General features: G+C 36.0%; 1 protein-coding gene across 1 annotated transcript; it reads left to right on the plus strand.

Moving 5' to 3' along the window:
- The first annotated feature begins 14,382 nt into the window (after nucleotides 1–14,382).
- On the plus strand, nucleotides 14,383–42,514 carry LOC149529146 (WAT1-related protein At5g07050-like). Its single transcript, XM_089808115.1, has 6 exons — nucleotides 14,383–14,462; nucleotides 40,515–40,577; nucleotides 40,679–40,795; nucleotides 41,539–41,773; nucleotides 41,987–42,156; nucleotides 42,343–42,514. Exons 1-6 carry the CDS (start codon nucleotides 14,383–14,385, stop codon nucleotides 42,512–42,514), a joined length of 837 nt encoding a protein of 278 aa, XP_089664241.1.
- Nucleotides 42,515–72,089: the final 29,575 nt, after the last annotated feature.

A 72,089-nucleotide genomic window follows, 5' to 3' on the forward strand; every position in this document is an offset into this window, starting at 1 on the left:
ATTTAGTGACTCTTAGGGATGTTTTGGTTTGGCATGCCCAAGAATGTTTAAGTGCTCAATGGGATGTGAAAATCTTGGGGCTAGGGTTTACCCAACCACTTGGAGCTAACAAAATAGATAGTTCAATCCCACAATGAACGGTGAGCGAGATTCGATAGTTGGCGACTTTGTACTGGCTAACACTACAAGTTTCAGAATCACCCAAGATGGGGTCACAAAATTAAAATAGAATAAGATCTCTCTAGAGAGAGAGAGAGAGAGAGAGATATATTTTAGTCTCCACAACATGGTCCTATAGCACCTAGAATCACATCCATACCTCATACAAGCTCTGAGATATGCCCTATTAAAGATCATTGTCCTATGGCATTTAGTGACTCTTAGGGACATTTTGGTTTGGTTTGCCCAAGAATATTTGAGCACTCAATAGGATGGGACAAGCTTGGGGCTAGGGTTTACCCAACTAACACAATAGATAGTTTGATCCCACGATAAATGGTGAGGGAGATTCGACATTTGGTAACTTTGTACTGGCCAACACTACAAGTTTGAACATCACCAGAGATGGGGTCACAAAACCAAATAGAATAAGAAATTCAAAAATTGAGAGAGGTTATTGTAGGTCTCCACAACACGGTCCTACAGAACCTAGAATTGCATCCATACCTCACACGAGCTCCAAGATATGCCCTATCAAATATCATTGCCCTATGACATTTAGTGACTCTTAGGGACGTTTTAGTTCAGTGTGCCTGAAAAAATTCAAGCACTCAATAGGATAGGATGAGCTTGGGACTAGGGTTTACCTAGCCACCTAGAGCTAACATAATAGACAGTTTGATCCTATGATGAATGGTGAGAGAGATATGAGCAAGATATGTAATCCTAGGCCACTTTGTGCAAGATATGAGCAAAAGTTGCTAATTAGGAAAATTTGGGTCTTTTTGAGTTTTTGCTCAAGATATCCTAGGATTAGGTTTTTTAGTTGTTTTTTAATAGTTTGGAACCTTTTCCAAGTCCTAGAAGTGAAATCTAGTGAACTTTGCAAAAGTTGCACTTTTTGTACAAAATTGCAAAAGTTGTAAAAGTTTCTTAAAAATGCAAATCTGACTGGAAACCTTCTAACCTTTGAAAATATGTTTTCCATGCTCATATACCTAAGCATGGATAGTTACAACTTCCCAAACTTCCATTTGCAACTTTTCTGCAAAAATTGCAAAAGTTGCTCAAGCAACTTTTTGAGCAACATTGCAACTTTTAAGCAATTTTTTCTCTTTACATATTTAGGTCAAATGGGTCCATCTAGGACTATTCTAGGACCCCAGTTAAGATTCCTAGGACCTATTAGGTAACCAAATGCCTTAGTTTCACATGAATATTGAAAGGAAATGAATAAGCAATTGGCTACTAGCTACGGGTATTTCAAAGACATTGAAAATAATATATATTATTCTTTCAAGAAAAATGAGGTATCAAATCTGAAAATAAGATTGAAATGATTCCCATCAATGGCATGGCAACTACATCTATTAAATATACAAAGGAAGATATAGAAAACCTACTTAATAGAGAGATTAATCTAAATGAAAAGGGCATTTTAGAAGAAAATGGTTATCTTAGTGCCATCCAAGGTATGGCAATTACTTAGGATGAAGAGACAAAACCTATAGCTATTGGGAAAGATTTCACATGTACATAGACACAAAATATTCAAATAGATAAGTAACAAGTTCTATAGAATTGTCCACGGAGCAATGTGAAGTGAAGCCTCAAATTGGCTCATTAGTAGGCAAAGAATCTGGTCACACACTTTATTCTAGCACCATAGATGTTTCAATTAAAAATTCATATTCATTAATGGACTTGCATTTACAGGACTTGGGAAGCCAATATGTTCAAGTTGGGCATGATCCTTCAAATTTCTCATTGAAATATATTAATGATCTTAACAAAACAACAAAAATCTCATTGTCACCTTTAAATGGAGACTTGAGTTTAAATGAAGATTATAAGTTCCCAAACATGTCCTAGTCAAGTAGATGACTGGTGCAGGAGCACCCATTCTAGACTCTTCAAATAAGGCACCTAAGGATCCTAGATAGTTCACTTAAGATAGGTTGTGATGCAGCAATGGACGGTAGAAGCTTCTAAAAGGAAAAACATTAGGCAATTAGACAAGGTTATAATCCTTCAAATTTCCCAAAAAGAAGGTTTATTTCTGGGAAACTTATCACAAGCATCAATAATGAACTTATCATAGGTTATCACAACCCAAACAAGGTAGGCAACCTAATCACTAGGTTTTCCTACATTCAAAAGCACCAAAACATAAGGATTCTCCAAAAGCCTAATAAGGGAACATACCCCCAAACATGAATGAAAAGAGAACAATGACCATCGAATGGAATACAAACACACCTTAGACCTATTAAGGTCTATATATAACAGATAAAGTGATTCTCTTATGTCCAAACAACACTGATATACAGTTACAACAGTTTTCCATTGGAAAGGCTAGTAGCCCTTCAAACTGTAAATTGAACATAATATGGAAAAAATCCACATGAAGACACAATTTAAAGTGAGATTCAAACACCCTTTTAGGACATAAAAAACATATGTAAATCTTACAAACTAGAAGAGACTAGAAGCCACTACTATAACAACATTTGGAAAGTGTTGATAGGCCTAATTACATAGTAGTTACACTATAGGTACCCTTTCACATGTGCTAATCTATAAAAAAATTATTGGAACATCTAGGGGCATATGAAACAAGTCCAAATCCAAAGTTACAGACCTTGGATCACTCTAGAGAAAAATTTATAGTGACTATGGTGAAATGTTAAATGGTGCATGTATGAGCCATACTCCTAGGATATGGCGGAAAAATTCATTCATTGCTTGGCCATCTATAAAACCTACAAAATCATGAAGTACATTGATAGGACTTGCATTCCACCAAGGGACATCAAATTCCCATGGTGGAAAGTGTCAAAATGACTAGGCCCTAGGTGAAACCCTTGGTTAAATGCTGATTTCTAGGTACTTTCAGAAAAACTTGAATAACTTGCAAACTATAAGAATTTTCCTAAGGGAAAAATTCACCCAAGAACTAAGAATTCAAACACAAGCACAACTGTAGACTAGAAAGAAAGAGTATGATTAGAATGACAATATATTCATTCAATATGCAATGTTTAAGTACACTAGGAGTGCCTATATATAAAGGTCTCTGAGATACATCTAGAATGCCTTGTAATCAGCATCATGATAGGTCATACAACTAGGCACATGTCCACTAGATATGAGTTATCCTCCATTAAGCACAAAAGTAAGTGCGGTGATGAGAGGATAAGCCTACAAGGGTGTAACATGCAAATCAATGTTGTAGACACCATGTGCTAAAATAGAGTTGTGTACTTCTGTGTTGTCAACATGACGACGCAAAAAGGTGTGCAAACTCCTAAGTGTCTCACAAAATTAAATAATATAAATAATATAAAATAGTAAAATAATGCATTAACCTAAGTAAACCTAAGTGTAAATAGTAAATACGTATTTACACCAACACCCCCCCTTAAGCTTACAAAAACTAGGATAAAATGCAAGATGAGTCTCGAATACTAGGCCATGTTAGGTACCCATGTACATAATGAAATGCAATCTCTCATAAACCAGAGAAAGAGGGAAAATCTCATGGGAAAAACCCTCCCCTAAAAAGAGAGATGAAAATGGATGCATGGATGGATGAAGTAATCAAGATCCCCCCATTACAACATACATCTAAGTATATACAATAGTGAAAGAAGGAGAGAGAAAAAACCTCATAAGAGGAAAAAGTCCCCCCCATAAGAAAGAAGAGGAAGAGAGACAAGGTAGTCCCCCCCCACCAAATGAAGAATTTCAGAAAACAAAAGCTTCTCCAAGGAAGAAGTTGGTACAAGAGTGTTGAATGACATTCCTTCCCTTTGGAAGAAACAAAGGCAAAGGTATAATCCTAAATATGTATGGTGGTCCTAAAACCTACTCAAGTATCCCTATGCTGATGTTGATGTTCACCTGTTCCAACTGTGCTAAAAAGAATGAATGCAGATTTGGCAAGGATGTCTATGGAACCTATTCTACTGAACCATTTGTCTTCTCAATTGACAAAGAGACCTCTGCCAATTTCTGTGCATAAGGATCCACAATCACACCAACCTATAAAGATTGATCATGTAGAGAATGGACCTAAGGGTTAGAGTGAGCCCTTGCAACAACTGTAGAAGGATCACCTTCATTAATGAGAATATGTAAATCCTCAAGTTTGTCTCCCAAATCAACTAAAGCTGGAGCTAGAAGATGAGATGTACCATGCTATGCTAGACAATTCAATATGGAAATATAAGCATGTGGAGTGTACTGATGATGTGACCTCTCACTGTAACTATCAATAGAACCCCATGTGTCTAAATCTATTGAATCACTATCACTGGTGTCACTATTAGTTTCCACTGTGTATTAAGTGCAGAGAGGAGTAGAGGATAAGCTGGGTGAACTTTCCTCAAAGTGTACATCCTTCTCCACGAAAATCTTATGAGTCTTTGGATCCATTAGTCTATATTCCTTAGCACTATTTTCATATCCTATGAAGGTACAAGGCCTAGGTGTCAGTTCCTTGCATCCCCTAGAAGATAGGTTATCCCATGCTAGATAACTGAAGACTTTGAAATGACTCACAACCAATTTTCTACCGCACCATGCCTCAAAAGGAGTATCCCCATCTAAGGCATTATGAGGAGACCTATTAAGTATGTGAGTAGCACTGCTAATGGCTTCAACTTCAAGTGTAGGATCAAGAGACTTTTCTTTTATCATGAAACTTACCATGGTTTTGTGATGCAAGAGCATCCAGGGGTATAAGGGCAATCCTATGTCACCCAAAAAAAAATGTACCTAGACATAGTTTTTGTTTCATGTGTTCTCATTTTTGGATACCCATTTGGATCAAATAAGGAGCATCTAGGGGTATAAGGGCAGTCCTTTGTCACCCAAAAAAAAAAGGTACCTATACATAGTTTTTGTTTCATGTGTTTTCATTTCTAAATACCCATTTGGGTCAAATAAAATTTCCAACTCTCACAGTTCCACTATCAATGTTCTAGATTAGAGTATTTAAGCACCTTGGGATATATATAAATGTTGGAAAAATAGGACTATGTAATTGAGACATAATTATGATGAATTAAAAGGTTTGAATTGGAGGGAGGATTAAAATTTTAATTTATAACATTTTAAAAAAATAATTAGGTCAAAAGGCTGCACGGTTTGAAAGTTATCGCAGTTTTTCAGTTTTTAGAGACCTCCTAAGAATGCTTCAAAGTTAGGCTCAAGGCATTAAATGATCTCATATAGGGCCAAAAAATAGGGGAAAAGAAAAGCTAGTCCATAGGGCTATAGAGCACTTTGAGATCTTTCTAAAAATGTAAACAGTTCATCAATCAGAGCTACGGTTTAAAAGTTATCCCTCCCAGAAGTTCAGCTACCATTTCTAGATTATTCTAATTTTGTACTGACTTCTGAAGTGACTTCTGGAGCCTTCCATTTTGGTGGTGGATGCAAACTAGTATTTTCTAGAATTTATTACTAATCCTTAACCCTTTGGGGTCTATTTAAGGATATTTATAGCATTGTAAAAGGCAGTTCAGAGTGGAGTTTGAGAGAAGGTACTTGGAGAAGAAATTATCTCCAGATTTATGCTATTTAAGCCCATAGGGCATGTTTTGGAGTTTTTTTTCTCTGCATTAAGTGTACTAGCATATTTTCATAATTAATAAATTTTTACCTTTCCTTTTGTGTCCATTATGTGCATGGGTTGTGTCTCCATCAAGTGGTATCAGAGCAGGTTTTCTTGAGTGTGTAGACAGAGCACTAACTGTGAGGCAATTTGCACCAGGACTATGTGGTTGTGGGTTTGAGTTAAGAAGATGCCTCCATGAAGAGAGCATGGTGTAAGTTCCAAAGCTATTAATCCTAAGGAGGTTAGAGCCCTCCAAAGGCAGGTTAAAGCATTATAGGAGGAGCTCCATAGATGAAAAAATGTTGCTATAGGTGACGAAAGTGAGGACAACAATGAAGAAGAAGAAATTAGACTAGAAGGGGAAGTTGAAGGGGAAGTTCTAAATCAGGCATAGGAGAGGCTTTTTAGGGAAATTAATAAGTTTGGGGAAAGACCTACAATTGATGTGGGTGTATTTTTAGGAAATCTAAAACCAGATGAGTTGATTGACTGGATCAATGAACTAGAAGAGTACTTTAAGTATGAGGATATCAGGGATCCAGATAAGGTTAAGTTTGCAAAGGCTAAACTAAAAGGACATGCCAAAATCTAGTGGTAAGAGGTTCAATTAGAAAGAAATAGAAGAGGAAAGGAGAAGATCACAAGGTGGGATCACATGCTAGACAAACTAAAGAAGCAATTCATTCTTGTTGACTATGAGCTTGATTTGTTTAAGAAGATGCATGGCTTAAAGCAAGTAGGAAAATTAGTCCAAGAATATACGAAGGAGTTTTACCAAATTCTAACTAGAGTAGGGCATGCAAAAGAAACTAAGGAAAAGGTTTCTAGTTATATCAGTGGGTTACGACCTAGCATCCAAGAGGAATTAAGTCTAGTAAGAATGACCAGTGTTGAAGAGGCATACTAGTTTTCCCTACAAGGTTAAGAGAAGCTAAATAAAAGGTTTAAAGGGAGACAAAGAGGGCACAGTCAAGGAGGAAGGGGTAGTGGTAGGTCATTTGGAGGTCAAAATGAGACCCAAGAGAAAATTGAAGATGTGGTTACTAGTAGGAACTAGAGGAATGAGGATTTCAACTGCTCTTGTGATCAAAATTTTGGAAATTAGAGAGGAAGAGCTAGAGGATGTGGACAAGGTTTAGGAAGAAGAGGTTTCTGTGGTACCTATTTTCATTACAATGAACAAGGTCATTGTGCCTTTGAATGCCCTCAACGATAAGGAAGGACAGATAGGAGAGATGAGGGCCAAGCTAGGGTTGCTCATGTGGATGAGGATGCACAGTCATCACATTCAAAAGATCTTGAAAGAGGAGAGACTTTAGTAAATGAAAGGGTCTGACTAAGTCGTGACATAGAACTGGGACAAACGAGGAGTCTATTTTGTATTGGGTACAAGTGTGAGAATAAATTTTGTGATGTGATCACTGATGGTGGTAACATTGACAACTTGGTGTCAGAAGAGATTATCTCTAAGCTGAAGCTCAAGAGGGAGAAACACCCCCAGCCCTATCAGATTGCTTGGGTGAAGGATTATCATAAGGTCCTGGTAAGTGAACAATGTTTAATGAAGTTCAAAATTGGGAGATACCATGATGAAGTTCTCTCTGATATTATTCCAATGGATGTCTGCCATCTATTGTTGGGAAGACCATGGCAATTTGATAGCCATGCGGAATATGATGGTCATGCAAACACATACTCTCTAACAAAGGATGGAGTTCACCACAAATTCAAGCCCATGGTAAAGGAAGGTGAAAAGGTATGCATCAGTGCTAGGATCTATCTTGTTGATGGAAGAAAGTTTTTAGATGGCATGAAACATCAGTGTATGTGCTATGCTTTGATTCCTAGAAAAGATAAGGAAGGTAGTAGTGAAATACCACTTGAAGTTTCAGATTTATTAAGTGAGTTTGGAGATATCATTTCTAATAATGTTCCAGAAGGATTGCCACCAGTAAGGAAAATCATTCATCAGATAGATTTAATCCCTAGAGCTAGTTTTCCTAACAAGGTTGCTCATAGGATGACTCCTACTGAAACTAAGGAGCTAAATAGATAGGTTCAGGAGCTATTGAGGAAATGTTTGATTCGAGAGAGCTTGAGTCCATGTGTAGTACCTACAGTACTAGCACCAAAGAAGGATGGAGAGTGGAGAATGTGTACGAACTCTTGAGCTATAAATAGGATAACCATCAAGTATCGGTTTCCTTTGCCAAGAATGGATGATCTTATGGACTCCTTGAGTGGAGCTCAGTACTTCACAAAGATAGATCTCGAGAGTGGCTATCACTAGATATGGATACAAAAAGGAGATGAGTGGAAAACTACATTCAAGACCAAGGAAGGTCTTTATGAGTGGCTACTCATGCCCTTTGGATTGATGAATGCCCCAAGCACCTTCATGCAGCTTATGAATGAGGTACTTAAGAAGTTCCTAGGAAAATTTGTTATTGTCTATTTGGATGACATTTTAATTTTAAGCAAGACTTTGGAAGAACATTTATTGTATATTCATAGTGTCCTTGAAAGGTTGAGTGAAGAGAAACTATTAATTAATCTAAAGAAGTGTAGCTTTGCTAAAAAAGAGTTAGTCTACTTGGGGTTCGTTGTATCACCTGAAGGTCTCAAAATGGATCCCAAGAAGGTAAAATCCATCTTGGAATGGCCTACTCCAAGGTCTAGTACTGAGGTGAGATCATTTCATGGTCTGGTTAGTTTCTACAAGAATTTCATTAAGAATTTAAGTGGCATATGTGCACCCCTAACTAACACAATAAGAGGGGATAGAAAAGAGTTCAAATGGACTGCGGCAGCTACAAGAAGTTTTGAATTGCTAAAGAAGAGGGTGATAGAACAACCTTTTTTGGCACTTCCTAATTTTAGCAAGGTGTTCCAGGTGGATTGTGATGCTAGTGGAAGCACTATTGGGGTTGTATTAAGCCAAGTCAGTAAGCCTATTGCATATTTTAGTAAAAAATTGAATGATGCAAAAAAAGAAGTATTATGTTTATGATCAAGAGTTCTATTCAATAATTCAAGCCTTAAAGAAATGGAGGCATTATTTATTGCCAAAGTAATTTGCTTTATATACTGATCACTAGGCATTACAATATCTAAATAGCCAAGGTAAATTGAACCAGAGGCATATGAAGTGGGTAGAGTTCTTGCAGAGCTATACATTTGTGTTGAAGCATAGAAGTGGAAAATCTAACAGGGTTGTAGATGCCTTAAGTAGGACGTAGTTGTTGCTTATAGTAATGCAGGTTGAAGTAGTTGGGTTTGATGAACTCAAGAATCTATACCCTAAGGATCCTGATTTTACTAAGGCATGGAAAGCTTGTAAAGAACCTATTGTTGTAGACAGAACTAAGTGGTTAGAATATCTAATTTAGAATGGTATGTTGTCTAAGGGCAGTCAATTGTGCATTCCAAGGAGTTCCATGAGGGAAAATTTGATTAAGGAGAAACATAGTAGAGGAATGGTATGACATTTTGGTCGAGATAAAACCATTTCCATTCTTAGAGAACATTATTTTTTGCCTTAGAATTTCACAGGATGTCAAGAAGTTTGTACAGAGTTGTCAGGTTTGTCAAGCGGCCAAGGGATTTAGTCACAATATTGGACTTTATCAACCATTGCCTGTTCCATCAAAGCCATGGGAGGACATAAGTATGGATTTTTTTCTTGGATTGTTGAGGACACAAAGGGGTAATGACTCAATATTTTTGGTGGTTGATAGGTTCTCCAAAATGGCACATTTCATTCCATGCCATAAAACTCATGATGTTGTCCATATTGCAGACTTGTTTTTCAGAGAGGTGGTAACACTACATGGCCTCCCAAAGAGTATAGTTTCTAACTGAGACACTAAATTTGTAGGGTATTTCTAGAGAACATTATGGAAGAAGTTGAGAACGGACTTGAAATTCAATTCCACAGATCATCTGCAGACTGACGGCCAGACAAAAGTGGTAAATAGAACTCTGGGAAAATGGCTAAGATGTTTAGTTGGGGATAAGACCAAGGGATGGGATTTGATTCTACCACAAGCGGAATTTGCTTACAATAACTCTATAAATAGGAGTACTGGTAAATCACCATTCCAAATTGTATATGGAAATAGCCTAAGGACTTCACCCGAATTGAGGAAGATGGAGCAAGGGGAGAGGACAAGTGTTGAAGTAGAAGAGTTTGTTGAACATATCAAGCACCTACATGAGGAGGTTCAGGCACACATTATCAAGATGAATCAATAGTATAAAGCTAGGGCTGATCAAAGGACAATACATAAGGAGTTCCAAGTAGGCGATCTAGTCATGGTACACTTAAGAAAGGAAAAATTTCTAATACATACTTACAACAAGATGAAGATGAAGAAATTTGGCCCTTGCAAAATTCTGAAGAAACATGACTCAGGAAATGCATATGAGGTGGAGTTGCCAAATGGAATCCACATTTCTCCTATCTTCAACATTATAGACTTAACAGAGTATCATAATGATGGTGCAGATGAGGAGCTGATGTAAGAGCCATGTCCAATTCTTACTTCTAAGAAGGAGGAGATAGAAGAGATTTTGGATATTCATGTGGGCAGGAGTACCAAAAATAGGTAGTATGAAGAGTATTTGGCTAAGTGGAAAGGATGACCCATAGAGGACTCAGCTTGGATATCAGTAGTTGAGGTTTCCCATTTGGGATTTTCTCTACCATCCATAAAGTGACAGGGTCACTTTTCAATCTACCCTAGGTGTCTAATGTAGGAGCATCTAGGGGTATAAGGGCAATCCTGTGTCACCCAAAAAAAAATGTACCTAGACATAGTTTCTATTTCATGCATTTTCATTTCTAGATACACATTTGGGTCAAATAAAGGTTCCAACTCTCACAGTTCCACTATCAATGTTCTAGATTAGAGTATTTAAGCACCTTGGGATACATGTAAATGTTGGAAAAATAGGATTATGTAATTGAGCCATAATTATGGTGAATTAGAAGGTGTAAATTGGAGGGAGGATTAAAATTGTAATTTAGAACATTGCAAAAATAGAATTAGGTCAAAAGGTTGCACAGTTTGAAAGTTATCGCAATTTTTCAATTTCTAGAGACCTCCTAAGAATGCTTCAAAGTCAGGTTTGAGGCATTAAATGATCTTTTATAGGGCCAAAAAATAGGGGATGAGAAAATCTGGTCCATAAGGCTATAGAGCACTCTAAAAGCTTTCTACAAATGTAAACAATTCTTCAATCGGAGCTATGGTTCAAAAGTTATGCCTCCCAAAAGTTTGGCTATTGTTTCTGTGTTATTCTAATTTTGTACTAACTTCTAAAGTGACTTCTGGAGCCTTGTATTTTGGTGGTGGATGCCAACTAGCACTTTCTAGAATGTATTCCTAATCCTTAATCCTTTGGGGTCTATTTAAGTTTGGCATTGTAAAAGGCAGTTCGGAGTGGAGTTTGAGAGAAGGTACTAGGAGAAGAAATTATCTCTAGATTTATGCTATTGTAAGCCCATAGGACATCTTTTGGAGTTTGTTTACTTTGCATTAAGTGTACTATCATATTTTCATAGTTAATAAAGTTTTCCCTTTCCTGTTGTGTCCATTATATGCTTGGGTTATGTCTCCATAATATTTAGAGTCCTAATCCTCATAGCTGAAATATGTGTCTTATGTGGACTGAATGTTGGTGGGTTTTAAAGATCAATTCCCTCAAGTTTACAAAAGTTCCTAAATCTTCTATTATCATTGTCCACCCTTAGTACCTTGATGGCTTTCCCAGATTTGTGTTCAACATGAGTCTTGAAGTCTTGAAGCTTATGAACCATTTCACTCTTGTGATGAAGGAAGTAGACCCAAGTGAATCTTGAAAAGTCATCAACAAATGTGAGTATGTAACAGCCTTGGCTGACTGAAGTCACTGCAAAAGTTCTTGCTAAAACCATCTAAACTAACTAGAGAACAACTAGAGCTTAAGAAGACTTCCATTTATCATACTTTTCTTCGAGATACATACCCACTAAACATGATGAACACTCTCATGCAGAAAATTTGATGTTAGGTAGACCTTTGACCATGTGTTTTGAGCAAAGTTGTTGAAGATAGCAGAAGGAAAGATGAGCAAAATGCTCATGCCATAATGTTGTTTGTGAAGTAGAGTGAGTAACAAGGCTTGAGAAGGAGACTTAGGCACAAAGTGGGAGAAGGAATAAAGCCTCTTGTCATCATTGACTTTCCCCACTGCAACCAATGAATCATCTCTTAGACTGCACACCATCACTGAATCTGGAAGCAACTCAACTTTATGACCATCTCCAAGGTGAGAGTAAACTAATAGGAGATTGGAGCTTATGTTTGGAATTTAGAGAACATCTTTGAATTCCCCATTTTCCATTTTCACATGTCCTTTTCCTTCAACTTCCATTTTAGTATCATCTCCCACAAAGATGTGCGGTATGTTTGACTGCTTCAATGAAGAAAAGTCTCTCTTTGAAGAACCCATATGATAAGAGGCACCTAAGTCAAGTATCCATTCCAAAGAAGAACTTGTGATTTCCATAAGTGTTTTCCCTTTACCCTTTGAAGAGGTTGGAGTTGAATCCTTGGAATTACCTAGCACTTGAATTTTGTTCTTCTTGAGTAGATTTTCTAACTCATCAATTCTTTTAGTCTTGCAATGATGCTTTTCATGATTTGGATTTTTGCAGTATGCACAAAATAGTTTTTCCTTCTTTTCATTACTTCCCTTCTTGTTGGAAGAAGAACTACCTTGTTGAGAGGAGGATTGTGTCTCAGATTGTGATTTCTACTTCCACGGCTTCTTCTTCTTGTTGCTTTTCCCTCCTTGACTTGATTGGTGCTCATCACTAGCCACCAAGGCTTTGGTCTTTGATGACTTGAGAAGTCCTAAATCCATCAAATAAGATTGTTCAAGAATTAGAATCTCTATAAATGCATCAAATGAAAGATTTTGATAAGAAGATCCCATGGTCAACTTGTGAGTATTGAAACTTGAAACAAAGGAAGCATACTCTGAAGGTAGCCTCTTTAGGATGTGATGAATCAACTTGTCAACATTCATAGGATTTCTACAATCTTTAAGAAGTGCCCTATACTCATTGGCTTTGTTTATGTAATCTTGAATTGTCTCAAAATTCTTTGAATCCAAGAGAAGTAGATCGTCCTCAATCTAAAATTCTTTTTCTTCATCCACCTTACCATACAATGATTTAAGTTTGTCCCAAGGTGCTTTGGATTCTGCACAACTGGCAATGTGAAAGAAGAGATCTGTATGAACACAACTCTTGATAGCTCCTAAAGCTTGTTGGTATTGTCTTTGAGATTCAATAAGTTCTTTAGCATTAGTAGGTTTGATAATTGTACCATCAACATAAAGACTATATCCATTTTCCCTTAATCTACTCCAAGCAATATCTTTCCATGTAGAATAATTGCATGAAGTTAGAGGTGGACATTTAAAACCCATGATGTAGAAAATGAAAAGAGTACAATAGAGAGACACAAGAATAGAGTACACACCCCCACTTTTCACTTAATCAAAAGACCCCCCCAAAAAAAGATGCTTTGGGCACTTTATAAGTAGTGCGTGTACAATGGGCCACTTGTCAAAATGAGCAAAGTGGACTTTCTAATTTTTCTTTTACAACTACCATATGAGGCCCAAATCTATTAGTAAGCACTGTAGCTCATATTTACAAAAATTCTGAAAAGTAATCAAAGCTTTGCAATGCAAAAAAAGCCCTAATTCTGAAAGTGAGATTTTGGTCCACACAACCCTTGAATCTAACTTCAAATCTAGAAAGTAGACAAAAAATATGCACTTTCAAAAAACAAAACTTGAAAAAGTGACTAGATGTGCTTGTATAGAGTGTTTGAAGTTGCAAATGCAAGATTATGCAAGTACAATCACCAAAAAATGCAATTTTTGCAAAATCCATGCACCAAAACTAGGAAACAATACATCACTGGAAACTTCAAGAAATTCTACCCAATTTCAAAAAAAATTGCACAAGAATTGGAGTTCGGATGTCCAAGTTATGGGCTCGCAAAGTCAAGTTGACAAATTGAAAAGCAATCTAGAGAGGGGTATGGAAGGAAAACTATGTGATTAAATTTGATGGTCAAATAACTATCATAGTAGTTTTAAAATGACTAGGTTTGACATTCACATAGCTATCAAATTTAACCTAGTGACTAGCTGATATCAGCAAAAAATGCCCCCTGCTGATGTGCTAGATGACGTGGTCGTACAATCATATAGATAGGTATGCGTAGCAAAAAATCTATACAATGACATGTCTCTAAGGTGGTAGGTCTTGCATGGCAAGAGCTAGACATGTAGCAAGAACCTATTGGTTCATATATTGCTGAGTTTGCCAATAATGTTTCATTGTCATGGCTCCGCGTGTCACTGCAAGTACAATCTATGTGGGTGAATGAATTTTTGCCACGTGTCTATTGGAGTATGCCAAAGAATGTTTACCGTAGGTGCCAAATTATATTCATAGTGGGTGGGAAGTTTTAAAAACATGCCAGAAATAAGATTTAGCAGCTGTTAGAATCTTCCTCCACTTGCCAGAATATACCATGGGGAATGGAGTCTTTCACAACAATGGAAATGAGGAAACAGAGGATGCTAGAAAAGGCAGTTGTGATGCTAAGAAACGGTAAATGATGACTAGAAAATAGTCACCATAAACTTCAGATGCAAGGCTAGAAAGAGAGGCAGACAGTGCCGGGAACATGATGCAGGCCATCGGAGTTTGTAAGTGCTATTCGTCGGGGGTAATTTAACCATCACTGGAATATACAAAGTGCTAGTGGAATATTAGTTTGGCAATCACCGGTTTGTATTTTGCATGGCCAAAAAGGGTTTATTGAATCAACGGTGTATGGGGTTTAATCCCACATCACCTGTGGGTTGAACCTCACCATAATTTATATTGCAAAGACCATGCAAGCTATAATAAAGAAAAGTGCTACCACCAATTTTCTTGCTCACAAGTGTGAGGGTTGGCCAGACTTATTGAGTGGTAGCCAAATTTGTTTCGCGATGCCACTGGTTTGTGTGCTACTGCCAGTATATTTTGGAGTATGGTGATTTTGACTATGATGCCTATAGAAGTAATGCAAAATTCTCTACAACAAAATAAAATATCCCTCCAAATGGTAGAGCTAGGGTGTCATTGCTCAGTTCTACTAAAAAAATTCTCTCGGTGCCCGAAGGGAAAAAAAAATTTCCATGAATTTTGATCAAAATATGATGGAAATACAGAGAATGCAGATCTAAATAAATCAATTAAATTTGCAAAAAAAGACCATTCCTGAACTACAAATTGGGGCCTCCAGGTGCCAATTTGAAAAAAAAAAAAAATTCCTCACAGTCGACTTTGGGTCAAGGTAGCTGAGTTTATAGTTGATCTTCACTGATTCAACATTCTAGACACAATGAGGAGGTTAGATCTGGCTCTAGACACTCCCAATTTCTGTAGTACTTTAGATTCGGGCTGAGGTGCTTGAAGCAACAATGGTCTCGAAATGGCTATGTGATGAGAAAATCCCCAAGCTCTAATACCATGTAAGAATTTTCTTAAGGGAAAAATTCACCCAGGAACTAAGAACTCAAACACAAGCACACTTGTAGACCAGAAAGAAAGAGTATGATCAGAATGATGATATATTCATTCAATATGCAATGTTTAAGTACACTAGGAGTGCCTATATATAAAGGCCTCTAAGATACATATAGAATGCCTCGTAATCAGCATCATGATAAGTCATACAACCAAGCACATGTCCACCAGATATGGGTTATCCTCCATTAAGCACGAAAGTAAGAGTGGTGATGAGAGGATAAGCCTACAAGGGTGTAACACAAATAAGTGTTGTAGACACCATGTGCTCAAATAGAGTTGAATACTTCTATGTTTTCAAAATGACAACTCAAAAAAGTGCGCAAACTCCTAAGTGTCTCACAAAATAAAATAATAAAAATAATGCAAAATAATAAAATAATGCATTAACCTAAGTAAACTTAGGTAAGTGGAAATAGTAAATACGTATTTACACCAACACAAACTACAAAGGATCAAAACATGAAAATAAGTGAAAATGAAAGGAAACTCACCCCTCTAACTCCTGAGGTCACTGGCACATGTCCCAAAATCTATACCAGACCGTATAACACTCTAAAACATAGAATTTTATAGGAAAAATAGGTTATTTTATTGATTTCTTTCCAAAATAAGTACATCATACCTATCACCCACCTCTAGGGGATAATATAGGTTGTCCCCAAAGGTTACAAGGTTGGTATGAACCAACTAGCCATTTGGGGAAGAGTTTTTGAAAGTTTAACAATTTTTTAAGAAGTTGCTCAAAAGTTGTCAAGCAACTTTTTGAGCAACTATGAAAAAAAAGACAATCAAATGAAACTTTCTAAAACAATTTTTTTCTAAACAACCCAATCTACCATGGAAACTAGTAAATTCTACAAAAACAATGTCAAAAATGCCTTAAAACTTAGAAACTTGGTAATTTTTCCTTTAAATATCATGTTATAGCATGTTGATCGTACACAATGATATTAACTTCTCTCATTTTAGGGTTTGGAAAGTCTTTATATCTTCTCCTAGGTCTTTCCCCTTCATCCTTATGGTTTGCATCAGCCTCCTTCAAATTTTCAAAGGCAAATCCAAAATTTCTTGCAAAATCAACATTTTGCAAACATTGCAAAATTGCAATATAGCAACTTTTGGATTTTTTCTTGCTTTCTCTTCTTAACACTTCTAACTTTTTATTTAGGCTATCCCTAGCAATTCCATGCTAGGAACCCTTCCCTATGCTAATGAATCATCCCTTAGGTTACTCATTTCCCTATGGCAATGTATGCCTTGATTTTTAGGCCAAAATAGTGACTCTTCTAAAAATATTAAATGACATCCAATATCCTAACTACCACACCTACGTCCAATGACCCTTATTCTACTTACAAGGCTCACTTGGAACATAAGACAACAAAAATGAAAAGGTGAGGGCCGTGTGATTCAAGGTTCCCCTACACCTCTCTCTCTCTCTCTCTCTCTCTCTCTCTCTCTCTCTCTCTCTCTCTCTCCTATTCAATCTAATGAACCAACTAGATCTGCTCTACATTTTAATGTCTCAAGTATTGCCTTGTGGTCTGACTCACAAAATTTCCAAAGAGTCTTATTATGTGGTTTTCCACCATATTTTATCAAGTGGACATTTGATGTGACAAAAAAGTTCGAATAATGAAGAATATTCCTCTCTGTTTGCCAATCCTTGGATAACCACAAGTTAGAGTTCTTCATAGAATATCGTCTAAGCCATGTGTCGGTTACAACCACTGCACCAATATGGTACTCTAAACCTTTACCATCTATAATTAAGTGATCCAATTTTTGTTTGGCTTGGACAAAATGACACAAATAATAATTTTTCCCTTCTTCATTCTCTTCTGGTTCAATAATAACAAAAACATGGCCTATAGTGATAAATGTACAAAATGAAATCATTAATTTAGAAACTACTTAGGTAAAAGTTATAAAGTTACATATTGAAATTACAAAGATATATATTACCAAGTTGCACTAGACCAGACAAGCAGTCAAAGTCAATGGATGAATCCAGCTCTACCATTTTTAGTGCTTGTGGGGGATGATAGGTGTCAATTGGGTCCAAAACCCATATATCCCATTTGTCCACCCATTCAGTCAACTCACACTCATGCCAATTTTCCTTTGCACATGATGGACAATAGCATGCCATTTTTCGTGAGTGGATACTCCATGAACCTGGATCAGAGCTTCTAAAGAGTGTAACTCACTTGATCCTATTAGTGTGCAACAATCCTCATATGGTGCAATGTTATTATTATCTATCAATCAAAAAAATCTATGAACTGTAGACTCACCTTCCTTATCTAGACCCATTGTAGTGTTACACCACTGGACAATGGATTTTGCATCTATTAATATTGCTCCATCTTTATACTTTATTTCTTCATGAGCTAAGGCTCTTTTGATGCATGCACCTACACCATCATGCTCTCCCTTTCCATGACCAGCCTCTATGAAATTCCACATATATTAAATTCTAGACAACCTATGCATCCTACTCAACCAATAGAACATCCATGCATTCTTGAATTGAGATGCACAATTTTCTCAGCAAATAAAGTGTTGATGATATGGTATGCTCCTATTAGCTAAACCTCCATAAAATAGTTGAAAACAACCATGGGAAAACTCTGTAGAATGTGATCAATCATTGCTGATGTAAAAATGGTACTCCCTCAAAATCTTCCTATAATCCTCTGTACTTGTAGGTGAATACATGAATGTTATGTGAAAAAATATTGAAACCTATTGAGAAGTATAATACTTTTCTTGCACCTCATTTTGTGGTTGTATTGTGTAGTTCTCTATGAATTCTACAACCAAAACAATGGTATCTAGTGGAAACATATCCTTGCACAATTTGAATTGCAAATCGAGCCATCAAGCTCTATGTGTATGCCTTACATACTCGTAAATAATATTTTCATGAAAAATCTTCATGAACTCATACACTGGAATCTTTTCAATGACTAAATCATATTTTTTACCTTGTTTCTCATCTTTTAGAGTATATGTCACTGTCTTATATTTTTCATAATCTACTATTTCATTTCCAATTGCATGTGTACTATCCATATGTTCACAAGTTAATAAAAGTTGCAAAGAACCACAAAATAAGCACGTACCATCCAAGCATGATGTCTTGTAAAATTGTTGGTCATCCCCTATTTCACATAAAATTTTGGATATGAATTCTTTTGAATATCTAGGTGGCTCATTCATGTCACAATCCTGCAAAACAAACTTAGAATGCAAAAGCACACATATATGTCTTAAAACATCAAAATAGTTAGAAAATTCAATATGTATCCTATAATAAGTTGTGCATGTTTGATTTATCTTCACATAAAAATGTTTACCCATCTCAAACAATCTTTGACTTATTCAAATTTGAGGATACATACCAATAAATTTTTCTAAAAATTGTGTCTCAGTTGAGTCCAAAAAATGTTTCGCATGTGGGTCACAATTTTGGCTGCCAATCCTCCTTCTTAGAACATCTCTTTAATTAGGGGAAACATGAGTGTTATTTGTCCAAAAATCTTCAATAAATGATTTCAAAGCTTCACTAATTTCTTTATCCTTTCATGGTAGTCTACCACTAAATGTCCATAACTCATTTTTTGTTGGATCTTCCAATCTCTCACGCCTTAGCATGGCTCTCCTTAGAGTACCTCTACCAATTTTTAATGTTTATCTTATCTTTCTCGTAAGTCAAGCTTTCTTCATTTGTGTACTTACTATTCTTGATGTAAGTATTCATCTTGTGATGTTACTATCTTTGGTGCATGATAGAACCCACTTTTTCATAAGCACTCATTAGATTCTTTACAATGCTTTTTTTATTTGAATCATCCATCATTCTTAGCCCAAGAATCTTCATGATAGGCCTAAATTTCAAATTTTTCATCATTTCAACAAATAATTGGCATTGACCTGTAATATTTAATTCTTCAAAGAATAATCTCCACATATGATTAACTTTTTTTTGACAAGTACACTTGCTTATCTTGTTAGGCATTGATTTCAAAATGTTAGTATCAATATCAATGAAATATTTTGATCTTCTAAAACAAATTCTAGAAGGTATTATAATCTCTTCCATTCCCTCAACATTTTGAAAGTATCAATATCAATGGAATATTTTGGTCTTCTAAAACAAATTCTAGAAGGTGTTATAATCTCTTCCATTCCCTCAACATTTTGAACATCAAGATAAGCTTGAGTTCCTTGTGTACCTTGAATTGAAGATGATGTGCCTTGGCAATAAGATGAAAAAGATGAAATATCACCTACTTGATATGTTGATGTTGTGCCTTCAACATGATATGATGGAGTGTCTACATCATTAGATCTACAAATTAGCATTTCTTCAACGTGAGATGATGATATGACTCCAACATTGGAAGATGGTATAGCTTCACAATTTAGTTGTCTTCTTGAGTGTAACAGTCTCATTTTTTCTCTTTGTCTTTCCAATTCTTCCTCTTTGTTTCTTTGTATTAGTGGTTCTTGTTTCTCTTTGAAATTCAATTCTTCATTATTTCTTTGCAATTTTCTTTGTTCATGTAGTAGTTCCATTTTATCTCTTTTAATTGTCAAATCTCTCTCCCTCTCTTTCATTGTTTGAGTTTTTGGCTTCTTCCTTGGCATGATGATTATTTCTATATGTCAAATTATTCAAACATCTGAATTACTTACAATTTGTAAATTATAAATCATTCAAATACATATACAAATTACAATTATTTCAATTAATACACAATATATATTAAACAACTTGTCAAATTTCTAACCATTTCCAAATAACAATTCATTCAAACATACAAATTTCAATGAATTCACTATATATTAAGCAACATGTCAAATTATAATGAAATTTGTCTCTATATAATAACAAACAATATTTTAAAAGACTATACTAACCTTTTCTATGGAAAAAATATTCAAAAAGCCTTCAAATAGTGTATCCAATGATTGAATTTGGTGTTTGCTAGTTTCAAATAGAATGAAAGAATGTTCAGAAAGTATTCGAATACTTTTTGCTAACTTCCAATAGCTTGAAACCTATGTTTTCTATTGAAACAATAGAATACACAATAGAAAAAAAGTAGAATATGGATTAGCAGGGACCCAAACTTTTATTATGACCATTTTTTGGTGTTTTCATATAGTGCATACTCACTATGTGAAAAATAATCTCTCCCTATCCCACCATCCTCCATCCCCTACTCTCTCTCTCCCTACTCTCTCTCCTCTCCCATCCCCTACTCCCTCTCACTCTCTCTCTCCTCTCCTATCCCCTACTCTCTTGGGCTACTCTCTCTCTCTATCTATCTCCCTCTCCCACCTGTTACTTTCTCTCACACTCTCTCTACCATCCCCTACTCTTTCTCACTCTCTCTCTCCTCTGCCATCCCCTACTCTCTCTTGCTCTCTCTATCCTCTCCCATCTACTACTCTCTCTCTCTCTCTCAGGCTACTATCTCTATCTATCTCCCTCTCCTACTCCATCTCCCACCACCTATTCTCTCTCTCACTCTCACTCTCTCATCCCCTACTCTCTCTCTCATTTTCCCTCTCCCACCACCTACTCTCTCTCTCTCACTCTCTCTCTCCCATCCCCTACTCTCTCTCTCTCTCTTTCTCTCACTCTCCCATCACCTACTCTCTCCCCTATCCCCTACTCTCTCTCTCAAAATACACACTCTCATCCCCCCTCTCTCTCTCTCTCGCTCTCCCTTTCCCACTCCCTCTCCCTCCACCTACTCTCTCTCTCTCACTCTCTCTCACATCCCCTACTATCTCTCTCTTACACACACTCCCATCCCCCCCCCTCTCTCTCTCCCACTCCCTCTCCCACCACCTACTCTCTCTCACTCTCTCTCCCATCCCCTACTATCTCTCTCTTACACACACTCTCATCCCCCCTCTCTCTCTTTCACTCTCCCTCTCCCACTCCCTCTCCCACTGCCTTCTCTCTCTCTCTCTCTACCATCCCCTACTCTCTCTCTCTTTTACACACACTCCCACCCCCCTCTCTCTCTTTATCTCTCCCTCTCCCACTCCCTCTCTCACTACCTACTCTCTCTCTCTCTCTCTCTCCCATCCCTTTCTCCCTCTTTCTCTCCCTCTCCCACCACCTACTCTCTCTCTCTCACTCTCTCCCATCTGCTACTCTCTCTCTCCCTCTCCCACTACCTACTCTCTCTCTCACTCTCTCCCATACCCTACTCTCTATCTCTCATTCTCCCATCCCCTACTCTCTCTTTCTCAATCTCTCTCTCCAATCCCCTACTCTCTCTCTCCTCTCCCATGCCCTACTCTCTCTCACAAACACACACTACCATCCCCCCTCTCTCTCTTTCTCTCCCTCTCCCACTCCCTCTCCCACTTCCTACTCTCTCTCTCACTCTCTATCCCATCCCCTACTATCTCTTTCTCTCTCTCCTCTCCCATCACCTACTCTCTCTCATAGACACACACTCCCATCCCCCCCCTCTCTCTCTCTCTCTCCCTCTCCCACTCCCTCTCCCACCACTTTCTCTCTCACTCTCTCTCTCCCATCCCCTACTCTCTCTCTCTTACACACACTCTCATTCCCCCTCTCTCTCTCCCTCTCCTACTCCCTCTCCCACTACCTATGCTCTCTCTCATTCTCTCTCCCATACCCTACTCTCTCTTGCTCTCCCTCTCCCACCACCTACTCTCTCTCTCACTCTCTCTATCAACCCCTACTCTCTCTCTCTCTTGCTCTCCCTCTCTCACTGCCTACTTTATCTCTCACTCTCTCTCCCATCCCCTACTCTCTCTCTCATTCTCCCACCCCCTACTCTCTCTCACACACTCCCATCCTCCTCTCTCTCTCACTCTCCCTCTTGCACTCCCTCTCCCACCATCCTCTCTCTCTCTCTCTCTCTCTCTCTCTCTCTCTCTCTCTCTCTCTACCACCCCTACTCTCTCTCTCACTCTCTCCCATTTCCTACTCTCTCTCTTAAACACACTCCCATCCCCCCTCTCTCTCTCCTCTCCCATCACCTACTCTCTCTCACACACACTCTCATCCCCCCTCTCTCCCCCTCCCTCTTCCTCTCCCACCACATACTCTCTCTCTCTCTCTCTCTCTCTCTCTCTCTCTCTCTCTCTCTCTCTCTCTCCCTCCCATCCCATACTCTCACTCTCTCTCTCCCATTCCCTACTCTTTCTCCCCTCTCCCATCCCCTAATTTCTCTCTCTCTCTCACACACACACACACTCCCATACCCCCTCTCCCCTCTCTCTCACACTCTCACTCTGCCTCTCTCCTTCCCTCTCTATTGAAATTTAGGTCTTAATAGTGTGTGTGCACTAAATCACATATGCACTAAAGCGTGTACACACTAAAGCATGCATGTGCTATTAAGACCCAAATTTTAAAAACTTTAAATAGCATGTGTCCGCTATTTAAAGCTTTGCATTCTACCAAGCCTAAGGCTTGATTTTTCCTTGGGGACCCAACCCAAAGGTTTGGAGTCTCTAAAATAGTATGAGACATGTTTTGCTTCAAACATACAAAAAATAATTGATTTTTCTTGTGTGCTCTCCTTCAAGTTTCCTCATGGTTGAGCATTGATAAAATTAGGTTACATAACATTGTAGATCTTTGTGTTAGCTATATAATCATATAATTTATTTTTTATTTGAACTGTTTCAAGCCTTTCAACTATAATTTATTTTTAATGTATGTCCATTTTATGCGAAAAACCAACATGTACTAATTGGGCTATAGATTTGAGCTCATTCATCAAATTTCATAACAACTTAGTTTTTTAGAAACTAGACTCCATTCTACACACTTTTTCAAAAAAAAAGTTTTGATTATAGATTAGTTTTCAATCATTTCTAGGGTGAGCACATAGATATTTCACATTTTTTGGATGTGTCCAATTAAAAAATTACACATTATAAAATTACCTAAAAAACCTAGGATAAACTACACAGTGTTAGGTAACTTTTGACTGGAGCGATTAAAGAATTTCAAAAAAAAGTTAAAATTTTAGGGGGTCACACTTTGTACTATGTTACATTTTTCTGAATAAAAAGTGCCACATTCTGTGGCCCCCTTTTTTGAGGACCTAAAACTAAACCATTTTGAAAATAAATTAGTAGTTTAGAAACTAGATTCAAAGGACTACTACTTTTGTTTTTGTCATATCTTAAAATTTTAAGCATAACTATCTTCAAATTCTTCTTGAAGTTTAGAATTCACTAATTTCAAAAAAAAGGTGTCCACTTATATCCCCCTTTTGGCACCACAACTTGGTGCACTTACCCATAGAGAAACTTGGAGATAATTTTGAGATTATAATGACAAGTTATTTTGAAGACTTTAAGAAGTCAATGAGACAAAGACAAAGGATACCAGTATCACTAGTGGAGAAACATTTCAATGATGTTTATTTTCTAGTTGATGTTGATTTCACTTATGTTCAAGCTATTGTTCAAAGGGTGAGATGGCTCAGGCCATTGCCTTATGAAATAAATGTGGATGAGGCATCTGTAGCCATCATTTCTTTACTGGCAGAGGAAGTAGATAAGAAGGGTTCTGCATTTGGTAACTACGATGTAGCCAAGTTTAAAATCACAATAGACTTGAAGACAAGTTCTATGATTAGGAAGAAGAACAAAATTGTGAAAAAGCTCAAGGAACAATTTTGTCAAGAGGCAAAAGGAGATGAAGAAGATGCATTTTCCCAAGCACCACTTGCTCTCACACACGGTCAAGGTGAGGACCAAGGAGAAGAAAAAGTATAACTTGATGAAGTTGTCAAGGGAGAAGAAGCCAATGAAGAACCTACTACTACAGAAAAGAAAAAGAGAAAAGCAAAGAAGCTGGTAGCAAGAAAACCCAAGGAAATTGTGAAACCTTCACAACAAAATCCTACAATTCCTATCACTAGGGCTAGCACAAGAGCTATAGCTAAGAAGACTCAAGAAGTTGAGAAGCCTAAAGGCAAGAAAGCTAGATCAACTACCAAGGAAGATGAACCAGGTAGAGGCAAAGGAGGAAATATATAGCTCCAGCTGAATCAAATGAGACAACCAAATCATATTACAATTGGCAATTCAAAGTGGTAAGTCACAATCTCTCTTCTAATTTGGACAACTTGTGTGATAATATAAACAATAATGTTGATTTATTAGGGTTCACACATGTTTAATTTTATAAACTTAGGAAGATAGAAATGAATAAAATAGAAGAATTTTTGTATGCCATGATGGCAACTTTTAAGAAAACTCCAATTGAGATTGCCAACTTTTTACCAAATAATCTACATGACAGAGTTGAGCAAAGGTGGCAATACAGTCTTTCAACTGAAAGGAATATCAGAGAGACTACTCTAGCAAGAGTAATGCAAATCTTGAACAACTCTATAATAACAAAGGTCATTAATAGGTATAAGGGGAGATTTTCTCCAAAATACAGATCCTTTAACATTTTACAGAACAATATTGAATATATTATCCAAAAGACCACCTAGCTATGGAAAGTGATATATGGGGTAACAATAGATGAGATGAACAAATAGACACCTGTGGAAGTAGGAGTAGAAAAAGTTGAACAAGAGGAAGTTGAGGTAACAAAGGATGAATTTGTAAGAGAAGGACATGAGGAAGACACTATAAAAGAAGTAGATACAAAGGCTACAATTGAGGGAGAGCAACAACAAGATCAAAATGTACCAAATGTACATATGCTGAGAACTAGTCCCTCTCATGTGGACAAAGAGGATCAACATGTAGAAATAGTCAAGATTAAGGATGTCTATGGAAAAACCACTCAAAACATCAATCCCTTAACAAAGGAGGATATGAACAATATATTGATTGATACCACCACCAAGGAAAAACTATTTACTCATCCTATATTGGTGATTATGGATGAGATTTTGAAGGTAGAATTAACATTTGCAGAATATAAAACTCAAGAATCATCCATTGTCCCCCCTCAATCTATAGAAGTGCAATTTACAATGCCCCTAGTAGTATATCAAAGGAAGGACACAATCTCATCACATGTTAGCAAATTGGTGCCAAATTTTTTAGTACATGCAGTTTCAATAATTGAGAAAGATGGGACACTAGTTCAAATAGGTCAGGAAGCTAGTTCTACACCTACAACACAAGCACAAGGTGATACATAGGTTACAAAAAAGGAGAAGGATAGGACTAAAGATTTATTCTTGACTATGAAACCAGAGGAAGTGATAGCAATTCAGACACTAGTTATCCTACCAGATACCGATACTCCTATTCCTTATCAAGTACTTCATAGGACAAGTATAGAAGCTACACCATTGAAATCATCAAGGCTAGTCCTAGTACATCTAAGGTTGATGAGGTTACATCTTATGGTGATATCAACTTAGATGAGGTGATTGAACTACCAAATCTTGATCTTGCTTCAATCACCGTAGAGAAAATGGGCATATTGCAGGATGCTTTAGCCAAAAAGAAACACCAAGAACTGCTCTGTAATGTCCCCATTTTAGCAGTTGACTAAGTGTGTGTGTGTTAGCCTTGTTCTACATGGTCCCGAGGGCTAATGAAGGGTTTAATGGGATCCTGGAGTGTTTTGGCCTAGTCATTTCCAGCTTGGGCCAAACTGAAGTTGATTTACTCAGTTTCAAGCATACTTACTATTTTTAGTAAGGCGGCAAGACACAATGCAGGTCAATTTTGGTGATTGGATTTGATACTCCTCAATGAGAGCTTTCTGATGAGCTATCACTCACATTATTCAAAGTCTGATTGCTAATACATTTTAATGTCTAAAGTTTTATTAAAGAACGTCTAATTTAATTGTAAAATATTAAAGTGTTACTTTAATATTTATTTTATGGGGATGTGTACCCAAGGGAGATGTAAGGGGTATTTTAATATATGTTTTATATATTACACATATTTTATCCCACATTTCCCATATGAGTTGAGCGGACCCTTGGAAATAGAATAAAAGGAAGCATTTGTGGCTTCATTAGACAGGTTAAATATGAGAAGAAATTGGTGTGTGAGTTGCAGCTCTGTTCTTGGCATTTGAGGATGTTTATCCTCTCTTGTAACATTCTAGATGTCATTCCCTTGGGGTTTGGCCTTTGTAATTCTTTGTTATCGGCTTCATTATCAGGCAGTTTAGTTGCATTTCCAACTACAGGCAGATATGGTATTTTGCTCATATCTTCTTCACTACTTGTCTGACGCTTATGCCACTTTGAGGGAATGATATTACAAAGGTAGTGGACTGATTGAAGGACAAAGTTCTATAGCAGCACTGTTCATGCGGCACTATTCATGCAACACTATTCACGCGGCACTATTCATGTGACACTATTCACATGGCACTATTCACGCGGCACTATAGTAGCAAGTTCGAAAGCATGGGCTAGAGTATTATGTCAATAATATTGAAGTAATTAGTGAGTTGATAAATCTGCCATGTATTTGGTTTTATGAATTTTGAAAATAACATTTTATTGGTAGCAGTTCATTTCCACTTTGCATATTATTGTAGTTTCTTTCTTGCTTATGTTGTATGATACCAATTCCATGCAAAAAACACAACAAACAAATAAACATTTGATTTTCAGAGTTATAAGGGGTTTAAAACATTAAACGAAGAAATAAGAGGTTGAATGCAAACTGTTTGACATAATTCCTTTCAATAATTTGGTTAGTTTTTTGGGACATTCAGGGGTGCCCATTATAGTGGTATCAGAGCTATAAGTCTTGTCATCCTGTGAAGGTCTTATAGGGAATTTGGAATAGCTGGATAGAGGGAAAAGTGTTTGAAAAAATGTCAAAACACTAAAATCAAAAATTTTTAAAAAAAACACAAGCTAAGGATTTATGTTTGAGCATGCGATAGGGGCCTTATAATTTTTGCAATACCAGAGCAAGACAAAATAGGATTTCAAACTTGCAAAGCAAACAATTTAGTACATCCATGTAGGTGGACATTGAATCCAACCATACAGACATAGAGGAGATATTCTTTGATCAGGACAACAATATGGGTGATCGAGATGACACGAATACAGGATTAGGGGGAGGCAGGAATGTCAGTCCAGATCAGGGGGAGGTAATGTTCAGATAGTTACTAGATACATTAGAGCAGGGGTAGCATATGCAGTAGGTGTAGAATAGGTGAATGGACATGATGTTGCAGCTCATGGCTAGATAGATGGGTGTCAATATTAATCCAGGCGATGCCAAAAACAAAAACAATAACAATGGGGGAAACAATAACCATGGAGGCCAAGGCAACAACAATGGTCCTGAGAATAACATTAATGGTAATAATGGACACGGCAACAATGGGAATAAGACTGATAACTTTAGACATGTTGCACACCCAACGCGGATTGTTAAAACTCTGCTGAGCAAAACTCGCCACCATTCATTCTCATACACTTAATCTTCTTACTAGTCTGATTCTCTACAAGGGCTTTAAATTCCTTGAATTGACTAAAGACTTGTTTCTTACTTTTAAGGAAATAAATCTATGTCCTTCTACTGTAATCATCTATAAAAGATACAAAAAATACAAACTTGGAGATCGAAGGAACTTTTACAGGACCAAATACATCAGAATAATTAAGATCCAAAACATCAGAAGATTTGTGAGAACTAGAGTAAAACTGAACACAATTTTGTTTACCATATACACAATGTTCAAAAAAGTCAAAGTCAAGATTGCAATCATTTAACCCCTCAATGAGATTTTTCTTTTTCAGGGTTCTGAGACCCTTCTCACCAATTTGGCCAAGTCTCATATGCCAGAACATTGTCTTTTCTGCAGGAAGCTTTCCTTCCAAAGTGTTTGCATTGCCATTGGAACCAATAACCACAGAATTCTTCACTGTCGATTCAGATGGTGAGGATGAAGAACTATTACATAGAGGAATACATGCATCTAGCTGAAACAAAGTACCTCTCCTAGTACCCTTAGCAAGCACCATCGATCCTCTAATCATCTTACATTCTTATTTCGAAAAAACAACTTGCACACCTACATCGTTCAGCATACTTACAGATAATAGGTTTTGTGCCAAGCTTGGAATCTGCATAACTCCATTGATTCCCTTTACTCGTTCATCAAGAAATTTGATAGTGACCCTTCTGCATCCAACTATCTTCAAGTGAGAATCATCACCCAAGTACACCTTTCCACCATCAAACTCTTCATATCTTGAGAACCAATTTCGATGAGAGGTCATGTGAAAATATGCACCCGAGTCAACCAACCACACATCATCAGATGCATGGGCTGCCAAAGCTACGATGAATGCATCGCCATCTTCTTGAGATTTTTCAGAACCAGAATTTGAGGCTTTCTTCTTCTTCTTAGGCTCTTTACAGTCTTTACAGAAGTGCCCAGTCTTTTCATAGTTCCAACATTTTGCCTTGGACTTATTGGAAGTCTTTGACTTCCCACAGGATTTGGATCTACCCTTATTGTCAGACTTATTGTCATTTTTCTTTCCTCTTTTCTTGGATCTCCCACGAATAGCAAGGGCTTCTTTTTTTGAAATGAAAGCCTTTCTCCACATCTCCTCTGATAGCAGCGAAGACACCACATCATCCATTTTGAAGGTGACTAATGTGCTTCCAAGAGCCATCACAAGATGGTCCCATGAATCCGGTAAAGAACACAAAAGTGTGTAGCAATGATCCTCCTCCTCTAACTTGACACCAGTAGATGTCAACTGTGTAGCTAGCAAATTAAATGCATTTAAATGATCTGTTAAGGATCAACCCTCCTCCATTCATAGAGAATACAACTTCTTCCTCAGGAACAACTTGTTCACTAGAGATTTGGCTTGATACATGGCCCCAAGTCTCTCCCACAAACTATATGCGGTTTTCTCATCTAGAACATTCAGAAGGACTGCATTGGTTAAATAGAGTCTTATGAGACCCTTAGCTTTATGATCTTTGATATCCCAATCTTCTTGAGTTATAGTTGCTGGTCATGTAGCACTTGTAGTCGGTTCCCATAGGTCACAATCTTCCAACATATCTTCCATCTTGAGTTTCCACAACTCAAAATTAGTGCCATTAAATTTCTCCACCTCCATTCTTCCACGTGATGAACTCACCATCTCAATCTACAATAAGATTTAGGATGCTCTGCAGAAGACTCCCACTCAACTTGAGATTAGCTCAAAAAACCCTACCCAACAATTAGGATCAAAAGTTGATCAAGCTTTGATACCACTTGCAAGGAATCTTAGGTGCAGAAATAGCTTCCTACACTAATCTCATAAGGAAAGTATGGTGCAAATCCTTTTAAAATCTTCTACACTTACAGATTCAATATCATGTAAACAACATTATTGCAGCCAATCATGCATACAAAAATTAGATAGAGAAGGAACACATAACACAAAGATTTTCCAGTGGGGAAAAACCTTTCGATAAAACAACCCCACCCCTCCAGAACTTACACAATGTATTATCTTCAACACAAGATTACAATACACTTGCAATGTAAGTTCAACATTAACAATAGAAGACTCCAGTAGCACCTCAGTACCTACAAACTTTCATCTATCACACTATTGCATTACAACATGCAATACTCTTTTTATGAACATCTGAAGACCCAACAACATGCCCACAAAGGAGTTGGGCATTTTTCATGGCTCAACCACCAAGAAACATGCACAATGCCACATGTACATCTAATACCAAGAAAAGGGTATCCATCCCTTGAATAGAAAATGACAGCTTGTCATAGTATCCGTCAAAAATAGTGGTCACAAGAGAAGTGTAAGGGAATCTGTCATACCAACCTATTTTTGGCATATTCTCTTACACACACCAACCACTCATTCTTGGGTGCCCAAGTAGGCCTCATGTCATAAGATGCTCTTACACCTATCATAGCTCATTCCTTAAATAGCTCTTATGTGTCATAGGGATCTATCATAACCATTTTAGCCATGATCTCCTTCACACAATTCAAGATGCCAACACATGTAAGTGATCAACATGCAAACTAGACATGTACACTCACATTTACATATTATTTGCAAAAATACATTTTACAAAACAAATAATAATAAGAATAGGAATTATACAAGGTTGAGACACCTTATTCCTAACACTGAGGAGGAGGCTATCAAGTATGTGGCTATGCACTTGGATGGAATTTCACATGAATGGTGGCATCATGGCATGGTGAGTTTGGGGCATAATCAGATTAGATCCTATGAGGAATTCACTAAAACATTGATTGAGAGATTTGACACTAGGGATCCTGAGTTACATTTCAAGGAGCTAGCACAGTTAAAATAGTCAGGTTCTGTGGATGCTTACATTGCCAAGTTTCAACACTTGTCTGTACTTGTTACTGATATCTCTCCTAGGAGATTGGTGGTGTTATTTTGTGATGGTCTTGCTGATCCATTATGAGGTTGGGTGAAGGGAAATGATCCACTCACCTTATCTGAAGCAACTAAAAAGGTGCGAGATTTAGCCCCTTCGGTATACAAAGGAAGAAACCATTCAATAGATTCTTCCTACTGCAAGGACAAAGATAAAAAACCATTTCAGAAAGAGTATAGAAAACCCAAAGAAGGATCAAAAGGACTAGACAATGAAACCTTGAATGAACTTCGAATGAAGAAGCTTTGCTTCCATTGTAGAGAGCCTTGGGACTTATCTCATAAATGTTCTCTCAAGGCTAAGGCAAATCAAATGGAGTATTTTTCAGCAGAAGAGTTAGAGTTAGAGGGGAAGGATCAGCACTCTGATTCAGATGAGGGTAACACTATAGAGGAGAGCAGCATTCCTAAGGATGATAGATCATTGGCATGCTTGACAGGGGCCCAAAAGGCAATCACATTTAAGGTGATGGGTACTATCCAAGGGCAGAGAGTGATATCTCTTATTGACACCGGGGCTACACATAACTTCATAGATGTACAGTTGGTAGCCAGGAGAGGGTTACAGATAGAGGACCATGATGGGTTTAGAGTCATGGTGGCTAATGGTGATAAATTATTATGCACTCAGAAGATGTCTAATCTTCGCATTAGGTTTGGAGATGGCTACGAGTTGGAAGATGAGTTCTATGTTGTGGACATGGGAGATTATGATGTCATCCTCAGCATGACATGGATGGCTTCACTAGTTGAGTTCACACTCAACCTAGTGAAATTGGAGATGAGATTCCAGCATGAGGGTAGAACTGTGGTACTTAGAGGACTTTCAGATGGACGTTGCAAAGTAGTTTCCTTGAGGAGAATGCAGAGACTTTTTCATCATGATAACATAGAGTGGGCGGTAGAGTGCTACATTATGCCAACTTCACTAGAGCCACAAGAAAAGAGTCATCCACCAGATATCTAGAAGATATTTGATAGACACACTAAAGTATTTAGCGATATTCCTCATGGGGTTCCTCCTAAGAGAGGGATGGAACATGTTATTGAGCTCAAGGAGGGAGCCAAACCAGTTATGATTACTCCCTATCGTCATCCTAAGAAACACAAGGATGAGATAGAGAAGGTGATTAAGGATTTGTTGGAGATGGGGCATATCAGGCCCAGTAAGAGCCCCTTTGCTTCAAGAGTAGTATTGGTAAAGAAGGATGGGATGATGCGCATGTGCATTGATTACAGGGCACTAAATAAGAAAAAAATTAAAAATAGGTATCCCATTCCGACGATTGATGAGCTAATTGATGAGTTGCATGGGGCATGCTTCTTCACCAAAATTGATTTGTGATCCAGATACCATTAGATTAGGATGAGAGCAAAGGACATTGAGAAAATAGCCTTTTGATGTCACTATGGCCACTTTGAGTTCATGGTTATGCCATTTGGTCTAACCAATGCACCCACTACATTTCAGAGTTGTATGAACCAGGTATTCAAGAAGCAGCTGAGGAGATTTGTCTTGATCTTCTTTGATGACATCTTGGTCTTCAGTAAGACCTGGGAGGAGCACTTACATCATCTGGAGGAGGTCTTATCTATTCTAGAGAGAGATTCATTGTATGCCAAGGAATCTAAATGTGAATTTGGCATGACTGGGCTCCTTTACCTTGGGCATATCATTAGTGCAGATGGCATTCGGGTTGATCCTGAAAAGATTAGAGCTATTATAGAGTGGCCTACTCCCACAAACCTTACACAGCTTAAGGGATTCTTTGGTTTATGTGGTTTTTATAGGAGTTTTGTTAAGGGATTCCCATAGATTGCTACACCCTTGACAGATCTTACCAGCAAAGGAGCCTTCGTGTGGATAGGGGCAGCACAGAGGTGTTTTGAGAATTTCAAGCAGGTAATGTCTTCATGTCCAGTTATAGCTCTATCAGATTTCATGAAGCCTTTTGAGCTTCATTTTGATGCATTAGGTGATGGGATTGGAGCAGTATTGATGCCGAAGAAGCATCCCATTGCATTCGAGAGTCGGAAGCTTTAGGGAGTTGAGAAGAGTTATTCTATCAATGACCGTGAGATGTTGGCCATAATGCATGCATTAGCCAAATTTTGATCATATTTGGTAGGTGGAAATTTTGTGATCAAGACTGATCACAATAATATTAAATACTTCATGAGCCAGAGTGATCTTAATGACTGGCAACAAAAATGGGTGACTAAATTGCAGGCTTATGACTTTGACATAGAGTTTGTCAAAGGTAAGAAAAATGTGGTGGCTGATGCCTTATCTTGGAGACCTCACTTATGTGCTCTGGCAGAGATTTTAGGAGATTAGAGAGATCAGATTATAGCAGAGTATGTCAGAGATGCTTGGGCTTCTAGATTGATTTCAGATACTATACAGGATGATCACTATGAGGTGATAGATGGATTGATCAGAATTTAGGATAGGGTTTATTTGATTCTGTCATCACATTTGAGAGAGGCGATACTAAAAGAATTTCATGATGCACCCACAGCTGGACATCTGGGGGTCTTTCAAACCTACAGGTAGATCTGAGAGCAGTTTTCATGGAAAGGGCTCAAGGATGATGTTCAGAGGTATGTTAGGGAGTGTGTGGTTTGTCAACAGAATAAGGGAGAGAACACATTTCCTACAGGTTTATTACAACCCTTGCCCATTCCTAATAGGAAATGGAAAAGTATTTTGATGGACTTCATCACTGGTTTACCACAAGTGCAGAGAAGGAATTTCATCTATGTGGTGGTGGACTACTTGATGAAGTTTGCTCACTTCTTTGTTATTCCCTCCACTTACACAACATCACAGGTGGCAGATCTTTTCTTTAGAGAGATATTCAAGTTACATGGGATACCTAGATTCATTGTCAACGATTGAGATAGTAAGTTTATGAGTTTTTTTTGGCAAGAGTTGTTTAGGTTATGTAGTACAGATCTTACACCTAGCACTAGTTATCATCCGCAAATAGATGGGCAAATAGAGATTGTGAATAAATGGGTGGAAGGATATTTGGGGAATTATGTAACTACACAACAAAAGGCTTGGATCAGATGGTTGCATATGGGAGAGTATTGTTATAACACCACTTATCATATATCCATCAAGATGACTCCTTTCATGGCACTCTATGGTTATGAAGCACCTAGCTTCATGGATTTAGTTTTGGGGGATAGTAGAGAGCCCAAAGCCAAAAACTTATTGTAGGATAGTTAGGACATCCTGAAAATGCTCAAAGAGAATATACACCAGGCCCAAAATCAACAAAAATTGTATGCTGATCAGCACTGAATAGAGTGTAGCTTCGAGGTAGGGGATATGGTTTACTTGAGGCTACAACCATATAGACAGTCATTTCTCAAGAAGAGTGGAGCTGAAAAGTTGAAACCTAGATTTTATGGTCCCTACAGGGTGATTCACAAAGTGGGAAAAGTCACCTATGAGCTTGAGCTTCTAGAGGGCAATCGAATGCACAATGTGTTTCATGTGTCTAGGCTTAAGAAAGCCATTGGTTAGAGTGTAGTGCCTTTTGTAGATTTACCCCATTTGGATGAGGAGGGGAAGCTTTTGTTAGTACCTAAGGCTATTTTGGACACCAGAGAGAGGAAGCTTAGAAACAGGATAGTGAAGGAGTATTTGGTCAGATGGGAAGACCTTCCGGAGGAAGATTCTACATGGGAGAATGAGCAGGTTATTCACCAGGCTGGACTGAGATTGCTTGAGGACAAGCAATTTCAAGGGGGGCAGACTGTAATGTCCCCATTTTAGTATTTGACCAAGTGTGTGTGTGTGTGTTAGCCTTGTTCTACATGGTCCTGAGGGCTAACAAAGGGTTTAATGGGATCCTGGAGTGTTTTGGCCTCGCCATTTCCAGTTTGGGCCAAAACGAAGTTGATTTTCTCAGTTTCAGGCATACTTACTATTTTTAGTAAGTCACCAGGACATAGTGCAAGTCAATTTTGGTGATTGGATTTGACACTCCTCGGTGAGAGCTTTCCAATGAGCTATCACTCGCATTATTCGAACTCCGATTGCTAATACATTTTAATGCCTAAAGTTTTATTAAAGTAACGTCTAATTTAATTGTAAAATATTAAAGTGTTACTTTAATATTTATTTTATGAAGATGTGTACCCAAGGGAGACATAAGGGGTATTTTAATATATGTTTGATATATTACACATCTTTTATCCCACATTTTCCATATGAGTTGAGCGGACCCTTGGAAATAGAATAAAAGGAAGTATTTGTGGCTTCATTAGACAGGTTGAATATGAGAAGAAATTGGTGTGTGAGTTGTAGCTCTATTCTTGGCATTTGAGGACATTTATCCTCTCTTGTAACATTCTAGATGTCATTCCCTTGGGGTTTGGCCTTTGGAATTCTTTGTTATCGGCTTCATTATTAGGCAGTTTAGTTGCATTTCCAGCTACAGGCAGATTTGGTATTTTGCTCATATCTTCTTCACTACTTGTCTGACACTTATGCCACTTTGAGGGAATGATATTATGAAGGTAGTGGATTGATTGAAGGACAAAGTACTATGGCGGCACTGTTCATGTGGCACTATTCACGCAACACTATTCATGCGACACTATTCAAGCAGCACTATTCACGCAACACTATAGCAGCAAGTTTGAAAGCATGGGCTGCAGTATTATGTCAATAATGCTGAAGTAATTAGTGAGTTGATAAATCTGCCATGTATTTGGTTTTATGAATTCTGAAAATAACATTTTATTGGCAACAGTTCATTTCCACTTGGCATATATTGTAGTTTCTTTCTTGTTTATGTTGTATGATACCAATTCCATACACAAAACACAAAAAACAAATAAACGTTTGATTTCTGGAGTTATAAGGGGTTTAAAAAATTAAACAAAGAAATAAGAGGTTGAATGCAAACTATTTGATATAATTCCTTTCAGCAATTTGGTTTAGTTTTTTGGTACATTCAAGGGTGCCCATTACATGCTCAAAAGGGTGCATAGGTAGAAACAAAAACTACATGACATCAAGGACATATTTCTTGATGCATTCATCCTACCTACACCTAATGAAACAAAGCCAATCATTGAGCAATTGGTAAATATTGTGGAGAAGATAAATGATGAAGACCTAGACACAGGTGTCAATTTATTAGAATGATCTGAGAAGAAATTTCAAGTCAAGGTAACTAAAAAGATATGTAGTGCCATTGCACTAAGTCAAGTTGAATTAGCAACCAAAATTGATGGTGTGAAGAAAGTGTTGGAGAACCAAGTTGTGGGATGTACCCTTGTTCACATGAGAAGTGTAGAGACACCTTAACCACCTAGAAGGAGATTTGAAGAAAATAGGTACCATCCTACAATAATATCCTGGGCAAAGCTATTATCATTTTATACAATTGATGAATTTAATTTCTAATCAATGCAACTATATGAATTCTTATGTTAACAAAACATTTGAAAAGAAAATGATGAAGATAGACTAATAAGAGATTAAACAAAATTACTAAAAGGGAAAATTCCTAATGGACATAAGCCAAAGCAACAACACATCTATGAATTAAATTATCGAAATGATCTGGTAGGAAACCAATAAAATTAGGAACAATGCTTCCTCAACCCTACTTATGCAATTTTCAATGGAAACTTTAGCGAAAACCAAAAGATGTTTTGTGATTCATCAAATCGTACAACCATGGAAAGTGTGCACACACAAGACAAAATACTATGTAAGAACAATAATGATCCTTTCTCTAATTTCTCACAACAATAGAATTTGTTAACATAAGGTAAACACCAGAATTAAAATATTATCACAACACAATAAAACCATTAGATCTATACTATTCATGAACAAAAATTCACAAAAAATAACACACTCCAACAAGATTTACTACACTTAGAATGAGAGCACCAATAGCATTTATTATTGCATCAAAATATTGGCCTACAATATATATTACATATATGTATTTATAACTAACCCTCTACTAATTTTTGCTAGGAGTGAGAGCTCTTCTAAAAGAATGTTATATTTTAAATAATAAAATAAAGCTAATTATATGTAGAAACTAACCCTCTAAATGGTTCTAAGTAGGTTTCCACCCTTTCTTATATAAATGAATGGGTGCATGACCCTTTACATGACTTTAAAAAGTATAATAAGAAAAATATAAGAAGATAGAAACCATGAGATGATCTGAGAGTCATTGGGACTTCTAAAAATGTAGGCTTGGCCTTCTCCAAGTGTTTCTAGGAGTTGAATAGTCATCAAAACATGTTTATGATGCATGGAATGCTAAGAAATAGCAATTGATAGTTAATTTTTGGTGCACTACTTCATCTTCAAAATTGTTGGCACACCTTGCAAAAAGTAGTGCACCGACACATCTTCTGTCTGGACCAAAATGATGTCTAGATGTGTGTTCCTAAAGTTTTGAATAATAGCTATGATTTCTTGAGTTTGTGAAAAATCCAAGGACTCGTACCTATTACGCATCACTTAACAATAATTACCGATCTCTAGCCTAGTATCCACAAAATCTTCCAACCTAGAATCTAACTTCAATAATGCTTCTTCCATTTTGAAGATTTATCTAATATCATCTTTGGATGAAGCTACCTCAAATAGTGTTTACTTTTGTACCACTATTTCAACTAAAGAAAGAAGATTCCTTGATTCATTCCCAAAAATATCTAGGTTAGTAGCATTATAGTACTTATCTACTTCCAAAGACTACCTCAGAGCTTTATTCTTTATCTCTTGGATATCCTCATATCACCCTACCATAACTTTATTGTCTGCTGATATCTATTATATTCAATCATCAATTTTATCTAATTCTTCTATCATATATGCCTCCATCAACATCCAATACTTTTTTCCTTTGATAATCTTCAATGCTTCCAAATAATTGGTCTAGGTATGTACTTCATCCATTAGCCTAAAATCTTGGTTTATTATTTTAACCAATTTTTTGGCATTATTTTGAATGTCATGTAGAAGGTACAAAATACTCTCTATTATTTGTACTCATTTATCTTCAAAACAATAATGCCACCTTTTGCAAGCATCCAAAAATGAATCAGTTTCCTCCAAAACTTGTCCTCACTCTTTGTTCTCTAGAGTAGCCCCTAGAGCAATCTCTAGATGATTGGGGTCAATCAAACCTACTATTTAATCTAAGTATTTCCTTAGCAATTCATTCTGCTTTCTCAAAACTAAAATTTATGATTCACCCTGATCTAAGTGTGAAAACACTTGCTTAAGGCTCATGGTGATCAAAACCTTTTTTGTATCATTTGTAGGTTTTCCAAGCATCGTCTCCTTCATCTAGTAGTCTTTTGGAGACACTTCTTCTGTATGAATGCAGGGAGGAAGAGTGACAATGTGTGTCAAGAGATCCTCATTTTAGTTCTTCATGATAAAAGCCAATGTCTTAGCATCACCCTTGGCCGGTTCTAGCATCGTGATTACTTTTATCAATTCTATCATACCTTCCTCTTCCTTGAACTCCATATATTTCCTTTTTTGAGTCAAGACCTCCATTTTTAACCATGCCAGGTTAGTTCCCATGGGGGACATGTATTGAGAAGATGGCATAGGTTTTGAAACTGGCCCTTTCCCTTTATCACCTCATTTTAGAGTCTTCTCTTGTCGAGGGAGGACTACTGATTAAGCTTTTATTTCTGCTTGTGTTGAGGACCTATTCTCTATTCTAGGAAGAACTTATTCTCCTTCCTTGACAATTTTTCCTTCTTCTGATAGTTCATCTATATGTAACTGGAGATACTCTCCTTCCTTTGTGGTCTGGCTTTCCAGCTTTGCTATCAGAGGAGGTAGAGCAACTACTTCTTGTTCTTTTTGTGGAGGTATAGATGGAAGGTCTTCCAATGATAGGGGAGGTATACCAAGTGGCCCTTTAGGTAAGGGAGGATAGTGTTCCCAATCTTCTCCTAGTGACTCATTATGAGGGGTATCCTATATCCTTTCCTCTACCATTTCTATGCCCACTAGCATGAAGTCGAAGTCTAAAATATCAAAAAAATTAGTCCCTTTTCCCCTCATCTCTACTATCCATCTTTCTTATTCCTAGTCTAAGGCTTCTAGATGAATTGGTTGTTCTGGGATGGAAGGTAGTATCTAGGTTAAACTCTTTCCCCTTTCTTCTTCTGCTATTGAGTGGGATATATTCAATCTGCTCCCACTCTTCCTCATTTTGAGCCTTAGGTATGATCTCTAGAACTTGAGGTGTCAAAGAACTTTTCTTCTTTAACTTCATCCTTTTGCTTTCCTACCACTATCATCTTGGTTTGAGATCTCTTTGGTACTAACATGGTGGCCTCTATTCGGGATACTAGATCTTCTTTTGCTAGAGCTTCTTCTTTCTTGGGTTGAGCCTCTTCCTACTTGGCTAGTTTTGGCTTAACCTCTTTCTATTGGGTTCTCTCTTGAGTAACCCTCTTTCTCTTCTTGCTCTTCACCCTCTCAGTTTGGAAATACTCCACCTCCCGCTCATGTTGATGCACTATCTCCAATTTTACGAGTGACTTTATGGGGTACGTAGGAATGGTAACTTTTGTTCCTTTACTCTTCTTTGGTCAATAAGTGTCTTGCAAAGTCATAGCTGAGGGAAATAGGTCCAAATGGAGAGGCTTCCTAACCCACTCCCTACTTAGTTCTATAATATATTAGGCCCTATGATGAATACCATCATTCTCCTCTCAGCTGATTTTTGCATTCACAATGGGCCACTTGTAGATCTTGTTCCTGTTGTATAGTGGATCCATCGCATCAGGAGTTTCCTTGTTCCACTCCTTAAGGGATACTTCTAAATTAAACACTTTTTCTACAAGTTGTAGACTCATTCTATAATAGTCCCTAATTTGGACATTGTAGTCATCTACACAGTTCATCCAGTGATCTTCAATCGCCATCTCAGGTACAAACTTTTTTCCTACAAGATATTGTACCATCCCAATATTGTCAAATTAGGGGCGAGGTGATGGATAATCCTGTAAAGGGTATTGATCCCATTCTGAGTCAAAAGTAGCTATGTCTTTCTTTTTCTTGACCTTGAAGGCTCCAATGATGGTCAACCAGACCCATGTCTTCTTATGTTGTTTCTACACTCTATCATAAGTGGAGGCCAATTGCTTCGCTATCTCTAATAGTAATAATCTATTTGATGGATAACAAGGGAGATTCTTTGGGTGCAAAAGGGTACCAACTACCCAGATATAGGAAAATGTGTTAAATTGGATGAAATAAGCTCCTATTTGCAATACCTGAGCTACCATCTCTACTGATATTCTCTTGGCATAGTCCCCTTTGACAAAATGAATGAAAGAAATGATGAATCCATCATTGACCAACCTGTATTTGGGGCTTTTGAAAGGAAGCTTATTCTTCACAAGTTAGGGGTAGACTATGTATGGCCATGTGTTTGCATCTTGCATACTCCCTTTCTTAACCAAGCTAGAATAATCTATTGGCCTTGCAGCTAGGAGGTACACGACATAAGAGGTCATGTAGAATCATGGGTCATTCTACACTAAGATGAGTTTCTCATCCAAGTTGTCACTAAGGATCATAGCCCAATCTTTAAATACTTTGTGATTTTATGGTTTTATCATGTAGGAAGACTTGGCCATCTATCACCTTGTATTTCTCTTGCATGATTTTCTTGCTCGCTCTATGTGGGTACATTATTTCTTAATGTTATTTTTATGGTTTGTGCAATTGATAGTAGTAGTAGAATAAAGAAGGTAATGATATTTAAATTATGGCATGATGCTTTTCAGGACAACTGTACAACAAAACCTCTACTTAGTAGGACTAAAATACACATCTCCAACATTTGGATCTGCCTTGGGGAATGTTATTCCAGCGATGACCTTTGCCATAGTTGTTTTGTTCAGGTATAATTTGAGAGAGAACTAGTGATGATTGATTGTATAAGCAAAATTATTAGTACCTAGGAGTTCTTTTTCAACATATTTTAATACAAATAACTGAATGAAAATGATTCTTGCAAAACCCACTTTAATGAAGAACATTCCAAGTGCCTTTACTCAACCCCATCAGATTTTGTGTTAATCAATTTAGGTACAATTACTTTCACACAAGTTCCATGTGAATATATAGTGCCATATACCATCTATAAGCTTCTTAAGCAAACATGCTTAATTTATTATATATTTAAGATAATACATTGATTTGAATGTGCTAACTTAGTCATAGACAAAGTTATAAAGAATGGATTCACAGCCCTTATGGTTATTAAGAGGGATCTTCATAAAGAAGAGAGCAAAGTCCATAAAATAGGAAAATAACATAGAAGACTAAGTTTAAGTTGTGAACTTTAGATTCTCAATTCTTATAAGCACATATTTCTAGAATAAAAACTCTTTTCGAACTTTAATATTAATCTATTGTGATGGTGGTGAAGGACTAAGTTTAATTCATAGACTTTAGGTTACTCAATATTATAATACTAACCTATTAGAACAAGCCACGGAGAATATGGTGAAAATTTTGAATATAAGACTTATTATTATTAATTGAGCGTTTTTCTAATATGGTTTTAGATAGAGAGTATGGTGAAAAATCAAAATATGACAATTATTATTATTAATTGAGCATTTTTCTGGTATGGGTTTAGATTGGAGAATGTTAAGATTAAAACTCGAGCAGGACAAGCAAAGGTGTTGGGTACATTGATCTACACAATTGGAGCATTAGTTATGACTATGTACAAAGGTTCTGTTATACCCAAGCTCTGGTCTCCTCCTATTCATATAAAGAACCATCAGAATAAAATTTATGAAGAATGGATAAAAGGTTCTATTCTAATGATGACCAGCTATTTTGCAATCTGCACTTGGCTTATTCTTCAGGTTTTTACCCTAACCCTAACATTTTTTTATAGAGAAATAATTACTACCGATCTATGATTTGTTTGTTCCTTATCTTGATAATGATTTATAGATCACATAAAAACTTGTACATAATCAAATTTAAGATATGTCTATTTGATATATTATGAAAATCTCTTAACATTGAATTCATTCAAAGTTTACTCAATAATTATTGACTGATAATGTTATATCTTGGATTTGTTTATGCAGGGAATAGTGATTTCAGTACTTGCAAACTGCATGCAGATGTGGTACATCAGCAAAAAGGGGCCAATTTTTGCAGCTATGTTCTCTCCTGTGGTGTTGGTAATAGTTGCCATTTTGTCACCTGCTATTCTAGATGAACAACTTCATTTGGGAAGGTGAAAACCCATTTTTTATATCAATTGATTAATATCTTGGTTTAAACAATATAGTTTAAGTATTAATTTGTATACATAGTTAGTATATTTTAGAATGAACCAATTTATAATTTCAAACGAATCACTTTTTCAAATAATACATTAAAGAAAAGTTTAACTGACATAAATATATGATACGTCTTGCAGTATAGAAGGAGGAATACTGGTTGTTATAGTTCTTTATATGGTGCTATGGGGGAAAAGCAAGGATATAAAGATTGAGAGTAATCTGCTACCTATGGAAAGTGGACCAAAAACTACCTCAAACGATGTTCAACAGGGATCCATACAATCAAAGGAGATTTTGAATACGGCATGAATGCACATTTGTTTGATCACACAGAACCATACCAATTAGAGGCACAAGAGCCAAGCCAAACATAACCTGGTCTACTATTTAAAAGTCAAGCCATGATGATACATTGACTTTAGAAATCTACAACCTATGGCACTTATTTTACCTAAAATATTGTATCATATTTTAAAGGGAAAAGTAAAGTTCATATTTTATAATTTTATGCAAATGTTAATTTTAATGTTCAATTATTAAAATTGTTGCAATTGTTTTCATGGCGGATTTTTTTTTTTAATATATTATATTAAATGGTTCATCAAATGCAATAGTATGAACTTTAAAGGGATATTTTATGTTCTAATTTTGTAGTATATATCTGGTCAAGATTAATTATATTTTGGTTACTTTTAAGTTCTAAATAGATCAAATAATTATGGTTATAATCACATATAAATAGTTTGTTTGTTCTAAATGTTATTATTAAGTATCTTAATTGATTTGTTTGGCATCAAAGACATAAAAATGATATATATGGAGGTTTAGATTAGCTATTATCATCAAGTTGGTTGTTGCATTCTAATGGAAGACTATGTGAGTTGTCCACTCCAAATGGATTAAATGACTTTTCTCTTAAAATGACAAAATTTATCCATTTATCATCCTTAATATTTCATTAAATGTGTTAATATTTGGTATAAAATAAAAAACCAAAGAGATAGTATTTATTATTTACAATGGAATAAATAGAAGACAGACTAAACATTCTTTATAACATTTTTTTTTTTTTTAACATTACATAAATAAATGCACCTAAGTCACTTTAAGTTGAATATAGAATTAAAGGTGATGACTATGCATAAATATGGCAAACATTCTTTTAGTTTGTTAACTTTAAGGTCTATATATCTAATTAATTAGATTGGATAGTAAAATGTCTTGAATTTAAATTAATAGCTTACCATGTATTATCTAATTGTTTGAAAGTATAAAATATGTTGACATATTGTTAAGAGAATATTAGAGATATATTATAGGGTGTCATCTCCTATAAGTAGTATTAGCCATATTGTTAAGAGAATATTAGAGATATATTATAGGGTGTCATCTCCTATAAGTAGTATTAGCCATTTTTGTTTAGTCATAAGTTTTGTTCTATTTCTAATGATATTGAAAGCTAAGATTTCTTAGTCAATAATTATATGTTATATTATTTATATTTTATTACATATTTATGATTTATTATTGTTTAGCATTTTTTTTATTCTATGCATGGCTCCTAAAAAGTGACATTGTTATAATAGTAAGTAAAGAATCGTATGTAAAATAATTTATTAGTATAGTCTACATATTGAAAATATATATAGTATCCATAAAATAACATAACATATATATATTTAGATGGTGAATGAGATGTCACAATACAATGGTTGCATTATTCAATTTTTTAAAATGAGTAGTTTTAATACTTTAAATGATTTGATACATTGGATTGATATTGATTTTGATTTTGAGAATAAGAAAATGTGCACTCATCCAAGGGTTGTGGGCCTTTATTCAATAACTTTCAAGGCCTAATGATCATTAATAATCATGGATACATTTGAAAAGAAGAAAATATTCAAAAAATAATTCCATCACTAATATAAGTAGAAAAGATGAAAAAGATTCTTACAAATATATATACTGGGAAGATCCTTTGGGTGATAAATTGCACACTCAAATTTATAACTCTTTGTGTTCTATAAAAAATGATGAATTTACAATATAGTAAGAAGATTAAATTTATTCAATAATATTATTTGAAAAATATCATGATTATAAATCAATTTTATCACTTTACATGTAAGAAACTTCTCATGCTACATTATTGAACAACTACACCATTTTATGTATTTTATATGTGCATGGATGTAGGAGTCAAAATTGATGCCAAGATTCATGTGCCATGAACCTAGCACTTATAAGAACTTTTTTGTCATGTATGGAACTGACATGCATTCAAAAAATCTATATGGGAAGTGTTATATTGTACACCTATGTAATGCCTCACCTAGAGATCCTTGGAACGAGGGTTTAGTTCAAGCCAAGATTTTTTTTTTTACAGCTATGAATGCACATGACAACATCATACAGGCATCAAAAAGATCACAACGGAAGACTTCACCAACAATTTGAGCAACCAATGAATCTCCAAATGCTACTACCAAACATAAACAACAAACTATGGAAGGACACAAACAAATACAAATCTGATAACATATCGAATTTGAAATGCAATCCCAAGGTTTTCAAGAACACCATAAAGGGCATCTAAAGCACCTCAAAAAAACTGTTAGACAAACTGAAAAGTGCTTGCCATCTGCCCCCACAGGTTTTTCCAAAACCTAGGTGATACTTTAAATTAATGTAGTATGATACTTTCTAGTATTATATGACCTTTCTAATGAAGGCGTGTGATACAATCAAGGTTTGGGTGACACTTCTCAAGAAGGTGTGTGATACTTTACCAGTATTGCACGACCTTTCTCTAAGAGGTGTGTGATACAACAGAGTGTCACACAATAGAGTTTATAAGGGCATGCAATACTTTCTAATATTGCATGATTCTTTTCCTTTGGATGTGTGATACTAAAAAGTATTTCCCAATGCTGATGCACGGTCACCCAAAGAAAGAAAGAATTAATCTAAGGGCCAAAACAAGGGATGAAACTAGAAAAGAAACCTCCACATCGGGGATTACCAGATCCAAGTAGATCGAGGAACAAACACTTGAGTGCATAAACAACTAGATGCCAAAAATAAGAAAGAGGAACATATTTCCATCTAAACCATAGTAGTAAAAAGGACATACTAAAAGAAACATCAAGTTTACAAAAGAAACATCACAATGTACAAAAATAACATCATAATAACTGAACAACCAAACAAAGTATGTGGTTCCTCCCAACCATTAATAGCATCATAAGACCATCATGGGTCCTAGCCATCCTCCACATGTAACATCCCAAACTACCAACCAAATCATCAATGCTATCTTACGAGGATGTCACTACAAAAACATGCTACAACATAAGAATAAGAAAATATAACATGCTAGAAGTAAAGCAAAAAATAATCCTACAAATCAAACTCATTATCTATCATATGCTAAACATCATACAAATAGAAAATCTAACATGCTAAACCAATAAGCATTCTAAATCTAACATGCCAAACCAATAAGCAGTAAATACACCAACAAAGCAATTCATATCATCTAATCATATGCTAAACATCATAATATAAGAGTGCATCAAATAAACTAGCATCATCTAAACATGATATCCAAACATTCTAATGAAAGTGGTCTGCCTTACAATAGGTGCATAATAATCATGCCAAAGGCCATACTTTGGAATAGTATATTCAATCTAAGAACTAATTTTCCCCACCATAAGGTGCATTTAATTTTGTTAACCCAAGGACATATACTTGAAATGATCGGCATAGTATGTGCACTAGGTTTCTTAATGAGTCATTATTCTTATGTTGTAGGAAGGTAAAATGCAAGGAAAGAATCTACACTAGTGCTACAAGAAACTAACACGCTTAACTTTTTACTAAAACAAATACTGAAAATGCAATTAAATACTAAGATATATCCTAACTCGGTTCATCTACTATAACTATTCTTATAGATGTTGTAGGAGCACTCACAAAGTATGATGCTACAGGATGGAACCTATAACTTCTACTTGTAGTCCTAAAGATGCTTAAAAACAAATCTATACTACTCTAATCTAATCCACCTCCCAACTGAGCCCCCTTGTTTGGCTTCTACTAATATACTAACACAAAATGTAAAATAGGAGCTATTTCATTATGTCCAAAAATTCATTACATGAGAACAATACACAGAACTATAGAAAAAAACTCACTACAAGAATCAATAGTTTCTTGTCATAAACTTTCTTCTAACCTCCTAACACTATTGGTCTAATCTCTATAAATAGAGTATTGACACTTATTCTGAAACATAAAAAAAACTAACTAACTTCAAATCTACTAGAGAAAAAGGAAGAAAAGATAATAGCTCAAGGTGGGAATAATAAAGTTTGGATAACAACTTTGACACAATAATAAATGCAGAGAAATATAACAGTTCTTCATAGCTCCTCCATATTAGTGGTCATGTCCCTTGGTACCATTATGACTCTTTCCATAGTAGCTTAACATCTTTTCTCCTTGAATGTTATTGGCTATATTCAAAGTTTCCCTTTGAATGCTTCTTACCATCTTCAGCTCCCTTTGCTAACAGGTTAGTTATTATGTAGAGATATTTGCAAATAAGCATTATAAAATTAAATTAAAATATGAGAACACACATTCTGATGGTTATATGAAATACTACATTATATATATAATATTGACAAAATATAACATACTATCTACCCATAAGTTAATCATCAATTCAAGTAAACATAGGTTCATAAATGTCTTGGTGGAAGTATAATAGAGTGTTTAAAACTATCATAAAATAGAGGAAATAATTAGCCTCGTCATTTTCCCCCTAGTAAACTAATGCTTGTCCTCAAGCATTGCATTTTCTAGTTAGTGAGCTTAATTCCCCAACTTCAGTCCTTCCTTTCCTACTACTCTTGAAGGTGTAGTAGAATCCTCATGTTCTCTCCCAAAGTTCCCTTCTATTATCCTCCTACAACTTGTCAAGTCTATCAACATTAATATCATACAGCGGCCACATGAGCATTGGAGGTTGCATAGTGACTAGCCACCATAGTTCTAGCCTAGCCTATTTCCCCAACTCTATATACTTTGGAACTCGATGAAGGGTAGCCTCCAAATTGATAGGATTATGTGGCTCTGATCTTTGAAGTGTCTCAAGTAATCTGGCCCACCTACTTTTAGCACCAACCATGGCTCTCTAAAAGGAAAAGTAAGGTAGGTTCTCATATCTTGCATACACCTTGGGTCTAGTAGTGAAGATTCTATCCCTTGTTCCCTTGTTCTTATTCCCATAAGTTAATCTAAACTAGTCCCTAAGAATTTCTTCTAGTTTATTGCTCTTGACTCTTAATGATAGGGGCTCTGTTCTTTCCTCATCTCTATTATTATTCAATTGTTTGTCATAATTAGCTTCATTATGCATCTAGGACATCAAAGCCCTCAGATGTATATCCCCTATATAGAGTAAAGGATTCCAATGAGTTTCTTGTAATGCCCCACCAGGAGATCCTTGGAAACAAGGATTCAAATCAAGCCAAGATTTTTTTTTTACAAGTATGAATGCACATGACAACATCATACAGGGATCACAAAGATTGCAACAAAAGACTTCAACACAATCTCAGCAACCAACGAATCTCCAAACACCACTACCAAACTAACACACCCAAACAAAGCCAACAACCACCATAAACAAGATGAGGGCTCAAGAAATGACCACTCATCAACAAATACCAAGCTAGGGTAAAATGCAGTATCAGAGTAGAAACAATAAAATGGGAAAGCCCTACCTCACAACCAAAAGGGAAAAATAGAAAATTGAACTAGAAAATAAAACACCCACAGAAGTGGCTGAAAATTGCGGCAATCCAAGGTTTCCCCGAGCTGGATCCAACGAGCTCAACCTCGCGACGGTCCCACACTCGTAGCTCCCACAACGAACAAAATAGTAAATCCCCATGAAGAGGATTTTGGGTTTTACTCTCCAACTTTCCAATTTGCAAGTGAGAAGTGAGGAATTAAATTCCTCTTTGGATACTTATTCACTTTTTGGGTGAATAATCGATTAGAGCATTTAACTAGCCAACCTAGTTAAACCCCGAATCGACCCAAATGAAAACAGGCTATTCCTATAAATAGGAATTCATCTATGGAAAAGCTGCCAAAAATTAAAATAAATCAATTTAAAAGCCCAAAAACTCAAAAACACAAAAATTTCCTTAATGACTTTTGCGACAATGCGAACCTCTAAATGCACAGACACACTTACTGGTCTAATCACATAATGCAAATGATTTCAGATTTAATAATCACCGAAAGGTTTAAATTAAATATTTAATTAAGGATACGTCAACCATACAAGGATGACATTGGTAAAATATGAACGGTTGAATCACTAACTCCATGTGCCACTACCAGGGATATAAATCATGCACACTAAACAACATGATCAAGTGCAATTGCATATAATAACATAGCTAAAGCAATAAATGCATTAAATCACCTAATTTAACCATTTATTTAATTATATAAAAACAATTTATTTATATCACTCACATTCGCATAAAGCATAACAACGCAGGAATGAAGTAAATAACCATAGCATTAAATCCATCACCTAACATAATCAGAGGTATGTCCAAATACTAGATAACCAAATATCATCATAAAACACACTGTTATCTCAAAATGGCACCATCATGCAATATGATCAACTGAACAGCATAGTAGTCTAAAATCTATGATACTGGAATCAAGGTGTAACATCTTACCCTTAGTTCATCTCAAATGTAAACATAACATAAGAACAGATATCTCTCAGATCAAAATATAACAAGGTAAATTTTTGTAGCACATAACCAAATAATCAAACTCTAACTACTTAAGCATTAAATAATGATTGTATAAACAACATTAAAAAGGCATTTAAAATGCATAAGCAAACACAATCATAAACATGACAAATCACTGCTACAAGAACCTAGTCCAGAGTAGCATGGTAATAGTACACAGTGCAATCTCTACACACATCTCAAGGTAATCACGGAATAACCTCATGATACCACATCGATCCTAGTAACCACTGGCACAAACCTCAGTGAACCAAAATCACATCATAATCTCATAGATCATTCAAAAGCATAATCAAAGCAACTGATACAAAAACATAAATCCAAACACGTCAATGGTGTAGACCACTCAGGGTCACAATCATGATCCCATCACAACAAAAGATCAGCAAGGTTGCATCCATCAAGATGACTTACAAAAGTCAAATGGGAGAGGCACTGCATCATCCCCCCCAAAGACTAGGCTTATTCCTGGAAGCTTGCAATCCAAGAATAGAAACCAAACACACCAAGAAAAAAATCAAAAGCGAGCAATAGGAATGACTCAACAACTCTCCACAAGTCAAACCAATTCACTCCAACACTCTCAAACCATCACGTTAACCCCAAAATAGGTTAACCACAAGAGAAAAGGGTGTCACACAAACACAAGGTCCTCCAACAAGGAGCCTTCTATGTGCTAGGAAAAACCATCTAGCCATAAAATCAACAATACAAGGTAAGGAACAAGCCACTCTACCTTGTCAACAAGTGCCCAACAAAACATGCACCTACCACATGACCACAAAACCAGGTCAAAACAAGACACACTTCCAACAAGAGTTGGAATCTAAGGGAAAAACCATCCCAAAATTCCCAAGAATACTATCATGTCACACATGATCATTTTGGAATCCACATAAACTCACCCTAGAACAAAGAGAATGGAAGTTTACCAACAAAAGGACACACTCCAAAAGGCTACTCACCACCAAGCATAGGAGCATGACACCTCGCCAAGGCACAAAAGCTCAACTACCACTGGAAACTAGGGTAACGCAACCCAACCAGACAAGATATCACCTTCTCACAAGGTTGCACAAACTTTCTTCAGTGGACACAATCATGAAAAATCTACATACCAACTCACGAGATGGTAACATGTGTCCAACGATACCATGTCCCTCTAGCACCATGCTAGAAAAACTACACCCAAACTACCACTAAACTCAATCTCTAGCCTCAAGTCAATGGTTAAAGAGAAAACTTCACTAAGACAATCCACATGAAGATATAAGCTTAGGGAGAAGGATACTACAGAGTATAGGACTGAGAGGGATTCGCTCTCAACCTCTACACAAAATCAGCCCAAGATGCATTAGGGAACTCACAATTCCCCCAACCATCAACATACTCACAAGAGAACACTAACTGAGTTAGTGGCATAACAACACTAGCCTACTCTCTCATGAGAGAAAGAATATGGAGATGTGCCAAGGTCAACATCCAGAAAGGAGAATGTAGACTCATCAAAGAATTGAGTCACTCCCAAATGACAAGGCAACCTCATCCTCAAACAAGGAATGCTCACAAACCACACTAAACCTCACAAGGGTAGTTCAATGCAAAAGGGAACACAAAAATCTCCTTAATGACTTTTGCAACAATGTGAACCTCTAAATGCACAGACACGCCTACTGGTCTAATCACATAATGCAAATGAGTTTGGATTTAATAATCACCGAAAGGTTTAAATTAAACATTTAAGTAAGGGTACATCGACCATACAAGGATGACATTGGTAAAATATGAATGGCTGAATCACTAACTCCATGTACCACTGCCAAGGATATAAATACTGCACACTAAACAACATGATCAAGTGCAATTGCATATAATAACATAGCTGAAGCAATAAATTCATTAAATCACCTAATTCAACCATTTATTTAATTATATAAAAATAATCTATTTACATCACTCACGTTCGCATAAAGCATAACAATGCAAGAATGAAGTAAATAACCATAGCATTAAATCCATCACCTAACATAATCAGAGGTATGTCCAAATACTAGATAACCAAATATCATCATAAAATACACTGTTAGCTCAAAATGGCACCATCATGCAATATGATCAACTGAATAGCATAGTAGTCTAAAATCTATGATACTGGAATCAAGGTGTAACATCTGACCCTCAGGTCATCTCAAATGTAAACATAACATAAGAACAGATATCTCTCAGATCAAAATATAACAAGGTAAATGTTCATAGCACATAACCAAATAATCCAACTCTAATTACTTAAGCATTAAATAATGATTGTATAAACAACATTAAAAAGGCATTTAAAATGCATAAGCAAACACAGTCATAAACATGACAAATCACTGCTATAGGAACCTAGTCCAGAGTAGCATGGTAATAGTACATAGTGCAATCTTTGCACACATCCCAAGGTAATCACGAAAAAACCTCATCATACCACATCAATCCTAGTAACCACTAGCACAAACCTCAGTGAACCAAAATCACATCATAATCTCATAGATCAGTCAAAAGCATAATCAAAGCAATTGATACAAAAACATAAATCCAAACACCTCAATAGTGTAGACCACTCAGGGTCACAATCATGATCCCATCACAACAAAAGATCAGCAAGGTTGCATCCATTAGGATGACTTAAAGAAGTCAAATGGGAGAGGCACTACATTTCTACCTGAATAATAAAATTGTGCACATATAACTCATAGAGAAAATTCTGCTGCCAGGATGACAAAGTCTAGTATAAACCATAGAATTCCTGAGTTGATTTGAACTCTATATTTATGTTCTTGAGGGTTAGCATAATTTGGAATAAAAGGAATTGTTCCTTTAAAAGCATAGCATAAATCTAAGGTGGTGGTCTACAAGCAAGTGCTTGATCAGCCAATTTGAGGGCATGATCCATCTTTTGTTTTTGTTTTGCCAATTGCTCTTTCAAATCTATAATTTCCTCACCTTGAGACACTATGCCTTTCTTCATTTTCTTCCTCTCTTCTTCCCATAGGGCTGTAGCAAACATATGTTGTCCAAACAACTAGAAAAGAAGTTTTTGCAGGGTAATGGAACCGTTTTCCTCTTCATAGTTATTTTTCCTCTTCCTCTATTCCTTCCATAACTGCTTTATGAAATCTGTAAGCCATGTTGTTTTATAGGGAACTAGGCCAGTGTTTGAATAAACTGACACATTCATTATGGGAACTATTTTTTGGCCTACTAGAGGATCATTTTGATTTTTAACCCTACATTACTCATTAGGGTTTTCATGAATGTTTTTAGTTTTAGGGTGAGAAGGAGAATTATCGAGAACAATTTGTACTGGGGATTCTTTAGTAGATGGTTTGGATGAAGTAGACTAAGCTTCTACTGTCACTTTAGAAATTTTTCTCCTTATTCTAGGACTTCTTCTCATAGGGGTCTCCTATGGTATCATAGCCTTCTTCCTACTTCTTCCTTTCGATATCTCTATTGCAAGAGTAACTGTTGTAGGACCCATCTTAATTTTCTTTTTCTTTGTGACTGCAGGGTTTGGCTTTTCTACTACCAGAGCTGAGGTCTCCTCTTATAATTTCCATTTTCTCTTTTCTCAGGAAAAGGTAGGTTTTTGAATCTCTTGAACAAGTAAAGACACATTTTCTTGCACATTTATAGCTTTAGCATCTTGAGTGCTTTGCTCAGTAGGTTCATTAGTGGGAACTACATTCTCTTCACTTCGCTGTTCATTAAGGATAGCCTGGGGTTATAGGGTTTTATCTTGGACAAATTTTTCCCATGAAATAGGAGAGGTATCCCTAAGTGATCTTTCTATGAGTAATTTAATTAGGGCATGATGGGTGATAGAATTGTCCTTCCCCTTTTGGGTTTCTTCAACACTAATGCATAGCATGTTATACAAGAAATTGGGAATATTTACTGGATAAATGTGCCTTATACAACTAAGCAATTTAAAATTATGTGCATGTAAATATGAAAAAATTCCTTCACATGTGAGGTAGCTAATAATGTGCATAGCCAACTCATTGTATGGCAGCAGAAGAGACATCCTTTTCCAACCTTGCTTGGTGATATCCAACTGAGGATCAGTTGGTATGAAAAACTGAGCCCTGACTGATCTTGCATCATGCATATTAGGATAATGCCCTCCTACTATTGGTAACCCAGTTACTTCATCAATTTTCTCTTCTGTAACAACAACTATCAAACCCCATACAGTAGCTTCTCCTTCATTAAATGTTCTTGTAAATTTTGTGGCTTCTTCTTCATCAAACACAGTTAAACTTAGGAAATAGCCTAACAAGCCACACACATTAAATCTCCCACTACCTCTAAATCTTAGAGTAAAATAGTATGCTCTACTAGTTCTCATCACTGCAATTGTCCACTCATTCTACTTGACAATTTCACTCTCTTCTCTATTCAAACCCATTTTCACATTTCATTTTTTTTAGCTGATTAATGTCATAACAATTCGTTATGAGTAGCAATAATGTGGTTTATCATGGATATGTGAAAATCATTCAAAAATGGAATTCAGATCACTTGAAAATTAAATATGGGTCACATCACAGCCTGATAGTAAGAAATCATTTGAGAATAAGGAGTACAACACGTAGACACTTGCGTACTTATAGAAATTGAGTTTCATAAAGGAAGTATAAAGATTTGGGAAAAATATTTATGAATAAATAGGAATGTCATTGGGTTTTAGTAACCTTCCCTACCTCCTACAAAATATGGACAAGTGTCCACACTTGTGAGACTTAGCATGGGGTATGGAACTGGCATAACACCACCATAATATAAATAATGTCATTGGGTTTTAGTAGCCTTCATAAATAGGAATAAATAGGAATGTCATTGGGTTTTAATAACCTTCCCTACCTTCTACAAAATATGGACAAGTGTCCACACTTGTGAGACTTAGTATGGGGTATGGAACTGGCATAACACCACCATAATATAAATAATGTAGTATTATATATAACCAACAAAATCAATGTACTATAAATGAATTAATATTTTAAAATCTTATACCTTTGAGTTGATTTTTGCACATACCAAAAGTGGCAAAAAGTACATCAACATTGACAGCATATACCAGCAAATTTGTGGTGTTTATTGAAAGCATTGGAAAATGATGGTGTGGAAGGTGGTTGGGTGGTAGGTAAAGAAGTGAGATGAGTTGGAAAAGAAGAAATTAGGAGATGAATCGAGAAATTTGGAACTTTATTTGGACATAAAGTTTTTATTATGGGCATGCATGAAGAAATTAATATTGAAGAACTATAGGCAGGAGGTCAACACCTTTTGTTATAGGAAGAGTTACCTGGTGTGTATTTGGCCATTGAAACTATTGTAGGAAGTCCTCTTTTATTTGGGGTCATTTATATAACTTGAGTCTATGGCCGTTGACTAATAATTTAAAAGGCATTGGATCAATGGTAGTTAATTGGATGGCTCCATTTGTAAAGACATGGTTAATTTCATATGGGCCTAGCCATCTTGTCTGCAACTTGCTTGACATATCTTTAAATCTAGAATTATATAGTAATGCCCAGTCACATACTTGAAATTTTTTGTTGCTAATGTGAGAGTCATGTCATTTTTTTCTTTGCTTCTGTATAATTTGAGTGTGTTCTAGAGTAGCCTTGCACAATTCATCTATGGAATTAAGATGTAGAAGACATTCTCTTTGTGTTGTAGGAAGTTCAATGTTCAACTCCAGTGTGGTTCTTAAAGTTTAATGTTCAAATTCAATGGGAAGCATTGCTATTTTCCCATATAGGATCTCAAATAGTGTGAACCTTCTAGTAGTCTTCCATGTTGTTCTGTAGGCCCAAAAAACTTCTAGTAATCTACTATTCCAATCCCTATGATGCAAATGAACTATTTTTTTTAAGATAGCATCTATCTCCTAATCTGTGACTTCTTCTTATCCATTAGTTTGAGGGGGATAGGGACTTGATTTCTAGTGTTTGATATTATATTGTTTCATCAATTCTATGATCAGATTAGAAGTAAATTGAGCACCTTGGTTAGTGACTAGTTCTTTGGGTACACCATTGCAAGTAAAGATTTCTTCATACAGAAATTCTACAACTTTGTGATCATGAGCATCCTTCATGGCTTTCACTTCAACCCATTTTTTTAGGTAATCAGTGCACACAAGGATATGTGATTTCCCACTGGATGGAGGATCAATTGGACCCATGAAGTCCATACCCCATTTTTCAAATGGTGTTAATGCCAGTTGTGGATTGAGAGGTATTTCATCTATTCTTGTTCATTGCCCCATCCTTTGACACTTGTCACACTTTCATGTATAGTTGGTTGCATCTTTGTGAAGGGTAGGCCAATAGTAACCAATTGTTAAAATTTTCAAGGTTGTTCTTTTTGCTGCAAAGTGCCCTCCACATGGTTCATTAAGACATGCATGTAGAATCTCATATGTCTCATCCTCTCTCACACATTTTCTCATAATTTGATCAGGTCTAGTGTAAAATAAGATATTATCTATCCAAGAAAAATGGAAACTTTTCTCCACAAGCAACTTCTTTTCCCTGTAAGAGAAATGTTTTGGCATTTTATTAGCTACAATATAGTTAGCAATATCTGCATACCATGGAGTTTGAACAACAATATGAAATAAATATTCATCTGTAAATGCATCATCTACTATAGTACTGTCATTCTCATCATGGTGGATTCTTGATAAATAATCAGCTACCACATTAGCTCTTCTGGGCTTATCAATGACGGTGATATCAAATTCTTGCAACAATAGTAACCATCTTGCTAATCGGCCCATTATAGTAGGTTTTTTCATAAGATATTTAATTGTTGCATGATCAATATGAACAAATATGGGATAGCCAATTATGTAATTCCAAAATTTGTTCAGAGCATAAACTACTACTAATAGTTCTTTTTTAGTCACTGTGTAGTTTAATTTTGGTCCATGAAGGCTCTTGCTAATATAATATATTGCATTTTCAAGATTTTGAGATTGTTGTCCTAGAAATGCACCTATGGCATAATCAAAAGAATTTTTATATATGTAAAAGGAAAATTCCAATCAGGGCCTTGTAAAACTAGGGTTGTAGTGAGAAGTTTCTTAAGTTGTAGGAAGGCTTCATTGCATTCTGATGTCCAAATGAATTCAGCTTCTTTGGTTAGTAATGTATACAAGGGACTAGCTATTTTTCTAAAGTCTTTTATGAAATGCCTATAATATCCAGGATGACCTAGAAAAGATCTTACATTTTTCGGTTTTGTGGGTATGGGCAATTTTTGAATTACCTCTATATTAGCTGGATCCACTTGTATTCCTGCAACTGACATGAAATGACCAAATATCACACCTTCTTGCATGAGCATGAAACATTTTTCAATATTAAGTGCCAGATTATGTTCTTGACACCTTATCAAAACATTTTCAAGAATCATCATTGCTTCTTCAAAGGTGACTCCAAATTTTGTGAAGTCATCCATATATATTTCCATACAATCATGAGATATATCAGCAAAGATGCTAATAATAGCTTGTTGAAATGTTGTAGGAGCATTACATAGACCAAGTGGAAAAAAAGAGTATGCAAAAGTACCCCATGGACATGTGAATGTGGATCTTGGTCTTCAAGATCAATATTGATTTGATTATAACCACTATACCCATCTAGGAAATAGATATACTTCTTTCCAGGTAGAGTATTTAGAACTTGATCTATGAATGGTAAAGGAAAGTGATCCTTTTTGGTGGCCTTGTTCAATTCTCTGTAATCTACACAAATCTTCCATTTCACTCCCTTTTTGGGCACTATGACCAAGGGTGACACCCATCTACTATTAGATACATGATAAATAAAACCAGCATCAAGCAATTTTTGCAATTCAGTTTTAACTATTTCTCTAAGGCTCTGATTTATCCTTCTCTAACGTTGATGGAGTGGTAGACACCCTTCACTGATGTATATTCTATATGTGCATAATGTAGGACTCAACCCTTTCATATCACCATAGTCCCATGCAAAATTCTTTTCATTCTTTTGAAGTAGCTTTGTTAACTGTTCCATTTGTGTGGATGATAATTTGGGGTTAACATGAAGATTATGACCTTTGGACAACTCAACAGTAGTGGTAGACTCTATCATAGTAGCTTTAGAAATTGGATTTTTATCTAATTCACATGGTAAAACTTGATGAAGAATATCTAGTTCTTTGAGAAAAGTACAATTCTCATCACATTCCTCATATGTGGTTAATTCTAACATGGAACTTTCAGATACATCTTTTTCTACCACACAATTGTTAGTAAGAATACTCTAAAGTATTGAATCCTCTTCCTATAGCTTTAGAAATGATTTTCTATGTAACATCATAAACTATACTATAGAGTTTAATTCTTCTTCATCATCCCCTAAATCTGGCCAAATAGATGTGCTTAAATCTAATAATGGTTGTGCTAGAGGATACAAATCAAATGTCTTTGTTGCTTGACCATTTGATATGGTCATATTTCCTAATCTACAACTTATATTTACATCAGCTATAGCTAACCATGGTCATCCTAAGCTGACAGGGTAACTAGATAAATTAACTTTAGGAGACAGGATCATGAAATCTGTGGGATACTCTAGAGAGTCTAAGGTTACAACTATGTTTTCTATCTTGCCATCATGGGTGATAGTAGAACTATTTGCAATTTGTAGAATTGTTGAAGTAGCCCTTAATCTTTCTATTTAAAAAATTTTCATAGTAACCTTAGTCATGACATTTATAGCAGCACCAAGATCTATTAAAACATTTTTGACAGATTGACCATTTATACTCACATTCACAACTGGACTACCTGGATCAGAATATTTTGGAGTGACCAATTTTCCTAACATAATGTTAGCCAGTTGTCCCACAACATGGACTGTAGTTGGGTCCTTTTTCTTCCTCCCAATCTTCTTCAAGAAGTCTTCTCTAATGGCTTTTCCATAGATAGAAACATCTTTAATAGCATGGAATAGGGTATTTGGACATGCATGTTCTTCAACTGATCAAAAATATCAAAAAATTGTTCCTCTATTTGTACAAGTTTACTTTGTACAAGCTTCTTTGGAAAAGGAGGTATCACCACTAGCTAAGCTTGGGCTAAGATAGTGACATTGGTTGGGTCAACCTCTTTAGAGACTGGGGGTTTTGATGCTACGGGAATATCTAGTATTTCAGTTATAAGAGGTGGTTTAGGTGCCGGTAAAGTTGTACTAGATCTCAAATGTATATTTGCAACATTCAGATCATAAAGAGGATATTTTTGAGCATCAACAATACACATAGGTTGTTTTGGTTGTTGGTTATTTAGATCTAGTTGAGGTTGTGTAGGTAACTGTGTCTACTTTTGAGGTCTAGGATTCATAGGTGGTGGCGTTAGTGTAGGTTATTGAGTGGGGGTGGTAATTATGGAGTACTAATATTTTGGTTAGCCCATTTTTGAGGTCCTCTCCATTGGTTTGTAGACCAACAATTCCCTTGGGATGGTTGCCATTGGTTCTACCATTGGTTATTTTGTTGGTTAGGCTAGGATAGTTGGGAGTTCTGAGGCTATTGGGGTTGTTGCAGATTATTTTTCCAAGCATTGCTCCAATTAGATTGATTATATTGTGGGGGGCTTTGGGGATTATGGTTTTACCATTGATTATCATATAAATTTGAATTTTGCAAAGGATCCTGAGGCATAACTTGATGTTGGGCCCATGGTCAGCTTGAGAAACAAAGAATACTTGCTCATTATCTCCATCTATCTTGATGTACTTAGTTGGAAGATGTTGGTTTTCCATGCTGGCAACTAGTTTGCATTTACAATCCTTCTTTTTCTTTTGACAATGAGGGCAGTATTTAGCTAGTTGTAATTTAGCTTTCGCATGCCTCTTCTTTGTAGTCATTGTGTCAAGATGTGTAGCGACATCATTTATGATGTCCTACTTGAAATTTGATAATAGGTTAGATATCTCAAGCTTTAACATACCCTGACTGATTCCTTTAGTGACTATGGAACGAGGTCCTCAACCTTTTTTCATAGTTGACCTTGAATAGTTTTGATAGATTTTCTTGAGGTCATCCTAGGAAGCTTGATATACATCACCACCAGCCATCAAGTCTAGTGCTTCTAGATAATTATCATTCACACCTTTCAAAAAGACTAGCTTTTGAGAATCCTCAGACAACACATGTTGAGGGTTCTTTTGTAGTGTATACAAGAAACATGAAACATAGTCTTATAATGTTTCTTCCTCCTTTTGTGATATCCTGAAGATATCATCTCCTCTTGAACTAGATATTTTGTAATACTCTTTATATTTATCCAAAAATAGAGTTTGCATTTCATCCCAAGTTCCTACTACATTGGCTCCTAAGCCCATGAACCATCATAAAGTTGATTGTTTCAATGTTGCTGGAAATAATTTGAGCTTATGAGAATCAGTGTTGTAGTCAAAACTATGATAGAGTATGTCAAATTCAAACAAGAAAGTATCAAGGTCTTTGGTTGCAAGGCAATAGAACTTTGGAAGAGCATATGTAGGTATATTCTTGAGATTATCAGTATTTATGAGGCTTGGGAGAGGAAATGGAAAAGTAGATTGTGCCATTACTAGAGGTATTAGATTATGAGGTTGCCATTACAAGTGGTGGATTTAGAGTAGTATTATCAAGGAAACTAGCCAAAATTTCAGCAAAATGTTGAAGACCACTCATATCTATAGGTTCTTCTCTTGAGGATGATTATGTAGGAAAAATAGGGCTTTTGTCTTCAAAAGGCAACTCAACGTCTTCTTCTTCAATTTATTCATTCAAATTAGCAGACTCCTATGGAAGAAATCTACCATATTCATCTTTTTTTCTTCCTCTTCAATGCATGCAATTGAATTCTTCACACTGGTGAAGGAAGCTTTAAGACTGCAAATTTCTAAAAAGAACTTAACTAAGAGCTATGACTCAAGAATGCTCCTAGCTTGACACCATCCCCAGCAATGATGCCAAAAATGGTCTGCCTCACAATAGGTGTATAATAATCATGTCAAAGGCCATACTTAGGAATATTTTATTCAATCTAAGGACTATTTTTCCCCACCATGAGGTACATTTAATTTTGTCAACCCAGGGACGTATACTCTAAATGGTCGGCATAGTATGTGCACTAGGTTTCTTAATGAGTCATTATTCTTATGTCGCAAGAAATTAAAATACAAGGAAAGAATCTACACTAGTACTACAAGAAACTAGCACACTTAAATTTTTACTAAAAAAAATATTGGAAATACAATTAAATACTAATATATATCCCAACTCGGTTCATTTACTATAACTATTCTTATAGATGTTGCAGGAACACTCACAAAGTATGATGCTACAGGAAGGAACTTATAACATCTACCTGCAGTCCTAAAGATGCTTGAAAAAAAATCTATACTACTCTAATCTAATCCACCTCCCAAGTGGGCCCTCTTGGTTGGCTTCTACTAATCTACTAACATAGAATGTAAACTAGGAGTTATTTCATTATGTCTAGAAATTCAGTACATGAGAACAATACATAGAACTATAGAAAACAACTCACTGCAAGAATCAATAGTTTCTTGTCATAAACTTTCTTCTACCCTCCTAAAACTATTTTTCTTATCTCTATAAATTGAATATCAATGCTTATTCTAAAATATAAAAGCAAAACAAACTTACTTCAAATCTGCCAGAGAAAAAGGAAGCAAAGATAATAGCTCAAGGTGGGAATAATAAAGTCTGGACAACTACTTTGACACAATAATAAATTTAGAGAAATATAATAGTTCTTCATAGCTCCTCCATATTGGTGGTTGTATCCCTTGGTACCCTTATGACTCTTTCCACCATAGCTTAACATCTTTTCTCCTCGAATGCTATTGGTTATCCTCAACATTTCCCTTTGAATGCTTTTGACCATCTTTAGCTACCTTTGCTAATAGGTTAGTTATTATGCAAAGATATTTTCAAATAAGCATTATCAAATTAAATTTAAATATAAGAACACATATTCTGATGGTTATATGGAATACTACATTATATATATAATATTGACAAAATATAACATACTATCTACCCATAGGTTAATCATCAGTTCAAGTAAACATAGGTTCAAAAATGTCTTGGTGGAAGTATAATAGATTGTTTAAAAATATCATAAAATAGAGGCAATAATTAGCCTCATTAGAAAGAATAAATCACAAAAAAGCATACTCCAAAACCTAAAGTATCAAGTGAAAACATCCATCAATGATCACACTGGGGTAGTAGATTGTCTTTGTACATTGATCCCCAGTAGTGATATAGGTAGCTACACCTCCCATCCATGTTGAACCCATAGGTCCACTCCTATCATGTTGATGGAGATAATGATCGAACCACAAACATGCCAAGGTAAAAAACCATGGCTTTCACTCATGCTAGATAGTAATGATGATAGAATCCAAGACCATGCAACAATGCAAGTACAATAGGTACTAGTCAGACACTCTATAGGTAACTATGTAGAAACTTTGGTGAAAATTTGGTAACTCAAAATCACCCAAGCTAAAGCACAAGGACAACCATTCCCCTCATACATCCTTACGAGGTTAATGTGCTGAAATAAATAACCATTTTCCTCACCAACACCCTCGAGAAATTGACCATAGTTTCTTATCTTATTTAATTATCTATTAATTAATTAAGTTATCACTTATTAGAAACTCCTCAATGCCAACTATGGCTAGGATACCATGGTTGTGTTAGAAGCCCCTCCACACCTTACCCTACATACTCATACTCATCACACAATGAGTGCCCGTAGGCATGCATATTTCCAATCCAACCTAAAATGAACATAACTCCACTGAAATACAAACAAGAGATTGGGGCCTCGCAAGTCACTCAACAACTACACGCACACATGCTTGTGTTTGGTACACCAACATCACAAAGATCATAACACAAGGGATGGATGAGAACACAAGCAAAATATCACTCAACTAAAACAATCCCAGGAGGGAAAATTCTACACAAATCTCAAGAACCATAAAACCATACATCATGAAATCACTCAACTAGCCTCAATTTGGGAGTATGGAGTCTACATGAATCCGCATGATGCAACAAGACCAAAAATTTTGAACTCAATCAACTGGCCTTAATCTGGGAGTATGGATTCTACATGGATCCTAGTGTCTACAAAACCATAACAAAGCTCCAAAAGAAACCATAACACTAGATATAAAATCATTTAATCGAACACTGCAATGTTGGAAGTACAAATGTGGTACACATCCCAATGCAAACATAAAAGTGAAACAATAGTCTAATTGACATAAAAATGGATGATCTAGGTCCACAACTAAACTCGTGCCAAGAAAACTTGAGAAAACAAGGTGGCATACAAAATGAGATTGAAACCCCCAAAATTGGAAAACTTTGAAATTAAAACCCATTTGGTCTTTGGACACTAAAACCCCAAAAGTCCAATAAAATTTTGGTTTGGACACTATATGAAAAAATTGCCAACATAACGGCATGAAACCCCAAACCCCCATCCTGGAAATAGGGAAAATGTTCATATCTAACCAACCTGATAGAACCAACAAATAGAAATGGAGGGGAACACTAGTTCTCAGCCTCTTAACAAACAACTACCAAGAAAAAAAAAAAAAAGAGTAGAAAAAATAAAACAAGAGAGCCCTACCTCACAGCCAAAAGGGGCAAAACAAGAATCTGAACCATAAAATAAAACTCCCATAGAAGTAGCCAAAAACTCCAACAATCCAAGGTCTCCCTAAGTTGGATCCAATAAGACCAACCCCATGACGATCACATGCCCATAGCTCCTACAACAAACAAAATAGTAATTCCTCATGAAGAGGAATTTTGGATTTACTCTAAAAATTTCTAATTCAAAAGTGAGAAGTGAGGAATTAAATTCCTTTTTCAATAGTTATTTACTTTTCGAGTGAATAATTTATTAGGGCAAATAATCAGCCAACCTAGTTAAACCCCAAATCAACCCAAACGAAAATAGGTTATTCCTAGAAATAGGAATTCATCTATGGAAAAGTTTCCAGAAATTAAATTTAGTAAAAATAAAGCCCAAAAACCCCAAAATCACAGAAATTTCCTTAACAACTTTTGCGATAATTTGAAACTCTAAATGCACAAACACAATTACTGGTCCAACCACATAATGCAAATGAGTTTGAATTTGATAATCAATGAAAGGATTAATTAAAAAATTAAAATAAGGATACGTCATCCATACAGGGATGACATTGGTAAAATATAGATGGATGAATCACTAACTCCATGTGCCACTACTAGGGATATAAATTCTACACACTAAACAACATGATCAAGTGCAATTGCATATAACAACATAGTCAAAGCAATAAATGCATTAAATAACCTAATTTAACCATTTAATCAATTATATTAAAATAATTCATTTACATCACTCACGTTCTCATATAGCTAACAATGCAGGAATGAAGTAAATACTCATAACATTAAATCCATCACATAACATAATCAAAGATATGTCCAAATAATGGATAACCAAATATCATCATAACACACATTGTCATCTCAAAATGGCATCATCATGCAATATGATCAACTGCACAACATAGTAGTCTAACATCTATGATATTGAAATCAAAGTATAACATCAGACCCTCAGGTCATCTCAAATGTAAAACATAACATGATTAAAAAGTATCTCTAATATCAACATATATATATATATATATCTGTAGCACATAACCAATGAATCCAAAATGGACAATCCATTTCTAATTATTTAAGCATTTAATAAAGGTAGTTTAAACAACATTAAAAGGGCAGTTAACAAACATAAGCAAACACAGTCATAAACATGACTAACCACTGCTACAGGAACCTAGTCCAATCTAGCATGATAATAATACACAATGCAATCTCCACACACATCTTAGGGTAATCACTAAATAACCTCATGATACCACATCAATCCTAGTAACCACTGGCACATACCTCAGTGAACCATAAATACATCATAATCTCATAACTCAGCCATAAGCATAAACAAAAAAATTGATATAGTAACATAAATCGAATCACCTCAAGGGTGTAGACTACTCACAGTCCCAATTATGATCCCATCTCAAAAAGAGATCAACAAGGTTGCATCCATTAGGATGAATTATAGAAGTCAAATTGGAGAGGCACTACAACCTTTAAGATAATATTATACCTTAGTGTCATCCTTACATGAAAGATACAAACTCACCATGTAGATTTTTGAAATGCATGCATAAGGTTCTTACACTTAGTAATATACAATTTTCATGGATTCTAACATTACTATCATATAATTTTTCATAGCTATCCTAAGTCAACATATTTTAAGATCCTGGCATATTCTCCTGAAAAAATTTCATTAAAATACACATGACACCAACATGAATTAAATTTAAGGTCCAAAAAATTGGATACCAACATTCATATAATTTTCATACCTTAGTAAGATGTCATTTGGTTGATAGGACCCACTAAGTGAAAGGAAATTATTAGGGGTTGATTAACTAACTAATAGTTGATAAGGCTTACAAGGGTGAGACATTGTAATCACAGAATTACCCTACTCATTGAAAAAAACTTAAGAGCCTAAAGTAAATAAACAACAATAGGCCACAAGGTTCATCAAATTGGTGGTTTTTTTGAGGTAGTGTAAAATATACCAATGGGAATGATGTTGCCAAAGCCTCTTATTTAGCCTCCTAACATTAAAACACTCAAAAAGTATTACAAAACACTTCAAACAACAAAAAAAAGTTAATATTTTGTTAGTTTTGCACAGTCAAATAGTGAAATGGATGAGGAAATGACTTGTGTTGTGGGTCCCATTGGGTGTGCCAAATTGTAAGAAACAAAATATAGTGTAAATGAATATTGAAAAAGAAAAGTATTCAACAAAACAAGATAATGTTATGCTTATGAAAAGACCTTCAAAATAAAACTAGAATAAACAAAAGGAATGCAAACCTCACTCCTTCAAGTAGCTTCAAGTAGAGATTTGCCTAAGGTGGAGAGCATGTGTGCTAAAAAAATGTTGCTCAAGCCTCAAAGGATAAGATATTTAATTCAACAATAGATGGATGAATGAATAAAGTTATGGATGTGTGGGGGAAATTTGGCATTATAATCCTAATTTGGGAGCTTTGGGTTCACAAATTAGCATTATTAGTTTGAAATGGATTGTGGATGATTTGTGAAGGGAGAAGGGTTCAATATATAGGATTTTAGTGGTAAAATGGAAGCACTTTAATAAGATGTAGGCTTCCACTTTATGGGCCACTAAGCCATTCAAATATGTGTGTAAGGGAAAGAGGGGAATTTCCAAATATGATTCCACTTATGATCCAAATTAAATTTACTAGGACCCAATAGCAGAAGGGTGCTAATACTAAATCTAAATTATAAAGGGGAATGCAATACAAGGAAATGTACTCACTTAGACCCTTAATAGGATAGTGTGAATGAAAAATTGAACTTATTTCTTAGATAATATAAATCTAGATGCTATGTGAAGATAATTAGCCCAATTAAGATATAAATCTAGGGTAAAGATGTGAAAGAAAATAAAATATAAATGAATCACCTTAAATTGTGTAGAGCAAGATATATTTTAGCTCCAAAACTTGTAGATATGAACTATATTTGAATATCCATCCATGAATCTCATAATGAAACAAAAAAAGGAACAAAACCTAGAAATCTCCCCAAAAATAGAAATTGGAGGACTAGGTCAACTTGGGAAGACATCCTCCAACTAGGTTGACATAGTTTGGTTACCTAAAACTGACTTCTCCAAAAATCTCTTGAAAAGTAGGTTCCAAATATGTAATTCTTTCATTGATAACCTACAAATCAACACAAAAAAGAAAGCTTTTGGGGTTGGGTTTGATTAGGGATTTCCTTAGTCAAGCCCTAGGTGAAGGAATTAGTCGCAATTGAGAAATGTAAATGTAAATGACTAAAAGACAAGATAAATGTTAGAATTCACCCTTGAAATTAGGAATTTAGGTATCTCCACTCTTTGTAATGGATCTACCATGATCTCAGCATGATGTCATAGATATAAAGGTGCATGAATGAAGAAGGTAATGAATGCTTCAATGTAGATCACCTCCCTTTATGGACAACAATAAGCTAGATCTTTGAGAGGAAATGATGACAAAGGATCCTTCAATGCTAGATAGAAATATCCTTACTTAAATGCTTGAAAGTCTTGAATACTTGAACTCCTTGAATGAAAAAAGGTAGAAGTATGGATTTGAGAGAAATATCTTGAGTGTGTGAATAAATGAGATGCTTGAGATTAATGAGATGTGAAAATGAAGCCTCCAAGTCTCCTTATGTATGAGTTTTTGGGCAGGAAAACAACACAGGTTGGTAGGATAATGCTAAAAAAATAATTAAACCCCCAAAGCTTTTCAGGCCTCAAGCCCCAAAACTTCCAGGGACTATGTCAACCTAGTCCATAATAGGTCAACCTAAGTTGACTTGGTCTTGGAGACCAAGTTTGGGAAGTCATAGAGAGAGGAGATAGATAATTGAGAGATAAGGTGGAAAGATGGAAGAAGGGGAGGAAAAAGGAGATTGAGAACATGCACATCCATGCTCCAAATAGGGTATTATGTGTAGACACCTAAAAACCTTTAGAAAATAAAGTATTTTTATTTTCTGAAAAAATCTCTGATGACATCATCATTTATTAATTAATTAATTAATTAATTAATTGTTATGTCATTAAATCCCTTTATCTTAATTAAAAATATTTAATTAAGGAATCCCTCCCTAAAATGTTTAAATCTTATTTAAACATTATTTCATTATTTATTAATTATTTAATTAATAAATTGACCAAAAATCCTAAAATAAATAAAAAAATTATTTTTTGCCCAAAACTTGGCCAATTTCCTTATGACCAATAACCTCTTCCAAAATCTTCTAATCCTTCTTTAATTTCGATTAAGGCTAATCCCATCATTTCCTACCCCTAATCCCAACTCAAAATATTTAATTAAGATTAAATATTAATCCTCATGTTTATTAAAAAAGTTTTAATAAATATCTCCTCAACCCAAACCCTTGAAATAAATAAAACTTTATTTATTTCTTAAAAATCTAATTTATCCTCATCCTAAGAAATTCTAGACTCTTCTAGAAAGTCTTCATCCTCATTCTAGGAAATTCTAGATTATTCTAGAAAGTCTTTATCCTCATCCAAAGTCTAGACTCTTCTAGAAGATGTCTTTAAACCTAATCCTAATCCCCTCCTAACCTTGTCACATTCCCTAAACATGGGTTAAGACTTACTAACCCAAGCCAAAGTTAACAAATATCTCCTCCTTCACCCACCCTCATTAAATGCCATCCACTTGCCTATCCCTAAGCTAATCCTAAACCATCCTAATCCATCCTCTAATCATTTTCACAAGCCTAAACAAGCTTAAAACCTTCCTAATCAAATCCAAGTCGAAATTGCTCTCATCACCCTCAAAATATCTCAACCATAAAACTTTATGAAGTCCACTAGGTCATAAATGACTCTTACAAGCCCTTTTATTGCTCTTACAAGTCATTATGAGGGTCTTTATGAAGATTTTATCCCTTGAGCCTCCTTTTTTGACTCATCCTTCCCCTTTTCTCCATCCTCTCACCATGTGACATGTGTCACTCCTTGATTGGCTATAAGGAAGCACAATCCATGTGCTCTCCTCTCATGCAATCTGAGCCCTCCATAAGATTTTTCCCATCCTTGCATCTTAGCCCTCAATCCCTCAAGCCTCTTGCCTATAAATTGGATCCTTCCCCTTTGCAAAATAACACAATCCATGAAGTAAAGTCATAATGCCATTTTGAGAAGCCATATTACATCAAAACCATACACTCACACCCAAATTCCAACTCCATTTGAAGCCCTTTTTGAAGAATAAGCTTGAGCATACATCCTATCTATTTAGACAAAGCTACTCAACAAGAGAGCTTCTCATTGAGAGAGCCCATTAATGGCTTATATTCTCAATTGAGAGTTCATCTTAGTCTATCTTGAAGTTTATGAAATTTTTTTAGTTTGTAGAAGCTTTATTTAAATTTGGTTTCTATTAGCATACTAACATTGCTCATATACATTTTGGCACGCCCGGTGGGACCCCGCATGGGTCATCTTCATTAGCTTTTTTAGTCAAGTTTTGTATTTCATTTGCTAATTTTGGCTAATTTTACTTGTTTTTGTGATTGGTAGGATTGTATAAATTGGTTTTGTAGGTCCACATGAGCATGAAGAAGACAAAGGAACTCATAATCTATCTCATAGTGTTTGCAGATTTTTCAAGCTTATAGGTGGACAAAGAACTTGAAATTCTTCTTCCTCTTCTTGTCTATATTCTTCTTATTCCATCTACTTCTTCTTCTTCTTCTTGTGGGAGATCTTGGCCATTTTTTTTTAAGGAAGAAAAATCATACACACTTCTTTTTAGTGCTTAAAATGAACCCCCAAATCATACTCAAATCCATTGAAAAATTAAAAATTTGCAAAAAAGAAAAAATCTTTTAACAAGTGAAACTAAACCAATCTAATCATTTGCATCCTTGCAACATCAAGGTTTTAGATGCATTCATGCAAAATTAGGAACACTTCATTTTTGGGAATTTAAAAAGAACTTCAAGTTTCCATTTCAAAAGGTTCAAAATCAACACTAAGTGCACACTAAAGTTCTTTTAAAAAATCTCATGAAAACTAAGAGTCCTAAATGGTTGCCAAAAATTGTCCTAAAAGCTTTGTTATTTGTTCCAAACAAATGTCTTATTGCAAAATCTTGAATGTTTCTTAGGTTTTTCATGCATCAAAACAATCTAGGAATATCATTTTTGGGCTTAAAACATGCAAACTAGAACACAAAATCTTGAATGAAAACCAAAGTCCAAAGAGTCATTTTCACTTTTGAGTCCAAAACAATCTTGAATGATCTAAGGTTAAAACAAATCACTTCAAAGTTCTTAAAACAACACACAAAATCTCAATCTTGAATGCTCAAAAGAAAACACTTGAATGTTTAACCACTTGTCTTTGAATGCATGTTGCTAAAATCACTCTTGAATGCCATGGATTAAAATCAAATTTTCCTTGAATGCATGATTAAAACAACAAATCCAATCTTGAATTCTAAGGATCAATTAACCATTGCAATATCAAACACTTCATTTGGAGCTTCTAAAAATTGAACAAAACAAATCTCTTTTCCACATGCAATCTAGGTAAAGTTTGATTTTTGGACATTTAAGAAACCTTGTTAAGTTAAAATACAAATTTGAAAAAATCAATTTGAGTAGTTCCTTGGACTCACCTCCTTTCTAATCACCCATCAAATATTAACCATTGGTTGCAATCTTAGCGCCATTTATGGGGATGGGTCTACTTGAAAAAGGTGTTAAATGTTCCACAATCTAACTCACTCACTTGGTCTTTGAATGTTTGCTTTAACTTTATCAAAATTCTTAAATGATCAAAACTCTAGATTAAATCGATCACACTTCAAGTTTGGGCACTAAAATTGAACAACAACTGACGTGGAGAGCCTCCGGGTGGGCGCTTGAATCGAATCTCACACACTTTTATTTTGGGCTTAAAACAAACTCACACTCAATCTTGAATGCCTTATAAAAAATTAATCGATACTTGACGTGGAGGACCTCTGGGCACACGAGTTTTCTTTTGTTGACCCTAACTCTTCTTATTGTTTGCATTCTTCGATCGATTTACTTTTTTTGGTGCTTCAAGTTGGAATTGAACATTGTCTCTTAAACATGAGTGTTTGCAAAGTCTAGATTAGCACACATAAGAGTCAGTTGGTAAAAGAACAAGCGTGTTTTTTAGCCCAAGGTCATCCAAGTCTTCTCTCCCCTTGTCGTCTTTCGAGGCCATCTTGGGTGCATAAGATTAGGATCCAAAACCTTGTTTCTTTTTAAGAGGCCTGCTTGGGGATTTCATCACCCCTTGGATGACCTCAACTCCAGTATTCTGGTGGAGTATAAGAATCAGGAGGTGAATCGAAAGACACCTCTCTTGGGATCAAGATTTTGTCACTCAGGCTAAGCCTCAAGGAAATTTATACCCTTGAGAAGTGAAAGAGGAGAAGTAGGTTACCGCTCCTCTCGGCTGTGTGACATCTTTTTGGTCTCATCTACGGATTTGGGCCTCACGTACCTTAGGTATATCGAGGACTCCTTAGCTAAACCAACTGTCAGCCTTGTAGACAACCATCTAGGATGTTAATGTGTTTGAGGTGACTGATCGAAACATTTGTAGAACATACACACTCCTTGGCGCAAGTATCACTTTCTGAGAATCAAAAACTTCTATCTGGTTGTTTCTATCTATTACTTGATCTTTTATTTGTTGAATGAATGTTTTCCAAACTTGGTCAATCCTAGCTTAGGGCATACTTAGCGTAGTCACTGCCTATTCCAGAAGTTGAACGAGTTGAAGCAAAACAACCAAGATCTCTCAAAGCCAAGCAGATTCAAAAATTGGTGTCAGAGCAACCCAAACCCAAACAGAAGTTCCACAAAGTTAAACTCAAACCATCTCTAGCATACCAAGAACTTTCAGCCAAGAGAAAAGAAATAACACCAAGCCCACGAATTTCCAAACTCCACAAAGTAGAGGACAAAGCTACCGATGAAGCACTTCAAGAGGCCTGGTTAGAGCGCACCATCAAATTTAGCCAACATCCAGGAGTTAATCCTGCTTATGCCTTACCAACTAGGCATGATTTCTATGATTAGACACCCTTGTTTCTCCACATATTCTTGGATAAGCTTCACTTTAGATTCATCTTTGTAGAAAAGCCAGCCATCTTAGGTTATCCCCTTAAGCATTATTAGCTCATCCATCTCATTTAGAATCAAACCATCTAGCCAACAATCAAAACCTCACATCCAAGCCTTCAAAATTGTTGTCACTTTTGCCAAAAATTTGCCACTCCTAAAATCTTCCAAATCCATCAATCTCACGAAGGTTATCCCTTTGACAGAGCTTTGTCTAGGGTAATCCAGCTTTGTCACTTGTTATCCCTCATCACCTTGAGCTAAAGGTTGGGATCCACAAGTGATCAATCTCGTGTTCTTCCTAAAGGATCATCAGTCTATCCTTAAGTTGACACAATCACCACCAAGCTTGCACATAGGAAAGAAGACCTTTCGTGCTTTAGCAACATATCTTTGAAGTTAGAATCTCCAACCCAATCCTCCTTAGGTTTTGTCATATAGCTTTGCCTTAACCTAGGAAATCATTTGCATAGAGAAGCCTTCCCCCTTTTGCATCCACTAGCATTATTGCATCTCATCCCTAGGAGCATTTTTCATGCCACCCGTCACTCGCTTAGCCAAGAAGAAAGAAACAATGGAGCCCTATCATTTGGATCAAATAGCCTCACCCCCCTTGAGCACTCAGCCATCCTTCAGCCCAGAGAAAGTTGTGCCATCATGTACTGACATTGAAGCTTTCATGAACCAACCAAGAAATGAAGTATTGGTAAATGCCATTATAAACAAAAACAAAGAGACAATCATGGCTAATTTTCGAAGGGAAAATGTAGGAACCTTTGACTTTGGAAGACCCCCTCCATTATCAGATCCATCTCACCCATTGTTTGGGCAGCTACCACCACCTATAGGCTCTTATGATCCAAATTATCCTCAATATATGCCAAAAGAAGAGCCTCCAGCCAATCCATATGATCCAACGGACCCAAACATACCATCATCCACCCAAGTTGAAATCTCCATGCCACAAGCCAACCCAGCCACCACCACTCCATCCTTGGTTCATACCTCTCCGCTCCAAATCCCCTTTACCCAAAACAGCTCACCGTTGACCCCCTTCACTATTGTTGCTGCTGCTCCCCAACCCA

Source organism: Cupressus sempervirens, chromosome 11 (genome assembly GCF_028749045.1).
Source record: "Cupressus sempervirens isolate cs-2001-9-10 chromosome 11, ASM2874904v1, whole genome shotgun sequence".
Taxonomy (NCBI): Eukaryota; Viridiplantae; Streptophyta; class Pinopsida; order Cupressales; family Cupressaceae; genus Cupressus; species Cupressus sempervirens.

What these genes read in the sequence shown, in the direction of transcription:
- LOC149529146 (XM_089808115.1), top strand. Translation starts at nt 14,383, where the DNA reads ATGGGGAATGGAGTCTTTCACAACAATGGAAATGAGGAAACAGAGGAT. An exon ending in GCACTTGGCTTATTCTTCAG is followed by an intron (nt 41,774 to 41,986) that starts GTTTTTACCCTA and finishes TAATGTTATATC; the next exon opens with TTGGATTTGTTTATGCAGGG. An exon ending in GAACAACTTCATTTGGGAAG is followed by an intron (nt 42,157 to 42,342) that starts GTGAAAACCCAT and finishes TACGTCTTGCAG; the next exon opens with TATAGAAGGAGGAATACTGG.